The 72089-nt window shown below is 40.0% G+C and overlaps 4 protein-coding genes across 5 annotated transcripts in view; 3 read left to right on the forward strand and 1 right to left on the reverse strand.

The window, feature by feature from the left end:
* Positions 1-6517: 6517 nt before the first annotated feature.
* On the forward strand, positions 6518-26310 carry LOC101465440 (protein mono-ADP-ribosyltransferase PARP14). The gene is made up of 14 exons (XM_023154744.3): positions 6518-6949; positions 7059-7183; positions 10360-11874; positions 11959-12195; positions 12445-12669; positions 12756-12810; positions 12978-13124; positions 16418-16480; positions 16565-16741; positions 16826-17002; positions 17115-17744; positions 19570-19706; positions 20616-20796; positions 25659-26310. The coding sequence occupies exons 1-14, from the start codon at positions 6778-6780 to the stop codon at positions 25943-25945; spliced, it is 4128 nt and encodes a 1375-aa protein (XP_023010512.3). The 5' UTR covers positions 6518-6777; the 3' UTR covers positions 25946-26310.
* A 2995-nt stretch (positions 26311-29305) lies between these two features.
* LOC105941405 (protein mono-ADP-ribosyltransferase PARP14) lies at positions 29306-44240 on the forward strand. The gene is made up of 13 exons (XM_014412499.3): positions 29306-29529; positions 29623-29747; positions 33975-35489; positions 35574-35810; positions 36181-36405; positions 36492-36546; positions 36709-36855; positions 38137-38346; positions 38431-38607; positions 38721-39347; positions 40212-40348; positions 41404-41584; positions 43584-44240. Exons 1-13 carry the CDS (start codon positions 29358-29360, stop codon positions 43868-43870), a joined length of 4095 nt encoding a protein of 1364 aa, XP_014267985.3. The 5' UTR covers positions 29306-29357; the 3' UTR covers positions 43871-44240.
* On the reverse strand, positions 44087-57789 carry f13a1b (coagulation factor XIII, A1 polypeptide b). Its single transcript, XM_004570711.6, has 15 exons — positions 57553-57789; positions 53528-53752; positions 52316-52504; positions 50445-50693; positions 50215-50333; positions 50029-50136; positions 49768-49942; positions 49025-49163; positions 48620-48723; positions 48358-48446; positions 48040-48193; positions 47131-47406; positions 46767-46927; positions 45934-46070; positions 44087-45740 (listed from the first exon to the last, which is right to left on the reverse strand). Exons 2-15 carry the CDS (start codon positions 53712-53714, stop codon positions 45599-45601), a joined length of 2229 nt encoding a protein of 742 aa, XP_004570768.2. The 5' UTR covers positions 53715-53752; positions 57553-57789; the 3' UTR covers positions 44087-45598.
* A 9002-nt stretch (positions 57790-66791) lies between these two features.
* Positions 66792-72089, forward strand: part of si:dkey-185m8.2 (uncharacterized) — an 8611-nt gene continuing 3313 nt past the window's right edge. Inside the window, exons 1-3 of one of the 2 annotated variants that reach the window (XM_004570712.4) lie at positions 66792-67018; positions 67326-68147; positions 69684-72089. The exon at positions 69684-72089 is cut by the window's right edge and continues 3313 nt beyond it. In XM_004570712.4, coding sequence (XP_004570769.2) covers positions 66970-67018; positions 67326-68147; positions 69684-72089 — 3277 coding nt within the window. In that variant the 5' untranslated portion in view covers positions 66792-66969. The remainder of the gene's footprint in view (positions 67019-67325; positions 68148-69683) is intronic. The other variant, XM_004570713.4, reaches the window with a different exon arrangement.

Genomic DNA, 72089 nt, shown 5'->3' on the forward strand with positions numbered 1-72089 from the left:
TCATAGAAACCATGATAGATGATCCCCATCTCGGTCATCACACACTCCTCCCTCTCCATCTCATCATCCAGAAACACAGCATCCTCTGAGGGACGACAACATGTCAGGTGATTGAGTGGGACAAAAACCAAACTGTGATGTTACAGTTCAGACTTTAAAAGACACACACATAAAAATTAAAACAACACAACAGAGGATACCCAAACATCCTGATGAGATTTTTTTATTATTGTTATAATTGCAGGCTAAAAGTTTCACATATGGGACATTTCAATTTATAATGTGATGCACACCTTTAAGTCTCTACTTAAGAAGACACAGCATCGCAGCTTTACTTTAATTCACCATAAAGTAGCCTTGAAGGTGCTTATTGTAAAGCCCTTGGTCTAAAAATATCTAAAAATCTTCCAAACTTAACTGAGATTATTAACAGATTGCAATAATGAGGTAGAACCAGAAACACGTTGAATTTTTTATGTAATACCACTTTGTACCCCTAGATGGTGCAGCGAATCAGTGAAAGCTTCATTTAAGAACACATTCTTACATTTTTATTTCTCACAGTGGCCTGGAAGAAATTTAAAGCCTGACAAGGAGACAAACAGATCAGGCTGGTTAAAAGGAAATATTAATATTTAAAGAGAAACACAGATTTGAAAATTTTGACACACAAATGCCGAAAATTCCAGGTAACAAAATCCAAAGAAGTGGATCTGATCTGGATCTGAATCAATTTTCTGAGATTGTAACAAATCCACATAGTAAAAGTCTGTCCCCTGCAGTAAAGTTTGTATTTAAATACTTTAAAGGGTAATTACATAAAGTACCTTTATGCCCTGAGCTTTCTACTTTAAATACAAGAAGAAAGTGCTGGGAGAGAAAACTGAAAATTTATATTCATTTCCCAGCGAGCTGCTACTCTGTAGAGATCTTTGTACATCTACAGCACCTCCGTGGGTTGAGAATACAAAGTCTACACGGCTACAGGAGTTTCTTTCTTTAGTTCAAACTTGTAACATACACCTGTTAGTTGGGGTTGGATCACGTCCACAGCATAAACAAACCGCTGTGGAGTTTTGGAACTGTACCGAGACCATCTGCCAGAGCCTGGCCATGCCAATCAAAGTAAGACCAAATAGGCATTGTTTTGGTCCACACCAAGTACAATTACTGTTCACACCTGGACAATCGAACCATACCAAGGAGGAAAACTAACCCATGTTTGATTTAAATATGATGACATATCATGACAGTAAAGATGGCGCCGGTGTACGTGGCTGCTCGTCTGTCGCTGTCAGTTTTGTTTGTTTTTATATTGCTCCTGTCGTGTGTCACTCAAGAAATCGGGTCATTACTGGTGTACGATCGCCAATCGCTTCTGAACCTCCGAAGTTCTGGACAAAATACAGCTCCATTTTCTAACGGAGGTCAGAATTCATGGTGTCCGTTGCTGTCACATATCCCAACTTGCCCATGCCGTGCAGTCATGCTACCTCCCCGGCGTAGACGTCGGGGTAGGCGCAGTGGTCGGCTGGTTAAACTCAAGATCTCTTTAGCACACCATCCCACTACCGTCAAAGGAATACAGAGATTATTTCCTGGAGTTTTTGTGCACCGACGTTTCCTGGACCCCGTGGGTTCCTGCCTCATCCCCGTGGTCTGCCAGGATGATGCACCGCTCCTCCGTGACCCCTGTCCCCCTCGGCTCAACGTGCGCCGGGCGAACCTCCGCAATCTGAGGCCGCTGTGTCGGACCCCCTGTGCCGCTGGGGTTTTTACCTCATCCCCGGCTCCTGTCAGGATTGGGCTGGTAAACGCCAGATCGCTGGTGAACAAATCTTTTATTCTGAATGAGTTATTCACCTCCTGGAAACTAGACTTCATGTGTGTCACGGAGACTTGGCTTAATACTGGTGAGTCCAGTACTTTATCTGAACTCTTACCAGCGGGTTGTTCCTATTTTAACACACCAAGGACATCAGGGAGAGGAGGAGGTACGGCGGTTGTTTTTAAAAAGGATTTTAAATGTAAACAGTGTGTTTTACAGCCCTCGTTTTCCAGCTTTGAGCTCACGTGTTTTGAAGTTAATCGCTCTAACTCTGTGCTCTTTGCTGTTATTTATCGTCCCCCTAAATACAATAAGAATTTCATAAATGACTTTTCAGAATTTCTAGCTGGGATTATGCCCAACTACGATCATGTTCTTATTGTGGGAGATTTTAATATCCATGTCTGCTGTCCTGATAAACCTCTGGTGAAGGAGTTTTTAAGCCTCATTGACTCTTTTAATCTGGTCCAGTCCGTACCTGGTCCCACACATGAACACGGACACACACTAGACCTGGTCTTGTCACACAGTCTACCTGTGTCTAATGTGGAAGTGACTGACACTGCTTTCTCTGACCATATGGCTGTATTATTTGATGCTGTGTTTTCACGCACTACAGCTCAAACCGGTGCTCCTGTTCGCCGCTGTCGGATTATTAACCCTTTCACTGCTGCCCAGTTCTCAACTGCTTTTAACCAGCTGTCTATCCCCGCCGATCGTACTCCCTTGGACACAGAGAACCTCAGCTCCTGGTTTCAATCTTCTTGCCTTACCATTCTGGACTCTGTGGCACCATTAAAAACCAGGAAGCCCAAGGCTAAAACCGATCCTTGGTTTAATGACGCCACTTGGACTGTGAGGAGGGAGTGTCGTAGAGCTGAACGCAGATGGAAGAGGGACAAACTGCAGGTGTCTCTTCAAATCCTAAAGGACTGCTGGCGCCTCTATCAGGATGCAATCAAAGAGGCTAAAAGAAAATACTTCTCAAAGATCATTTCCTCCAACAGTCACAATCCACGTGTGTTATTTAAATCTATTGACTTAGTCTTAAATGCTCCACAAACTGTTTGGAGGCCTCTCATAAACTGTCTAATGATTTGATGTGTTTTTTCATTGAGAAGGTTGCAACCACGCGGGCTCTCATTTCTTCTCCTGAGTCTGACCCCTCTGTCTTGATCCCTTGCTCTGCTGTTTTTAACCAGTTTGAGCCTGTGTCTCTTTCTTATTTAGAGGATGTGGTTGGCCACCTGAGGCCCTCTGGTTCCCCAAATGATCCTGTCCCACCACAATTTTTTAAGGAGATTTTTCCTAGCATAGGCCAGGCTGTTCTTAGTGTTATAAACAGCAGTTTAATATCTGGTGTAGTCCCTGCTAATTTTAAGCATGCGGTAGTACAACCCTTGCTTAAGAAACCTGCCCTGGACCACACTGTATTGGCTAACTGCAGACCTATCTCCAAGTTGTCTTTTATGTCTAAAATCTTAGAGAAAATTTTACATTGCCAATTGATGGATTTTTTAAATGAGAATGGTATCCTGGAGGTCTTTCAATCAGGTTTTAAAAACTTGCATAGCACGGAGTCAGCACTCTTAAAGGTTTTTAATGATATCCTCCTTTCCTGTGACTCTGGCAATCATGTTGTTCTTGTCCTCCTTGACCTAACAGCTGCCTTTGACACTGTAGATCACAACATTTTACTGTCTCGCTTGCACCATCTTGCAGGCATTCGTGGTACTGCTTTGAAATGGTTTAGGTCTTATCTTTGCGACAGAACTTTTAGTGTTAACTTTTTAGGGTATGAGTCTTCCTCTGCCACTTTTCAGTCTGGGGTCCCGCAGGGCTCAATTTTAGGGCCTCTGCTTTTTTCATTATATTTACAGCCCCTGGGAACCATCCTCAGAAGGCATGGAATATCCTTCCACTGCTATGCTGACGACTGTCAGATCTATCTGCCTCTGAAGCAGAACGATGCCTTCTCTATTAAGCCACTTTTAGCATGTCTAGAAGACATTAAATCTTGGATGTCCCTAAACTTTCTAAGATGCAATTCCAGCAAAACTGAGGTCATTCTGTTTGGTCCTAGTGGACCTTGTGAACCCTCTGCTATTGATTTGGGACCCCTGGCAGAGTATTTTAAATCTGTTGTTACAAACCTGGGTTTTAAGATGGACAGTGATTTTAAATTAGATAGTCAAATTAGGGGTACTGTCAAGTCCAGTTTTTATCATCTAAGGCGCTTGGCAAAGATAAGACCTATTTTATCTCAGCCGCATCTTGAAACGGTAATCCATGCTTTTATTTCATGTCGTTTAGATTACTGTAATGCACTATATTGTGGAGTTAGTCAGCATCTTCTCTCTCGTCTGCAGCTGGTCCAAAATTCTGCTGCACGACTTTTAACCAGAACTCGTAAAAGAGAGCACATAACTCCCGTCCTGGCTTCACTCTATTGGCTGCCTGTATATCTTAGAGTTCACTTTAAAATTCTCATGTTTGTGTTTAAATGTTTAAATGGTCTTGCCCCAACTTACCTCTCTGAGCTTCTGCATCCTTACTCACCCCCCAGGACTCTCAGGTCAGCTGACAAGCTGCTCCTGGAGGTACCCAGGTCCAAGAGGAAGCTCAGAGGGGACAGGGCCTTCTCTATTGCTGCTCCTAATCTGTGGAACAATCTTTCCCAGCACATTAGAGAGGCCCCTTCACTGTCCACTTTTAAAACACGTCTTAAAACTCATTTTTACTCTTTGGCTTATGACACAGTCTGACCCTGATTTTATTGTTTTAATCTAATGTGCTGATTTTATTGTTTTAAATGTGTTTATATATATATTACTTATCTTATATTATTATTACTATTTTTCTCATTTTTTTTAACATGCTCAATGTATCATGTTTGGCATGTCAAGTGTACAGCACTTTGTGTTCAGCTCGTGGCTGATCTGAAAGCGCTATATAAATAAATTGCTTGCTTGCTTAAATAGATTAAACGGCACAGGTGTGAAAACACCCCAAGTCACAATTGGAGCAATGCAACCATGCAAGCAGATGAAGGTAGAAGTTTAACATTATGATTGAGCAGTGATTTCACAGTACTACTTCTGGTGCAAAAGGGTACTTGAGTATGTTGTATCCTGTGTAAATCTGGCTTTGGGGGTGGTTATAAAATGATTAATATTTGTATCGGTTCTGTTCAGGTTTATTGTATGGCTTCACTGTTGTATTTTAAGAGATATTGTAGTTTGTTTTTCTTCTCAAATTACTGTCACACTGTTAAAATATTTTCTATAAACTGATGTATTTTTCTTAGCTGCGGGGAGGCAGATGGCTGCCCCTCCCTGAGCCTGGTTCTGCTAAAAGGTTTCATCCTGTTAAAGGGAGTTTTTCCTTCCCACTCTCAGTCAACGCTGTCACTGTTTGCTGATCTAACCTACTATCAACTGAGCAGCCATAAAAATAATCACTCTGAAGGAAAAACTGCTGAAGCACCTTTGAATGGGAAGGACATATTTAAAGAAGCACAGATCACTGTTGATGTTGAGACAGTGCAACATATATACGTGGTCACTTCTGGTCTTTCTGACAATTTACACCAAAAATATGAGCATTTCAACAATGCTATTCAAACCATATTTTGAAAAACCATGTCATTATTTGTTAATGCATAATAAACAAAGCTTGCTTCAATTGGACTCTAAAGATTGGGTTCTTAAATATTTGCAATTTCCTCAGAAGTGAATAATATGTGATTTTGAGTTTGTTTAGTAGCATTATCAAAAACAAAGTGTTTTTAAAATGTCTTACATCAACAATGATTTTTTTCCCTCTGAATTTTTAGATATACTTTTTTAGCTCTTAAAATAAATTCTTTGAGAAAGAAAAATAAAGGATATAGGTACAAAAACTGTGACTGATTTCCAGATTTTAGGATTCATTCCTCTGACACTCACTGAGTCAGGGCCGTGTGTGTCTGAACATCCAAATTAAATTTGTTGTCTTTCTTAGCTAGATCATTCATTGCCTAACATCAGTTTAAACTGTTTCATTAATGAATGAATGAATGAATTAATTAATTAATTAATGAATTAATGAACACACAGTGTAACACCTACATAAATGTATTTTATCAGTACATCAATAATTGTGCTTTACTTCTTAAAACTGCTTCATAGTTTCTATAAACATTTTAAATAACATCTTTTCATTCATTGTATTAACGAATTAACATTTTAGAAATGACTCTATTGCTATTACATATGTTTTCTTTCACTCTGGAGGCCACATCATGAATTAAACCTAAATGTTAAATGAAGCAAAACATGAATAAAAACAACTTGAATATCAAATTTCCCTGGATTACTATTACATCTCACTGCACCGACACAGTTTTGGGTCTATAATGACACCTAGTGGGTCGGTGTGGTAATACTGCAGGAAGGTTTTACACGGAGGGATTCCTGTATGTTCAGGGTGTGCCCGGCCTCTACAGACCTATGGTAGCTGGGATACGCTCCAGCTCCACTGCGTCCAGATAGGGATAAGCGCAAGAGGACGAATGGATGGATGGGTTTATGTGAAATATATTTGTTGTTGTTTCAGTTGTTGTTTTACTAAAATATTTCTATCTGATCAGATGAAGCATAAAACCCTTATTTGCTGTCAGGATAATTACTGGTAAAATGTCTTTCTCAAAACCATATTAAGACATAAATATAATTTAGAGTTATACTCTGACAGCTGAAACACCTTTAAAGTACCTGCAGAGCAGGTGAGCCGAGAAAAGCCCCTGAGAATTAAGTGCGGACTTTTTCAATTGCTGGGTGTGGGAGTGTAAACACGAAGAGGCGATACCTTAAAACTGAAACTGAAACAAAAACGGGCACTCACAGAGTGGCACAAACAAGTGTTTGACGGGCTGAAAGTTCTCATGTTAGTGTAGAATTGCAGATAAAATGGATCAATATCCGTATCCACTGTTTTTTGAAGCCACTGACTTTACAGACAGAGAGAAGGAGAAAGTGAGGAGATACTTTCAGAAAAGGCGAGACTCCGGGGGTGGCGACTGTGGAAATCTTGAAAAACTCGGAGGAAGCGTTTATAAAATCTGTTTCAAGGAAAAAGAAGGTAGGACAGTCGGTCATTTGTAAAAAAAAAAAAAAAAAAAAAAAAAAAAAATTAGATTTGTGTTTAAATTCAGGCTATTTCAGTGACTCTGTTTATGGATGTTTTCCAGATCAAGACAGAGTTTTGCAGAGGAAGTTTCACACCATCACTCTTCCGAGTGGAGAAGTGCGGCTGACCGTGAGCCGGACAAGTTCACCACAGACCTCTGACCAGCCATCGACAAGCCAATCACTGGTACAGTTTACTGCACTTTCAAACATGACTTTTGGTTACAGTAAAAACTGAGCGCCAGAATAATGTGGCCAAATCAGTTTAAGAGGAATGAGTTAGCCTCCAGGGGAAGTTGGACAGCTGAGGACAATATTGACAAAAACAATTTCTTTGTTATAGTTTTCATTTCATTGTGACTCAGTGTTTTCAGTGACTGACAGTTCTCAGGCTTTTTTCACTTCTGAGTGTCGCTGTTAATACAGAGTGTAAAATACATGTTCAGCATTGTTTAAATAAGAACACATTACCTGAAAAATACATCATGGCACACTGTGCAGATACAGATATAATATTTAGTATTAAAGCCTTTGTAGACAAGCAAGTAACCAATGCCATGTATGATACTCCACTTCCATATCATCAAAGATACTGTTTTTTAAAAACAAAACAAAACACATAGGTCATAAAAGGCCAGATGGTAACACTCTCACTGGACACTTTATTAGGTACACCTTGAGAGTAACAGGGAAGACTTCAGTGCTGCTTTAAATCTTTGCAGTTAAATTTTTATTATAATGTTGTGATGTTATTTGAGTTACTGTTTCCTTCCTATCAAGTCAAAGCAGTCTGGCCATCCTCTGACCTCTGACATCAAGAAGACGTTTTCATGCAGAGAATTGGATATTTTCTCTTTTTCATTCCATTCTCTGTAATCCCTGGAGATGGTTGTGTAGGAAAATCCCAGTAGATATATATATCTGAAATACAACAAAATATTAAATTCTTTGTGGAATCCATTGACACTGCATCCCGTTGGCACACAAATGAAATAATATTGTGTTCTAAATTAGCACCAGTCATTGCATTCTACTTTCAGTTACATTGTGCACAATATCCTGTCCGTTTTAGAAACAGGGTTGTAGTATATTTCTGTTCTAACACAGTGTCAGAGTCAGATATAACAATCAAAAACAAAAACATATAAACAGATATTAATTTAATGTGTTTTTATCAACATAGGACTGTATGAATCTGTCCCGAATTCGACAAGTGGCACAAAAACAAACCAATGGAGGCCCCAGTAGAGTGCAATCAGATGAAGAGTTTATTAAGAACACACATAGTTTTGCAGGGATAGCTCAGTAGGTAGAGTGGTGGCCCCATGATCGGAAGGTCGGGGGTTCAACTCCACTGAACGGCTACCCTGAGGTACCGCTGAGCAAGGTACCGTCCCTACACACTGCTCCCCGGGCGCTGCACTGGCGGCTGCCCACTGCTTCACTGGGTGAATGGGTTAAATGCAGAGGAACTATTTCCCTATGGGGACTAACACGCACACTTTACACTTTACATGCGGGAAGAAGTACACAGCATCACATCAGCATATGTCTTCTGCCCAAAAATACACAGAGAATGGTTTATATATCATCAGGGTTTGACACCCCCTCTTGCATTGTATAACATATTTTTGTATTTCTAAGAACATCATTTGTATCTTGTACAGACAATGAGATGATTTTTAGAGCTACGGTCAGACACAGAAGTTCTTTTCCGAAATATGGCGATGATTTCAGGCCCTGGAGGTCCCCGTGGACTTGTCCTCCTGTTGACCCATCTTCTGTCACCTGTTACTAAGTAAACTCAAATGCCACAGGTTGTAACAAGAAGCTGAATACATTCAGGCCTTCACTCAAGCCTGTTTCTAGATTATATGTACTATATGTGTTTTGTAAGTGTGTATGCAGTTTTAACCTTCTGTTGCTCTTAAGTCACCTACACAATAGATTGCCTGGACATTTGTGCCAAACAAAGCTTGAGACTTTTAATTGACTGAGCTTTAACTCTTTACTGAGCACAAAATGCAATGTGTATAAAATGGTCTTAGCTGTACCTGTAATAAAAAGGTTAATATAAAGTCAGCAGGTTTTAATAAACATCTTAATGCAGTATCAATACTATAGATTATATCATTAATGATGCAGAATATATTGTAGCCACAAAATAATTTCTTTAATTCCACAGTGGCAAATGCTGTGGCAACTGCTCAACAACTTTTTTTTAGAACTGGTTTATTTAACCCTTTAAGACCTACCATAGAACCAAGTCAGCCAGAGCTTATATTATATTTTTACATGCTGTAGTGCCATTTCTGGGAGCATTTCAAGTTTCTATACATCAATACAACCCAAATTTTAATAATATGTATGCATTAAGTGCATAGTAATTACATAATTTGCAAAAAAGTGCAATAAACTACACATTTTTGTTTTGTTTTTTTAACATATATTTCTAGTTAGAAAAATATAAGAGGCTTATCCCTCAAAACTGTAAATACAAAAAAGTTGCACAAAATAGTTTCCCACCACAGGAAATTTATTTTAAGTGTCTTCATAGTTTTGTTTTTGAAATACACCAAATTTTATATACTGCAGGAAAAACGAAAATAAATAAACTTGCTGCAAGTGCTTTTTATGCAGTTTTTGCAAAGCTATATGTGGAAGGAAACTGTGACCTAGGACAAGCTGATGGCATAAGATGTAAGTACAACTCCTCCGGCTTCATATACAAAAAAATTATTGCGCTAGCTTACTTGGTTGCAGCGCTACGGGGATTTAAAAATAGCTATGCAAAACAGAGTGTGCCCGCTCCGACCAGCTTTAAAGGGTTAAGAAACAAATACTAAGACATGTCTTTTTTCTCTTAAGAGTTGCTGATTAAAATGGTGTTTGAGTGTTGGACGTTGTGGAGCTAGGGCTGGACGGTTGGACGTTAAATCAAAATTGTGATTAATTAAACATTTTCCTCAGGTTCGAATAATGAATGATTATGATTGTAAAGTAAGCACACAAAAACTAGGTTTGTGCTGTAAATATACTGAACCACTAAAACTGAGATAGTTTTGGTATTTTCCCATAGTTGTCTTCTTTTTGTTTGATGTTGTCTTTACTATAGCCACATATATGTCCAAGCAATGGAAATGGTAATTATATTTGGCAGTGTTTTATGTTTCCTCCATGAAGGGGGTCATTAATGCCACAGACTGGACATATACTGGACATAGCAGAGATAGTACATAATGGATGAAGAATATGATTCATTTTTGACTTACTGCCCAACCCTATGTGGTAAATTGTTTACAATAAGTAGCCCATCTTTAAGCATCAACTGACAAATTTGTTTGATTTCTTTCCTTCTTTCAGATCTCTAGAAACCCAAACATAAAAGGTCTTGAGAAGACTTTCAGGATAGATGTTTTCCTGATGTTTTTCCTGAGAGACAACTGTAAAGCATACAAATTTTTGGAAAAACAACTGTCTTCAATCGGCTGCACAGTGGAGCTAAATTTTGATGAAGAGGAGGTTTTGGTTAGAGGGGAGGTTGACAAGGGTCCAGGAGGAGGATTTGGTGGTGCTGCAGAGAAATGGGAGTATCAGGTGGATCAGGTCTTCGTCCAGCTCACCGAGACCTACCTCTGCTATCATGTGCTTGAACCAAAACAGATGAAAATGGTACTGCAGGACTCGGCCTTTAAGACAGATGATATCAAAGTTTACACAGAGAGTGGCTATGCTGTGGTTGTAGGAGAGGTTGATGGCATGAAGGAGAAGATTGCAATTCTGGAAAAAAGCCTACCCACCAAAAAGGAAGTGCCAATTGTGGAGAAGAAGTTCAAGCTCATAGAAGAAGAGTACAATCGAGAAATGCGTGCTAATTGTCCAGAGGTTGCAATCATCAGAGGTAGTGCCATGATCACTTTGGAGGGCCCTGACAAAGAGGTGCAGTCAGGAGCTGCAAAACTGGTTGAACTGATTAAGAACGTAAAGGAGAAGAGCGTTAAGTTCCCTACAGCTCTGCTAACCTTCATGAAGACCAGTGATGCCATCCCAAAATACCAAACTCGCTTCCAGCAGAGCCTCAGAAACCCTGTTTTCTTTGAGGTGGGTGCAGATCTGGTTCTGTCCAGTTTGTCCTCTGATGCTCTGAATGAGGCCGAGGCAGCAGTAATGAGAGACTTTAAAGTGACCACTGTACAGCTGCAGGGTGCAATAGATCTCAACAGGTTGAAAGAAATTCTGATGAAAGCCAAGTACGAGGCAAACAGTAGAGAGTTCAGAGTGGACATCAGCTACATGCCAGGCGCCAGGGGAACCTCAACAACCAACGTCCAACTGGTGGGCTACAGTGAAAATGTGGCCAAGCTCAATGAAGTTCTTCATGACTTCCAGTTGAATCAAGTTGCAACTCTAGAAGCCATCAATCTGCTTCATCCTGAAATGGTCGACTGTTTTAATAAAATCTTAGACTTGATTGGCATGAAGCAGACCAAGGTGACCTTACAAGCCTCACATTTTCCAAATCCTTGTGTGTTGGTGTCTGGTCCTCGATGTCATGTTCAGGAGGCCAAGGAGGCCCTAACATCAACTCTAGACAGTGTTGTAGTAGACACTTTGACTCTAGATGGACCAGGGGCTCAGCAGTACTTCCAGGAAGAGGGTAAAGTGACTAAAGAGCTGATAGAGGGTTCCTGTCACGTCATTATCCGAGATAAGCAAACTGCAGCCATCCCAAATGTGCAAAGACCACGAAACACCAGCAGACTCAGCGACACACCTAGATCTCTCAGCTACAGCAGCAGCATGTACAGCACAGTTGGAAACTCTGCAATCAACAGAACAAACCTGAAGATCAAACTCAGCAGTTTAGAAAATGAACAGGTTTGATTATTTCCATTCAATTCTAGTTCCCATAATCCCAAAATAAAATATCAACATTCATGTTATTCAATATTATTTCTGCAGGCGGATGTTCTGGTGGTCCCCATGCTCAACAAACAGCTAACTTCGACAAATATTGGCAACAGTTTTTTGGCCAAAGCTGGGAATATATTAAAGTTAAAGTTTGATTCAGTCTTAGCCAGTTGTGCCCTCGCCCCTGGTGATGTTCAGCTGGTTGATGCACCTCCATCTCTGGGCTGCTCCAAGATTTTCTTCATTGAGTGCTTGCCTTGGGACGGAGTAAGAGGAAAGAGCGTTCAGGTAAAATTGAGGACTTTCATTAACACTTCTGGTGATGGAAAACACAAAAGAAAAGATAATTAAAGATAATAAAATACTAAATTAATGCCAAAATATTAATGCACAAACCAGATAACTGCAAAGGAAGATTTATGCAACCAAACTGAACTTTTTTGTGGATCCCACAGTTTTCCGTGCTCTGTTGCAGTGTGCAATACAAGAGTTAAGTTTGAAAGCATTGTTTAAAAATATGTAAATTTTGATTTGCAGGCTCTTGGTAATGGTCTAAAAAAGTGTCTGAAGCTTTGTGTACGGCAGAATTTTGGTTCAGTGGCCATTCCAATCATTGGGGCAGGTGTTATTTTAAAATACCCGCTGAGAGAAGCCATTCAAGTGTTGACTGACGTCATTCACCAGTTTGGATTATCTGCATCCTCTGGATCTCTTACAAACATCCACATTGTCATTAAACCTGGTTACCCTGATTCTGAGGAGGTCAGTGTCAGTTGATATGTCCTGATCTGATCTGTAACATGCAGGAATCAATTATCTATCATGTTATTCTGTGTTTTTATCTACAGTGCTACCACGATGTCTACAAACAGCTCAGCTTAAATATGAACCAGGGAGGCCAAGGTAAACTAGCACTACTCATACTGTCTTCATTATGTGACATTAATGCATAGTGAGCAGATAAAAACATTCATTAAGCCAGTCCCATATTTTACCATCTTCATTAGTACCCTCAGTCATCAGATTAAATATATCAAACAATAGCTAATGTGTGGTCTTCTTCCTCTCAGCAATCTTCAGGTCCCTCACCAGCGACCTAGATGACATCATCATGACAGTGGGAAGCGCGGTTAAACTACACGTGGTGTTTGGTGACATCACTAATGAGACTACAGATGCTGTGGTGAACACAACCAACTTCAAAAGTTTTGACCTTGGTAGGTGAAACTGGGAAAGACAAGAAGATGTAGTGAGCAGGACAACCCAGTTGCATCTGTAAAATTATTTTTATCCACAATGGTAGCATAGCTCTTTACGGATGGCAAAGGCAGACAGCTGTTCATTAATATCTGCACAGAAATGGGGATAGCCATATGAATATAATCTTTGAAGATCAAAGTTTTCATCTAGCATTATCAGTAGGTCACGTATATTAGCTAAAAACCATATAATTATATATACTCAGCAAAAATACAATAGATAGTCATGGTCCAGCAGCATAAGTAATTATGCCACTACTTTCTAATGCACATGGGCCAGCAAAACTAGATAACTTTTTGTATTTGGGATCTAGTACTGATCATGGTTATAGTTTCACATATTATATAATTCCCTCGAAGCACAGACCAACGCAATTGGTTTTCTGTCACTGGTTTATTTGAAGACTGCTCTCCAAAGCCACCGTGAAAACTACACAGCATTAACAACATAAAGACTCAACGTAAGACACAGCGCCTAAAATAACACTGTACAACAAAACAAAATAGACCAATAATACCTCGTTGGCTGCAAAAAATGAATTAGTCACCATTCTTCAGAGGTTTCCTTTTAAGCGTGTAGTTAAAGTTCATTGTACTTAACGTGACTTTCAATAAAGAACATTACAGGCTCATTCTTGCTCCACACTTACAGGTGTTTCCCCAACTTCCAGAAAGGAAAAAGCGAGACTTGTAAACAAGCTTGACTTTCAAAATAAAAGCACCATAACTTTAACTACATAAAATAACATAACATAAATAATCTACATCTTAAACAATTTACAACAATGACACAGACCCTGACAAGATAAAAAAAAATGATCCAAATTATATAAAAAATGTCATCATCCCAGCAGCTACATATTATATGTGTGAAACTATATATGTGAAATCATAGTGCTTTTTTTTTCTCAAAGATTTATTTTTTATTTATTGCTTTTCCAACAACATTTTAACCAACAGGAAGAGAGAGTTTACATAAAATAGAGGAGGAAATTAATAAAAAAAATTTGAGTGTATAATAGTAATGTATGTACATCGTGTATGAACAGTGTTGGGGAAACACATAGATATAGTTATACATACTCTCCCATGTAGATCATTCAGATATTATTACAGAAAATATATATATATATAGATAAGTAAAACAAAGCAAAACAACCCCCCCCCCCAAAAAAAAAAAAAAAAAAAAAAATCAAGGGTTAACAGACAGTGCTCCAGAAAAAAACAGGTATAACACAGTGAGACATTAGGTTTAAGTGCATTATTCCAGGGCTTCGGTCTTAAGTTTAGTCCAAGGGTGTCAAGTTAGTTAGAGAGGCATCCGACCTAACGGTTGCAATGATAAGCTGTGTCCTCTTCAGTTCCAGTCCATTTAATTTCACATCTCTTCTCCTGTCCTTCTATTGAACAGGCCCAGCACTCGCAGGCCCCCCAGGTTCTCTTTAACAGCTGCAACACTACTTCTCCCATACAGGTTAAATGGATATAGTCATTTCTGTTCACTATCGATCATCTCCTCACAAAAATAACAAAAACTTTCCCCACATTTTTTTAAAGGAAGCATGTTTACCCTTTATCATAGACGTAAGTTTCTCCAAAGCAAGGGATTTTGACAGTGTCGACAACCAAGTTCTCAAGTGTGGTCTACTAATGGATCTCCATGATTTGGCTATGCTATATTTCGCCTGTAACAGGCAGAAGATTGTGGTTAAAAAAAACCACAATCCCCGAATTTCAGCGGGGAAAATTCCTAGGATGCATAGTTTAGGACATAGGTCCAGCTTGACACTTGTAATATGAGCAATTACATCTAAAACTTCTTTCCAAAACTTTTGGATTTCTGAGCATTCCCACAGGCAATGCATCAGTGTGCCTTTTTTCCCACATTTAACACATTTGTCCAGAGTTTTGGGGTCAAATTTGTTTAATAATGTTGGGGTGATATATGTTCTCATTAGCCATTTATACTGGATTAGTTTAAATTGGGTGTTTATAGATTGTGTTTGGGCTTTCAAGCAGGCTTTTTGCCATTCCTCTGTAGTTATTCTATACTCTAAGTCTTGACACCATGCGAGTCTTTCTTTTTCTGAGGATGTTTGAGAGCCATCTCTGAGGTTGCTGTAAAAACGGGATATTAAACCTTTCTTCAGCTGATGGTTTATTGCTATGTCCTCTAATGAGTTTAGAGTGGGCAATGTTAGGGATTTTTGAGTTTTTGATATGAAGCTTCTGATTTGAAGAAATGTTTGGTTGGAATGCCAAATTTCTGTGTCAAGCCATTAAAACATAGTAGGGTGTCCTTGTCATATAGGTCTCCAACTTTGGCCACAGGCCTCTGACGGCCCACATTTTAAAGCCCATAGTGCATATTAGGCATATTCAGCAGGAACAGGCTTAGTGGATGACAAAATGCAAAACTCTGAGGCACAGGTGCTGGAAAGCAATCAGGACTGAGATTATCAAACAGTAACAAAAATAAGTGACTCAGTGACAGTCCGGCAGGGAACAAAGGTGAACAGGTATGCTGCCTGTAGTGTGTACTCGGCGTGAGTATCGTTTGATTTCTAGCCAAGCATGTTTGGCAAGGATTAACCTTTTACATACCTTAGAATACCAATTCTCATAAATGTATGTGGATTGATTTGGGGAAATTGGGTTGATGAGTAACTGTAAGCAGGAAGCAAGACTAAGAAATTAAATGGGTAGAATGTCTGATACTACACTGCAAGTATTCAACTGTGCCACAAAAGGGAACATAAAATAATACTGTGGCATCAAGTGTCTTATTGTTGTTGCTGTCTACTGTTGATCCAAAGTTGTGCTTACTAATTAAATACAATTATTAAATATATAAATATATCAGTATTTAACCAATAGGCACTACATATTCATTTTAATAAGATTATCTTAGACTTTTTGGAGTCCTAACTTTTCCTTTCCTGCTACTATAAGGTTGGCTTTTGTGATTTTTATTATATGCTAACAAATCGAAATCTATTTGTTAACCAACTGTGCAACTTGCCCTAAACTTTACAGTAGCAAAAGTCGGCATGTTACTAAAAAAATGGATGGCAATAGTTATGTAAAGGTCAATAACCACCATCATCACCAGTCAGTCCTGGTGCTGATTAGCTGTGTTAGCATGCTAAAATTAGAACAAGATTAGCATATAGCACAGCTTCACAAACTTGCCTTTATTGACAGATTGTAAGACCTTTAATATATATTTTCTTATTTTTCGTCATCTACAGATGGAGTATGCAAAGACATCTTAACTGTAGCTGGACCAGAGGTGGAAGCTAAACTGAAAGCAGGTGAGAAAAAGAGAAGCTGCTACTTACCTTCTCATCTTACTTATCTGACTCTCACCCATCCATCCTCTGTCACTTTCTGTGCAGCAAAAGTGAATCGAGGACAAATTTTCGAGACCCAGTCTGGAAACTTCCCATGTAAAACTATTTTACACGTGCATGGGAAACAGGATGAGGTCCTCATTGAACAACTTGTGTGTGGTATCATGCGTTATTGTGAAATTCATAAATACAACTCAGTGGCAATTCCTGCCATGTGTGCTGGTAAGTATCTTGTTCAGCATTTCTATTTATTCTGTTTGTTGTGAAACACACACATACACCTAAATGCAAGTGGTGTTTTAACAGGAGCTGGAGGGTTAAATCCTGCGATTGTAGCAGGAGCCATTCTTCGAGGGATCAAGTCATCTGCATCAATCATGACCAGCCTCACCAACATCCGTCTCGTCCTGATTAAGATCGATGTCTTCTTGACTTTTAAAGAGGAAGCGATGCAGATGTATTCCCCAGCTGTCATCAACAGAGGTGACAGAAATATTCACAAACTGACATTTTGTGTAGTTATTTAGTGTAATGAATTTTAAAATAAAAACTGATTCAAAATATTTTACTGAAAACTTTTCCTGATTTGTTCTAGTACTTCCAGTACTTCCAGTACTTCCAGTTCAAGTACAGCAACAACAGCCTCCTCATTCTGTGAGTGCATACCTCAGCAGTCTCCAAATCAGCTCTACAAGTCAGCAGTCTGTCTTCACGTTCCTGGGTCTTTCCAAAAAAGACGTTGATGATGCCATGGAAAAGCTGAAGCATCAATATCACACACAGTGCTCCAGTAACACCTTCTCAAAGGAGGAACTGGAACTCCTCGACCAGGACGACATGATGGAGCTGAAGGAGCTGGTGGAGTCTGAAGGTCTATTCATGCAAACAGATCAGTCTGGCGCCCTAACAGTGAGCGGGCTAAAAGGCGGGGTCACCCGGGTGATGCAGAAAATGAATCAGTGTCAATTAATGGGTCTTGCTAATGAGGTGAGAGTCAGGGAGGAGGAGGAATTGTACCATCGAGTTGTTTGGTGCATCCTGGCACATAACGGAAACTGGGAAAGACTTCCCAGAACAGCCAATCACCAACTGGAAAACAACGAATTAACAGAAGGAATAACAGATGCACAGGGACTCGTATGGGAGGTTAATCTACAGATGATGGTGGCCACACAGCAACTGAACAGACAGGCGATGAAGCTAAAGCGACTTGAGAATCTGACAGGTGAGAAGATCTCAGTGTTGTGTAAAGAGCCTGACTGATACTAGAGTTTGATGCTTGAGAGCAATATAAAGTTAAAACAAACAATTGTTAAGATTTTGATTTAATGATTTATTAAAGAGATTTCCATGAAATGAAATCAAGATTTAATGAAAGGACAGTGTAGAAATAGAAATGAATAATGTATAGCAAACTACTGTACCTGTAAGAAAAACAAACATACAACAGCTGGTACACAGAAATTTGCAAATGCACAGGTACATAAATGCAGTGCTCTAGATTAACTTTTTGCCTCAGTTGCACTGGTGCGCCTAACTTTTTTTCTTAGGTCCACCAGCACAAAAGTTAAGCGCACCCAAATTTTTCAACCACATCATTTAACCCCACAGTTAGGGGCGATTGTGGCTCAAGAGTTGGGAGTTCGCCTTGTAATCAGAAGGTTGCTGGTTCGAGCCCTGGCTTGGACAGTCTCGGTCGTTGTGTCCTTCGGCAAGACACTTCACCCGTTGCCTGCTGGTGGTGGTCAGAGGGCCCGGTGGCGCCAGTGTCCGGCAGCCTCGCCTCTGTCAGTGCGCCCCAGGGTGGCTGTGGCTACAATGTAGCTTGCCATCACGAGTGTGTGAATGGGTGGATGACTGGATATGTAAAGCGCTTTGGGGTCCTTAGGGACTAGTAAAGCGCAATATAAATACAGGCCATTTACCATTTTACATGTTCACTTTTTTTTTACTTGCTGTCCATACAGACAGTATTGATTTGTAAATAATCTTGTCAACACAAAGTTCTTTATTTGGTGCACATTTCTACAAGAAAGATAAGTTACTGAAAAAGTGCTTGTGCTTAAAGTGCTTTGGCATAATCTAAGGGTTTCACAATTTGGCATAATTTTAAAAAGTTAAAATTTCTTCACTATTAAACAGCAGAAATGAGGCTTTCTTGTCGGAAGTCATTTTATCCCTTCAAGCTACTCACCTCTATTCACCTGCACTTTCAAACGCATACACGCAAAGGACTACAGGAATATCTGGACCACGGCCAATCACAGAGGTCCCGCCCGGTTATCTCTGATTGATTTAGACCACAATATGGGCATAATGTGTGTCTGTTGTTGACCACACGGAGACTTTCGGAATTGCGGACACTTTTTATTTTTTTTGTACTGAACGGCTGGTCACACCGGTGCGACCTAGGATTTTTTTTAGTCACACCATGGAAAAACTAAGGTGCATATGCAACCAAACTGGTCACACTCTAGAGCCCTGAGAGTCCCAGAGTACTATTGGCAATAGGTAACCGACCCTGCTAGAGGCCAGCCACTGTGGTGCGAGCAAAAAAGCTCAAGTTCCTGAGCTCCAGGCGCCCAAGAATTGTCCAGTACCCGGCAGATGTATGTGGGGGTATGAAACAGGGGCGTGTGAAACGCAACCCACAACCCTCCGTCAAGACACTACGTGTATGAGTGATAAAAAACAGTTTGAAGTAAAGAAGGTTGCAAAAGTCATTATGAAAGTAAGCATAAACAGTTCATTTTTAAACAAGAAATATAAAAATCCCACATCAGCAGATAACTGAGGATCATATTGCCCTGTTATTTCATGTTTAAATGTCTAACTTAGAAGCAGTGTTATGTTATTGTCAGACAGGCCCTATTACATGTTTCATTTTGGTTTTATTCACAGACCATCCCATGAAAATATAGATTTTTTGATTTGTTGTTTGTTGATTGGTATTTACTGCAAGATTTGTAGTAAATAGCAAAAAATAAATCTCAGCATAGGCTCTTTCTGTGTCTTCTCGTTTGTATGCTATATATGCTTGTCTCTTTTAGACTTTACTTTCCCTCTGTACTGGGACAGCATGGCTGCCAGTGAAAGTATGAAGGTCATTCCCCTGGAGTCTTCTTCTCCAGAGTACCAGACAGTGAAGGAGGCCTTCAAACGAACTGTCACCAAAACTGTGATGAAGGTGTGTTGCTCTCCCTGCATCAGTTTCTACTTATATTACCTGTCTTATTATACGCATGCTGCTTCATCACTACTTTATTCTTCTTAAATGTTATTAATGAAATATTATGCAACTGTGAAGTGGAACACAGATATTTCTGTTTTAACTTGCTTTAATATTTATGTATATTATTCACAGTAATTCCCCATTATTTATTTATTATTGCTTCATGTTTATGACGTATCCTATCATAAATTCTTCCTCACAGTTTGTTGAGATATACATATTTACAGATATATGTACATATAAACAGATACTGACACAAATATACATGAACATACATGCGCACACCCGTACATGTATATACACACTGTCTGTGTAAATAGTGGGTGAGAACGACCGGTCAGAGCGGTCATGCTGGGACTTTGTTTCAGTTCCTCACTCAGCCTGTTCCAGTGCTTCACTTCCACATACAGAGATGCTAAAACTTCATTTATTAATAAATAAATTATATTTAAATAATTAATGTACATATAAAATGGAAGAGTAAAACATCATAATATAATTTCAAGTTACAAGAAATCAGTCAATGTCACATTTTATAAACAAACTAATTTCCCCATTTAAAAGATATGATTTATTTAATTCAATTGTATTTATTTATTCATTCATTTGGGATTTTAGGAGGATTTTAGTTTCAGTCCACCATATCGCTGAAGTCCACTGAATTGATGACGACATAATTTGCAGTATTAAAGTAATTAATTGATTGCTGTTGATAACACAGACGCTTCTCATACCTGAGATGCACGCCTCATTTTATGTCCCAGAGAATATATAAGCATAAAACGACCCCTCAGATGTAATTAATATCCTTGATTACCTTGTTTGGCAGCTTGTTGATCCTTTGTCCTTCTTCTCTGTCGTCAGATTGAGCGTTTGCAGAACGTTCACCTGCGTCGCGCCTATGAAGCACAGAAGAAGCTCATTTCTGATAAGAATGCACACGAGGGAGGAGCAGGGGAGAAACTTCTGTACCACGGGACGACCCAGGACAATTGCGACTCCATAATGAAAACTGGATTCAACAGGCGCTTTGCTGGGCAAAATGGTGATGGTCTTTTTATAATCCACAACTACAGAACATGCCAGCATTTATCTCTTAAGCTTTTGGAAAGTACCACATGCAATCTTTCAGCGCCAAAACCATGTTCTAACCAAAGTCAACACCGGAGTCTTCTTACAATTGCACAAATATTTGCAAAACACTAAATATCACTCCCTCCAGGTAATACACAACACCATGGTTCTTCATTCACAGATGGATTTATTCTTCCGTCACACTTCTCCTCCAAACCACCATAAAATCCACAGTCAAACTGTCATTACATAACCGTAAAGAATGACCAGGCATAAATATTACAAATAAACATTTAAATCAAAGTTAACAAATATGCGATAAACAAAACACAGTTACTGTACCTCGCTGGCTGCATGTAACCATGAGGGAATTAAACAATGCTTAACAAAAAAACACTCCCCAACTTCTTTCACCTCTTCTTTCAACACTTCGCTTCACTTTGAAACAGATTATTTAATCTTTTTTGTGACTTATTTAACTTACAACTTAGCTTCTTTGCACATGCTTTCTTAACTTCCCTTTGCGTCTCTTAAAGGAGCCTATGCGCAACACAGAAAGTAACCTACCCCAAAAGAAACAACAATAAATAAAGGAAATAGAAAACATACATAAACACAATAAATTAAACACATTGAAATAATTTACATTTATGGCAGTTAAAGTAAACAAGTAGAGTTACAATTAAATGTTGAAAGAAAAAACATTGTCTTTACATTAAAAGGTTTTAGTTATCAGAGCATAATAAAAGTAACCTTGTCATTAGCAGTCTTGAAATTAAGTAAATAAAAACCTCAGATGACAGGAAGATATATAAGGTATATTAAGTTTCATTATTCATTTAACAAAAATTAAGCCAAAAGGAGGAAGCAGTGTATGAAAGCCAAAGTGACCCCTTTATAAAGTATTTTTATAAAAACAGAAGTTTTGGCAATCGTTTTTATCGTTAATTTTTTATCTTTTTTATCATTAACTTGGTTTCCCTGGGTCTTTTCCCTTGTGTTATGAATAAATCTTCTTTTTTGGGGGGGTACCAGTACTGGTTTTATTTTGTTGTATTTCACGGACCGACACACAAAATATTGTCGGTTATAAACCAGTCCATGACACAAAAAAGGTTGGGGACCGCTGTTCTAGAGTATTCAGGTGTGTGTCAACTGTTGCAACCACAAGACCTGGGCACATTGCAGTCATTGAGTAAACCATGAGCGCCTCTGTTCTAAAGAGTCTAATGTGACATTATCTGTCTGACAGCTAAAGCATATCCAATATAGATCATGCAGTAAGACAGTGATCCCAAGCACAGCAGAAAATCTACAACAGAATGGCTGCAAATGCTGCAATGGCCCAGTGTCCTTGCTTAAATGATGTGGTGGGACCTTAAGAGAGCTGTGCATGAATGAATTCCTGCAAACCTCGATGAAGTGAAGCAAGAGTAAAGAAGAGCGGGACGAAATTTCTCCATGACAATGTTAGAGCTAGATAAAGTGACACAGGGAATGACTACTTAAAGTCATTGCTGCTTATGATGGTTTAATTATTAAGGTATTGAGTCATAGCTTGTACTTAGTTTTGTTATTCACTGCTTCTGCATTTTGGTTTAGTTTTTGTTAAATAAATAATAACATCCTGTATGAGACTTAGCTTGATCAGTTTTTTTACCTTATGAAGTGGCACATGAAAAAAAACCCACTTTGTATTAATAGTTTTTTTTTACTGTATTTGCCCACCGGGCAAGCGTTGTTTGACATGAGCAACCCACTTCGTGAACACCATAACACAAAACAAGGCGACATAGGATTGTCAAATAGATACCATAGGCGTCTCTATTAAAAATCTTGTTGTCTGATGTTCCACGCTTCACAAAACTGACTCTAATGGTGAATAGATTTATTTGTTTATTACAGTATTTGTTATTAATTACAAATGATGAGAGTCAATGTGTTTAAATAGACCTTTGACAAGTAACAGCCCATCAAGTATTACACTATTTGGTCCTGTATACTGTCAGGACAATGCAGGTAAGAATACACTGTGAGTATGAGAGCATTCATATATTAAGGCTGAATAAATTATTTTCACTTCTGGTGACACTGATGTTTCAAGGATGGCATGGAAGGCAGGGATTTTTTTTTTTTTTTGGGGGGGGGGGGGGGGGGGGGTTGTGTTTGTTTAAACATTAGTAAGCATTTGTGGCTTTGGGACACATAAAAACTGGTGTTTTATGTGACTGTGAAGGTGTTTTCAGGCCTAGTACAATAACAGCATTTGATTCCTTATCAGGTTGAACAGATATTTTATGTTCCTGCATTCACTAATAAAACATGTCAGTTACAGTCAACAATGTGGTCTAAACACCTGTTACTGCCTACATCAACAAGTGTATTGAGGATGTAACAGTCACGAAAACCATAACTGTCCGGGCCAATCAAAAGCCATGGATGACAGGAGAGGTCTACAGGCTGCTGAAAGCTCGGAATGTTGCCTTCAGAGATGGAGACGAGGCAAGCCTGAGGACAGCTAGGGCCAACCTTTCCCGTGGCATCAGAGAGGCTAAGAGACAGTACTCCAGGAAAATATCTCATCACTTCAAAGACAGCAGAGACTCACGGAGCCTGTGGCGGGGCATTCAGACCATCACAGATTACAAGCCCCCACCACAGACCTGTGATAGCACTATCCCCCTGCTGAACGAGCTGAACACTTTCTTTGCTCGCTTTGAAGTCCAAAACAGCACCACTGCACAGAAGACCCCACCCCCTCCTGGTGACCAGGTGATGACTCTGTCACCGGACAGCGTGAGGAGATCCCTCAGCAGGATCAATGCACGTAAAGCTCCGGGTCCTGACAACATTCCTGGTCGTGTACTGAGAGACTGTGCAGTGGAACTCACTGATGTCTTCACAGACATCTTCAACATATCACTCATCCAGGCTGTCGTCCCCACATGTTTTAAAGCCACCACAATCATTCCGGTTCCAAAAAAGTCATCTCCCTCCTGCTTTAATGACTACCGTCCTGTTGCACTTACTCCCATCCTGATGAAGTGCTTCGAACGACTAGTCATGCAACACATCAAGACTGTCCTGCCCCCCTCCCTGGATCCCTTCCAGTTTGCGTATCGGCCCAACCGCTCAACCGATGATGCCATCTCCACTGCACTCCACTCGGCACTCACACACCTGGACAAAAAAGACTCATATGTTCGAATGCTGTTCATAGATTTCAGTTCAGCATTCAACACTATAATCCCCCAACAGCTCATTCAAAAACTGGTCCAGCTGGGGCTCAACACCTCACTGTGCAACTGGCTGTTGGATTTCCTCACCGGAAGACCTCAAGCAGTACGGGTTGGCAGTAATACATCCAGCACCATCATTTTAAACACAGGGGCCCCGCAGGGATGTGTGCTGAGCCCCCTCCTCTTCACTCTGCTGACCCATGACTGCACTCCATCATACAGCTCCAACCTCTTCATCAAGTTTGCGGACGACACAACGGTGGTGGGTCTCATTAGCAACAGGGATGAGACCGACTACAGAAGTGAGGTGAGACGCCTGGCCACGTGGTGTGCTGACAACAATCTCTCTCTGAATGTGGAGAAGACGAAGGAGATTGTTGTGGACTTCAGGAGAATGCACACCCAACATGCTCCTCTGACCATTGACGGAGCGTCTGTGGAGAGAGTGAGCAGCACCAAGTTCTTGGGTGTGCACATCACAGAGGATCTCTCCTGGACGTACAACACCACAGCACTGGCCAAGAAATCACAGCAGCGTCTCTTCTTTCTCCGCAAACTAAGAAGAGCAGGAGCACCAGCCCCCATCATGTACACTTTCTACAGAGGCACCATCGAGAGCATCCTGTCGAGCTGCATCACTGTGTGGTTTGGAGCCTGCAATGCGTCCTGTCATAGAACCCTCCAACGCATAGTGAGAGCTGCAGAGAGGATCATTGGTGTCTCTCTCCCCTCCCTCCAGGACATTTACAGCACCCGTCTCACTAAAAAAGCCCTTTGCATAGCGGCTGATCCCACGCACCCAATGCAAAGCTTCTTCAAGCTGCTGCCGTCGGGGAGGAGACTGCGGAGTCTCCAGGCCAGGACCAGCAGGCTGAAGGACAGCTTCATCCATCAGGCTGTCAGGAAGCTTAACTCCCTCCCGATTCTGCCCCCTCTCCCCTCTCTCCTCCACGGTCTCACTGAACTCTGTCACACACACACAAACACACACACTCTCTGACTCACTCACTGGCCTGCACCAGTTACCAGTCACTTTGTGGAGCATTGGACTGCCATTACCTCATAAGACTTTGTTGTTACACTTTCTCTTACCGTACATTACTAAATCTCCATTTGCACTATTTGCCTATTTGCACTACTCTGCCTGGTTTACACTCAATGTCACTTACCAATTATATTGTATATTGTATAGCTTTCTTGTTATATGTAAAATTGTATTTATTTAAATTTTTACTTTTTAATTATTTTACTTGCATTTTTAATCACTTTTATATTTAAATATATTTAAATGTTCATTTGCTATTTATCTAGGGATTGAGAGTAACGCAATTTCTATTCTCTGTATGTCCTGTACATGTGACAGAATCGACAAATAAAGTTGACTTTGACTTTGACTTTGACTTTGAAGATATGAAATTAACAGTATAGTGAACTAGTAATTCTGTGTTCTACAGCTTGTACTTCCAGGGTATTTGTGACACCTAAAGATCTACTGCCAGGAGGCTGAGCGGTATCATGTGATTGATGCTGCAAGTCACTACAGTTTAAAGAGGATCACCTATTGTTAACTTTCTTTTTTTCTTCCTACCCTCAGCAACTTCATACGGTCGTGGGACCTACTTTGCTGTAAAAGCCAGCTACTCAGCCCACCCCACCTACTCCAAGCCAGCTGCTGATGGTTCTCAGTTAATGTTCGTCGCCCGAGTCCTCACAGGCGTCTACACTCTGGGCCAAAGTGATATGAAGGTGCCTCCACCTCGAGACCCCCAGCAGCCTCACGACCGCTATGACAGTGTGGTAGACAGAATAGATAACCCCAGCATGTATGTTGTGTTTCATGACAACCAAGCGTACCCTGACTACCTCATCACGTTCAAGTGAGAGTAAAGGAAAAGTTTTTTTCCACTGTTGACAAATGATGGTGTCTGAAAAATACAAAAAGAAAATTATAAAACTTATATATGTACATTTCACATTACAAACAATTATATTTAATGAAATTACGAGTTTATTTCTTAAGTATTGAATTCTGTCTGATTTTATGCTTAATTATTGACCTGCTACTGAAGTAGAAATATATGTACATAAACACTGGAAACATATTACGCAATCATGCCGTTTAAAATGTTTTATTTGGCAAAAATTTGCACCTTATATCTTCACTTTGCCAAGTGTAAAGCACTTTGAATCACACCTAATTAATCTGAGAACATGGCACATAACCCTAATAAAGATTTACTGTATGACTGTGTGGTCCATTCTTGAAAAAGGAAAAATTAGAGGACGTGGGTGATCAACATTTAAAAAGAAACTGTGATATTTAATTAAATTGTGATCAAATTAAGCAAACACATATGCAAACTTGTTCAGTTCATAATCAGGTAACTGCTGAACATAGCAAACCATCTGGTATAGTAGTTTAAAATGTTAACTGTGGTAAAATGAGTGTTAAACACATGAGTGATGAGATAATAGCTCCAAAGGATGATAATCTTTCTTGTCTGTGTCTTGAGATGTTTCTTTTGGAGTAATTCTCCCCCCTAGTGGCCAAAAAATTATCAAAAATTTATTTAAATGTGCTAATTTTAGAGCTAAAAATTATTCACTTTGTCAAAGGGTCAAAAAGATAGCTTTCCCATATATCAAAAAGGCAAGTCAACCTTCCTTGTGTTTTCATTTACTACAAAACTGAATCTATGTTTAAAATATAAGCCATCTAGCTACTAGCTATTCATTTTACTACTATCTGCAGCATTTGAAAAAAATATCACCAATGCTAAAGCTATATAGCTGAAAAACTGGAGTTGGATAATGACGATATAGGCCTCTATGTGGTAAAAGAATAACTGAAGAATGAACGGATAAATGAATATCCGTTTATTTAGCTTCATGTTCACGGATTCTCAGGGGTTGATGGTGACAGACGCCTGGCCGTGAACCTGCCGGAGAGCAGGACAGTCCAGAGTGGTGATCACCCTGCTTGTCCCGGTCCTCTGCAGAGTGAAATACTCAGTCCAGGTCAGAGAAGAGCCTCCTATGACCAACCTGAGAAAAGACAAACACGTCAAAAATATTAAAGCAAAAAGTGGGTTTTTTTCCTTTTGCTACTATTTAGAGGCTATAAAATTCACTTGTATTTTTATTTTTTATTCCTATTTATTCTATTTATCCCCTTTGTATATTTTATTTATATTTGTCTCTGTATTTATATATGTGTGTGTGTGTGTGTATATATATATATATATAACAATTCTGTAACTGTAACTTCGGTCGTTGCTGTGCTTTTTTTGGAAGTCGAATTTCCCAGAGGAACCCACCCGAGGGATTAATAAAGTTCTATCTTATCTTATCTTATCTTATCTTATCTTATCTTATCTTATCTTATCTTATCTTATCTTATCTTATCTTAAAATCGTTAATCTGGAAAGATCCAAAGGAATAAGATGAAACTGAAACCAGTTTTTGGTTTTATGTGGAAATATTTTATACAAACAGTTGTTCATGATCACTCACCTGTAATACCTGGACTTTGGCTCCATCATCCCAGGTCCTTCCATGCGAATGTAGACGTTCTCCAAATTGAAGCTGAAGGGGTTTGTGAACTCCACAGTTGCTATCATCTCTTCACTCACTTTGCCTCTACCAGACACCTGAAGTACACACAGGACATGTAAAAATCCACCCCTAAAATCCAACTTTGATAAACAGGACATCAAACATGTAATGAAAGCAAAGCAAACCGTTTGCTCATAGGGGGCTGTCTGTTTTGTGTTGAACAACATTTTTGCTCTAATGATCTTATTATTATTATTATTATTATTATTATTATTATTATTATTATTATTATTATTATTATTATTATTATTATTGTTGTTGTTGTTATTATTATCTTCTTATATAACTTACTATTAACTGAGCAGCCAATCAAATAGTCACTCTGTCAACTACACAACATTAACGGCACATAAATCCATCTTCAAACATCTCTGTGTTTAAATTCCTGAACTTAAATTTAAAGAAAACTGGCTGCTCATGACAGCACAAGTTTTACTTTGTGTAACTGCTTCTGCCACAGTGCAGTCTGGGTCCTTACTTAGCAGAGTGAGATGGAAATAGAAGAGGCGGATTTTCCCAGCCCTTGTAGGCGGGGCTGCTGAAGCACCTTTGAATGGGAAGGACATATTTAAAGAGGCACAGATCATTGCTGATGTTGAGACATACAATTTATGTGTGGTCACTTCTGGTCTTTTTCACAATTTACACCTAAAATATGAGCATTTCAACAATGTTATTCAAACCATATGTTGAAAAATTTGTTTATTTGTTCATGCATAATAAACTAAGCTTACTTCAATTGGACTCTAAAGTTTGGGTTCTGAACTTTAGATATTTTTAGATTACTACTTGAAACTACATGTGAGAATGTGGAAGATCAAGACAAAATCTGTAACTGATGACTTATGAGAGCACAAAAGTAACTGTAGTGTTTCACACTAAAGTGAAAGATGTTTAATTTCCTGAGCAGTGAATAATAAAGGATGTTGAGTTTGTTTAGTAGCTTCATGAAAATTTTAAACTGTTTCAAAATTTATTAAATCAATAACGCTTTTTTGCCCTGTGAATTTTTAGATACACTGTGTTTGCTCTTAAAATAAACTCTTTGAGACAGAAAAATGAAAGATACAGGTACAAAACCTGGGACTGATGTCCAGATTTTAAGATTCATTCCTCTGACACTCGTTGAGTCGGGGTTGGTGTGGTAAGGGTTATAAGGAAGGTTTTACACGGAGGGATTCCTGTATGTTCAGGGTGTGCCCCGCCTCTACAGACCTATGGTAGCTGGGATACGCTCCAGCTCCACTGCGTCCAGATAGGGATAAGCGCAAGAGGACGAATGGATGGATGGATGGGTTTATGTGAAATATATTTGTTGTTGTTTCAGATTTTCTCAAATGTTTCTATCGGATCAGATAAAACATAAAGTTCAAACCCTTATTTGCTGTCAGCATAATTACTGGTAAAATGTCTTTCTCAAAACCATATTAAGACATGAATATAATTTAGAGTTATACTCTGACAGCTGAAACACCTTTAAAGTACCTGCAGAGCAGGTGAGACGAGAAAAGCCCCTTAGAATTAAATGTGCACTTTTCCTACTGCTGTGTGGGAGTGTAAACACGAGGATGCGATTCTTGAAAACTGAAACTGAAACAAAAACGGGCCGTGACAGAGCGGCACAAACGAGTGTTTGACGGGTTGAAAGTTCTCGTGTTAGTGTAGAATTGCAGATAAAATGGATGAATATCAGTATCCACTGTTTTTTGAAGCCACTGACTTTACAGACAGAGAGAAGGAGAAAGTGAGGAGATACTTTCAGAAAAGGCGAGACTCCGGGGGTGGCGACTGCGGAAATCTTGAAAAACTCGGAGGAAGCGTTTATAAAATCTGTTTCAAGTTAAAAGAGGGTAGGACAGTCGATCATTTGTAAAATATTTTTTTTTTAGCTTTGTGTTTAAATTCAGGCTATTTCAGTGACTCTGTTTATGGATGTTTTCCAGATCAAGACAGAGTTTTGCAGAGGAAGTTTCACACCATCACTCTTCCGAGTGGAGAAGTGCGGCTGACCGTGAGCCGGACAAGTTCACCACAGACCTCTGACCAGCCATCGACAAGCCAATCACTGGTACAGTTTACTGCTCTTTCAAACATGACTTTTGGTTACAGTAAAAACTGAGTGCCAGAATAATGTGGCCAAATCAGTTTAAGAGGAGTGAGTTAGCCTCCAGGGGAAGTTGGACAGCTGAGGACAATATTGACAAAAAACAGATGATTATAAAATATTTCAAAGACACTGTAAGTACTGCAAAGAATACATTTTAAATAGTAAAACAGTGCTTTTTAAAAAAAAGATACACGATCATTAAATTTGACGTCAGGGACAAATATAGAGAACTATGTGTTTGTTCCACTTTTGCTGGGCCCTCTTTTTTATAGCTTTCATTTCATTGTGACTCAGTGTTTTCAGTGGCTGACAGTTCTCAGGTTTCTTTCACTTCTGAGTCTTGCTGTTAATACAGAGTGTAAATATACAGTCTAGTTCAGCATTTTTTAAATAAGAAAGCCTTCCCTGAAAAATACATCATGTGGATGGCACAGTGTGCAGATACAGATGCAAATACTTCACATACTATTTTGCATTAATGCCTTTGTAGACAAGGAAGCAATGCCATGTACAGGGAGTGCAGAATTATTAGGCAAGTTGTATTTTTGAGGAATAATTTTATTATTGAACAACAACCATGTTCTCAATGAACCCAAAAAACTCATTAATATCAAAGCTGAATGTTTGTGGAAGTAGTTTTTAGTTTGTTTTTAGTTTTAGCTATTTTAGGGGGATATCTGTGTGTGCAGGTGACTATTACTGTGCATAATTATTAGGCAACTTAACAAAAAACAAATATATACCCATTTCAATTATTTATTTTTACCAGTGAAACCAATATAACATCTCCACATTCACAAATATACATTTCTGACATTCAAAAACAAAACAAAAACAAATCAGCGACCAATATAGCCACCTTTCTTTGCAAGGACACTCAAAAGCCTGCCATCCATGGATTCTGTCAGTGTTTTGATCTGTTCACCATCAACATTGCGTGCAGCAGCAACCACAGCCTCCCAGACACTGTTCAGAGAGGTGTACTGTTTTCCCTCCTTGTAAATCTCACATTTGATGATGGACCACAGGTTCTCAATGGGGTTCAGATCAGGTGAACAAGGAGGCCATGTCATTAGTTTTTCTTCTTTTATACCCTTTCTTGCCAGCCACGCTGTGGAGTACTTGGACGCGTGTGATGGAGCATTGTCCTGCATGAAAATCATGTTTTTCTTGAAGGATGCAGACTTCTTCCTGTACCACTGCTTGAAGAAGGTGTCTTCCAGAAACTGGCAGTAGGACTGGGAGTTGAGCTTGACTCCATCCTCAACCCGAAAAGGCCCCACAAGCTCATCTTTGATGATACCAGCCCAAACCAGTACTCCACCTCCACCTTGCTGGCGTCTGAGTCGGACTGGAGCTCTCTGCCCTTTACCAATCCAGCCACGGGCCCATCCATCTGGCCCATCAAGACTCACTCTCATTTCATCAGTCCAAAAACCAGTCTTGAGATATTTCTTGGCCCAGTCTTGACGTTTCAGCTTGTGTGTCTTGTTCAGTGGTGGTCGTCTTTCAGCCTTTCTTACCTTGGCCATGTCTCTGAGTATTGCACACCTTGTGCTTTTGGGCACTCCAGTGATGTTGCAGCTCTGAAATATGGCCAAACTGGTGGCAAATGGTATCTTGGCAGCTGCACGCTTGACTTTTCTCAGTTCATGGGGAGTTATTTTGCGCCTTGGTTTTTCCACACGCTTCTTGCGACCCTGTTCAAAGTCAAAGTCAAAGTCAACTTTATTTGTCAATTCTGCCACATGTACAGGACATACGGAGAATAGAAATTTCGTTACTCTCAAACCCTAGATGAAATAGCAAATGAACATTTAAATAAAGAGAGTGATTAAAAAATGCAAATAAAATAATTAAAAAGTAAAAATTTAAATAAATAAATACAATACAAATTAGCAAGAAAGCTATGCAATATACAATATACAATATTCAGGTAAGGGTAAATGACATTGAGTGTAAACCAGGCAGAGTAGTGCAAATAGGCAAATAGTGCAAATGGAGATTTAGTAATGTTGACTATTTTGAATGAAACGCTTGATTGTTCGATGATCACGCTTCAGAAGCTTTGCAATTTTGAGACTGCTGCATCCCTCTGCAAGATATCTCACTATTTTTGACTTTTCTGAGCCTGTCAAGTCCTTCTTTTGACCCATTTTGCCAAAGGAAAGGACGTTGCCTAATAATTATGCACACCTGATATAGGGTGTTGATGTCATTAGACCACACCCCTTCTCATTACAGAGATGCACATCACCTAATGTGCTTAATTGGTAGTAGGCTTTCGAGCCTATACAGCTTGGAGTAAGACAACATGCATGAAGAGGATGATGTGGACAAAATACTCATTTGCCTAATAATTCTGCACTCCCTGTATGTTACTCCACCTCCATACCATCAAAGATACTGTGTCATGGTCCTGGGTCCTTTTGACAAAGTGTTTTGAGTTCGCTTGTATTTTTGTCACTTGGTGTTATTATTTGTGTTTTACGTCCACTGTGTTTATTCTATAATTGGTTTTTCTGCTTTGCTTTTTGATTATTAGATTCCCCTCGTGTCTTTACCCCCTGTGTCTCCCTCTGTGTTTGTTTCTTTGTGTGAGTCCTTGTGCCTTGTGTTCCATCATGTTTCCCCAGGCCGTCTGCCTGTGCTCTCCCTTGTGTTCCCTCGTTCCCACCTGCCTCTCCTCCACTCCCACCCATATCATGTTTCCTGTTTTACTGTGAAGGTCCCGTGTTTTTTCTGTTCAGTCTAGCTTCCCCTGTCTCGTTATGGTTATTCGTATCAGCTGTACTCCTCGTGTGTTCTCACTTCCTTGTCATCCCTCTGTGGATTTAGGTAAGTGTCCTCCCTCATAGCTGTGTGACTCTCCCTGTGTCTCCCCATGAGTTTATAGGTTGTCGCAGTTTAGTTTATTTCTATTTGTATCACCTCTACACCTGCAATAAAGCAGTTCACATTTTTCATCTCTGTGAGTTTCCGTTTGGGTCCTTTTCCTTCCCTCACACAGCCGTTTTGTGACATACTGTTTTTAAAAACATAGGTCATAAAAAGCCAGATGGTAACACTCTCACTGGACACTTTATTAGGTACACCTTGAGAGTAACAGAGAAGACTTCAGTGCTGCTTTAAATCTTTGCTGTTAATTTTTTATTATAATGTTGTGATGTTATTTGAGTTACTGTTTCCTTCCTATCAACTCGAAGCAGTCTGGCCATCCTCTGACCTCTGACATCAAGAAGACGTTTTCATGCAGAGAATTGGATATTTTCTCTTTTTCAGTCCATTCTCTGTAATCCCTAGAGATGGTTGTGTGGGAAAATAAATAAATTAAAGCAGCTCAAATTTATTTTTCATTCTGATGCTCAGTTTGAACTTCAGAAGATCCTCTTGACCATGTCTAAATGGTTAGTGGCATGTGATTGGTTGATTATCCATATGTATTAATAAGCTTAAACAGGTGTACCTAATATAGTGGCCAGAGATTGTTTGTCTGTGTGGTTCGGTCACACAAAATTTTAAATTCCTTGTGGAATCCATGGACACTGCGTCTCGTTTGCACACAGATTAAAAAAAAAACCTCAACATCATGTTTTAGATTATTCACCAGTCATTGCATTCTGCTTTCATTTACATTGTACACAAATACCCAGACTGGTTTAGAAACAGGCCTGTAGCATATTTCTTTTATAACACAGTGTCATAGTCAGACATAGCAATCAAAAAGAAAAACATATAAACAAAAACATTAATTTAATGTGGTTTTACCTACATAACAGAAAGGACTGTATGAATTGGGGCAACTGCCATAAAATCAATGTTGTTGTTTTTTGTTTGTTTTTTTGTAGAACTAGTTTATGATGATTGAATGATTGATGTGTCCAAACAACAAACACTGAATTTTAATTTAGCAGTGGGCTCAGTGTTTCATGTTTACTCCATGATGGATCTCGTGTATGCTGTAGACTGGACATAGCTAACATAGTACATAATGGATGAATTATTAACAGATTTAAAGAGAAAAGAAATAAAATACATGACATGGCGAAGATTACGTTGATTAGAGGTTTTGAATAAGGGTTATGTATTACTTAATGTCCAACCCTATGTGGTACACTCCCACTGTTTACAATAAGTAGCCTATCGTATATCATAAATTGACAGATTTTTTTTCTTTCCCTCTTTCAGAGCTCTAGAAACTCAAACATAAAAGGTCTTGAGAAGACTTTCAGGATAGATGTTTTCCTGCTGTTTTTCCTGAGAGACAACTGTAAAGCATACACAATTTTTGAAAAACAACTGTCATCAATCGGCTGCACAGTGGAGCTAAATTTCGATGAAGAGGAGGTTTTGGTTAGAGGAGAGGTTGACAAGGGGCCAGGAGGTGGTTTTGGTGGCGCTGCAGAGAAATGGGAGTGCCAAGTGGATCGGGTCTTTATTCGGCTTACCGAGACCTACCTCTGCTATCATGTGCTTGAGCCAAAACTGGTGAAAATGATACTGCAGGACTCGGCCTTTAAGACAGATGATATCAAAGTTTACACAGAGAGTGGCTATGCTGTGGTTGTGGGAGAGGTTGATGCCGTGAAGGAAAAGATTGCAATTCTGGAAAAACGCCTACCCACCAAAAAGGTAATGCCAATTGTGGAGAGGAACTTCAAGCTCATAGAAGAAGAGTTCAATCGAGAAATGCGTGCTAATTGTCCAGAGGTTACAATCATCAGAGGTAGTGCCATGATCACTTTGGAGGGCCCTGACAAAGAGGTGCAGTCAGGAGCTGCAAAACTGGTTGAACTGATTAAGAACGTAAAGGAGAAGAGCGTTAAGTTCCCTACAGCTCTGCTAACCTTCATGAAGACCAGTGATGCCATCCCAAAATACCAAACTCGCTTCCAGCAAAGGCTCAGAAACCCTGTTTTCTTTGAGGTGGGTGCAGATCTGGTTCTGTCCAGTTTGTCCTCTGATGCTTTAAATATGGCCGAGGCAGCAGTAATGAGAGACTTTAAAGTGACCACTGTACAGCTGCAGGGTGCAATAGATCTCAACAGGTTGAAAGAAATTCTGATGAAAGCCAAGAACGAGGCAAACAGTAGAGAGTTCAGAGTGGACATCAGCTACATGCCAGGCGCCAGGGGAACCTCAACAACCAACGTCCAACTGGTGGGCTACAGTGAAAATGTGGCCAAGCTCAATGAAGTTCTTCATGACTTCCAGTTGAATCAAGTTTCAACTCAAGAAACCATCAATCTGCTTCATCCTGAAATGGTCGACTGTTTTAATAAAATCTTAGACTTGATTGGCATGAAGCAGACCAAGGTGACCTTACAAGCCTCACATTTTCCAAATCCTTGTGTGTTTGTGTCTGGTCCTCGATGTCATGTTCAGGAGGCCAAGGAGGCCCTAACATCAACTCTAGACAGTGTTGTAGTAGACACTTTGACTCTAGATGGACCAGGGGCTCAGCAGTACTTCCAGGAAGAGGGTAAAGTGACTAAAGAGCTGATAGAGGGTTCCTGTCACGTCATTATCCGAGATAAGCAAACTGCAGCCATCCCAAACGTGCAAAGACCACGAAACACCAGCAGACTCAGTGATACACCTAGATCTCTCAGCTACAGCAGCAGCATGTACAGCACAGTTGGAAACTCTGCAATCAACAGAACAAACCTGAAGATCAAACTCAGCAGTTTAGAAAATGAACAGGTTTGATTATTTCCATTCAATTCTATTTCCCATAGTCTCAAAATAAAATATCAACATTCATGTTATTCAAAATGATTTCTGCAGGTGGATGTTCTGGTGGTCCCCATGCTCAACAAGCAGCTGACTTCTACAAATATTGGCAAAAGTTTGTTGGCCAAAGCTGGGAATATATTAAAGTTAAAGTTTGATTCAGTCTTAGCCAGTTGTGCCCTCGCCCCTGGTGATGTTCAGCTGGTTGATGCACCTCCATCTCTGGGCTGCTCCAGGATTTTCTTCATTGAGTGCTTGCCTTGGGATGGAGTAAGAGGACAGAGTGTTCAGGTAAAATTAAGGACTTTCATTAACACTTCTGGTGATGGAAAAGTGCTAATTCATATTTAATTTACCTTCAGAAAACCATTGAAATGCACTTTATAGCTGTACATAGATGAAAGTATTAATTTGAATAATCAGATGATATCTAAGCATGTATACTCAAAACTAGAGGAACAGACAAAAGAAAAGATAATAAAATATTTAACTGAAAAGTAAAAGCATTAACACACAAACTAGTCAATTAACTGTACCTATAACTGCAAGGGAGGATTTATCCTCCAAAGCCTCACTGTTTTCCATGTGTGCTCTGTTAGTTGCAGTGTGCAATCCAAGAGTTTGAAAACATAGTTTAAAATATGTAACTTTTGATTTGCAGGCTCTTGGTAACGGTCTGAAGAAGTGTCTGGAGCTTTGTGCACAGCTGAATTTGGGTTCAGTGGCCATTCCAATCATTGGGCCAGGAATTGTTTTACAATACCCGCTGAGAGAAGCTATTCAAGTGTTGACCGACATCATTCACCAGTTTGGATTATCTGCATCCTCTGGATCTCTTACAAACATCCACATTGTGATTAAACCTGGTTACCCTGATTCTGAGGAGGTCAGTGTCAGTTGATATGTCCTGATCTGATATGTAACATGAAGGCATCCATCTTTCATCATGTTATTCTGTGTTTTTATCTACAGTGCTACCACGATGTCTACAAACAGCTCGGCTTAAATATGAACCAGGGAGGCCAAGGTAAACTAGCACTACTCAGACTGTCTTCATTATGTGACATTAATGAATAGTGAGCAGATAAAAAGCCTTCAGCCAGTGTTATATTTTACCATCTTCATTATCACCCTCAGCCATCAGACTAAATATCAGACAAAATCTAATGTGTGGTGTTCTTTGTCTCAGCAATCTTCAGGTCCCTCACCAGCGACCTAGATGACATCGTCATAACAGTGGGAAGTGGAGTTAAACTACATGTGGTGTTTGGTGACATCACTAATGAGACTACAGATGCTGTGGTGAACATAACAGACTCCCAAAGTTTTAACTTTGGTAAGTAACCTTGGTGAGCAGGAGGATCACTATGGCAAAGTCAAACAGCTGTTCATGAATATCTGCTCAAAAATGGGGATGCCCATATGAATATAATCTTTGAGGATCAAAGTTTTCATCTAGCATTATCAGCAGGTCACTTACATTAGCTAAAAACCTCAGCATATAATTACGAAGAGCTTAACAGATAGTCATGGTTGAACATCATAAGTATTAGAAAGCCACTAATTTCTAATGTATATGGAGCTGTAAAACTAGATAATTTCTTATATTTTGGATCTCATACCTATCATGGTTATAGTTTCACATAATGAAATCTAGTGCAAATTAGGCACATTCAGCAGGAACAGGCTTAGTGGATGGCAAAATGTAAAACTCTCAGGCGTAGGTGATGGAAAGCAATCAAACTGTAACACAGACAAGTGACTCAGTGACAGTCTGGCAGGGAACAGAGATGAACAGGTGAACTGGTACGCTGCCTGTGGTGTCAACTCAGCATGAGAAATGTTTGATCTTCAGCCAAGAAGGTTTGGCAGGGATTAGCCTTTGACTTACCTTTGAGTACCATTTCCCATAAATGCATGTGGATTGATTTGGGAATATAGGGTTGATGAGTAACTATTCAGGAAACGTATCCAACTGTGACACAAATTGGAACTTAAGATGAAACTGTGGCATTATTATTATTGTTACTATTTCCAAAGCTGTACTTACTAATTAAATACATTTATTAAATATATTTTACCAATAGGCATTAGACATTCATTTTACTAAGATTATCTTACTCTTTTTGAAACCCCAGTTTTTCTTTTAATGTTACCATAAGATTGGTATTTGTGATTTTTATTACATGCTAACAAATCAAAATGTATTTGTTACTCAACTGTGCAACTGACCCTAAACATTACAGTAGCAAAATTTGGCATGTTACTAACAAAATCAGTGCGCTCCAGGGTAGCTGTGGCTACAATGTAGCTTGCCATCACCAGTGTGTGAATGGGTGGATGACTGAATGTAGTGTAAAGCGCTTTGAGGTCCATAGGGACTAAGTAAAGCGCTATACAAATACAGGCCATTTACCATTTTTTACCATTTACCAAAATAGATGGCAATAGTTATGTAAAGGTTGGTAACCTCCATCATCAGAATCATCAGTCCTGGTGCTAATTAGCTTTTTTAGCATGCTAAAACTAGCACAAGATTAGCATGTAGCACAAACTTGCCTTCACTGACATCCTTTAAAATATATTTTTTCTTTCTCTATATATGGCTTATGCAAAGACATCTCAACTTTAGCTGAACCACAGGCGGCAGCAACAGTGAATCGAGGAGAAATTTTCGTGACCCAGTCTGGAAACTTCCTCAGTAAAGCTATTTTACATGTGCATGGAGAACAGGATGAAGTCCTCATTGAACAACTTGTGTGTGATATCATTTGTTACTGTGAATCACATAAATATAATTCAGTGGCAATTCCTGCCATGTGTGCTGGTAAGTATTTTGTTCAGCATTTCTATTTATTCTGTTTGTTGTGCTACACACACACACACCTAAGAGGCAGGGGTGTTTTTGCAGGAGCTGGAGGTTTGGATCCTGCGATTGTGGCAGGAGCCATTTTTCGAGGGATCAAGTCATCTGCATCAATCATGACCAGCCTCACTGACATCCGTCTCATCCTGATTAAGATCGATGTCTTCTTGACTTTTAAAGAGGAAGCGATGCAGATGTATTCCCCAGCTGTCATCAACAGAGGTGACAGAAATATTCACAAACTGACATTTTGTGTAGTTATTTAGTGTAATGAATTTTAAAATAAAAACTGATTCAAAATTATTTTACTGAAATTTTTTACTGATTTGTTCTAGTACTTCCAGTACTTCCAGTACTTCCAGTTCAAGTACAGCAACAACAGCCTCCTCATTCTGTGAGTGCATACCTCAGCAGTCTCCAAATCAGCTCTACAAGTCAGCAGTCTGTCTTCACGTTCCTGGGTCTTTCCAAAAAGGACGTTGACGATGCCATGGAAAAGCTGAAGCATCAATATCAGACGCAGTGCTCCAGTAACACCTTCTCAAAGGAGGAACTGGAACCCCTCGACCAGGATGACATGATGGAGCTGAAGGAGCTGGTGGAGTCTGAGGGTTTATTCATGCAAACAGATCAGGCTGGCACCCTAACAGTGAGCGGGCTAAAAGACGGGGTCACCCGGGTGATGCAGAAAATGAATCAGTGTCAGTTAATGGCTCTTGCTAGAGAGGTAAGAGTCAGGGAGGAGGAGGATTTGTACCTTCGAGTTGTTTGGTGCATCCTGGCACATAACGGTAACTGGGAAAGACTTCCCAGAACAGCCAATCACCAACTGGAAAGCGACGAATTAACAGAAGGAATAACAGATGCACAGGGACTCACATGGGAGGTTAATCTACAGAGAATGGTGGCCACACAATCACTGAGACAGACAACGAAGCTGAAACGACTTGAGAATCTCACAGGTGAGAAGATAGTTCTCAATGATTTACAAAATGAGCCCGACTGATACTGGAGTTTGATGCTTGAGAGTAATACAAACTCAAAAGAAACAAATGTTAAAGTGTATAAGATGTAATGAAAGGATGGAGTACAAATAGAAATGCATAATATATTGCAACCTGCCGCACCTGTAAGAAAAACAATCATACAACACCTCGAACACAAAACTTTAAAAATGCACAGCTACATAAATATCTGTGTGTGCATGTGTGTGTGACAGACAGAGAGAGAGAGAGTGAGAGAGAAGAGTATGTGTATGCGTCTTTGTCACGAAATATACATGAAAATGAGTGTGGGAAGCTGCAATAACACCTCTCAGGAGCCAGAGCATGATAGAGATGGATCCAGGAGAACCATTTGAAGCCCCCAAGAGTACCAAAGACCTGAGGCCACACATCTCAGTGATATCTGTGCCTCCATGCCAGCAGGAGAAGAAAGGAGGCCCTTAAATGGGCAGCTCAGAGCCAAGGGGTGGGAGTCCCAGAGGGCTAGAGGCAACAGGCAACCGACCCTCCTAGACTTTGGCCACCCTAGTGTGAGCCAAGCTCAAATTCCCGGGCTCAAGGTGCCAAAGAATTGCCCAGTAGCTGGCAGACGTGTGTGGGTTTGTGAAACAGGGGTCTAGGAAGATGGCTCTACCCACTGTGACCTACGCTACCCACAACCCTCCATCAAGACACTACATCTATGGTTGATGCATTGTATGAGGGAATGAGAATTTACTACAAGAATTTGTAGTAAATGGCAAATAATAAAGCTTAGCATAAGCTCTTTCTGTGTCTTCTTGTTTGTATGCTGTATAAGCTATATATGCTTGTCTCTTTCAGACTTTACTTTCCCTCTGTACTGGGACAGCATGGCTGCCAGTGAAAATATGATGGTCATTCCCCTGGAGTCTTCTTCTGCAGAGTACCGAACAGTGAAGGAGGCCTTCAAACGAACCGTCGCCAAAACTGTGATGAAGGTGGGTGGCTCTCCTTGCGTAAAGGAACGTTTCAGTTTCTAATTGTATTACCTGTTTTATTATATGCATGCTGCATCACTACTTTATTCTTTTGTAGTCAGTACAACCAATGATATTAAATGTTATTAATGAAGTGTAAAGTGTAAAAAATATTTCTGTTTTTATTTGCTTTAATATTTATGTATATTTAGGTATATTATTTACAGTAATTCCCATTATTTATTTATTTATTTATTCATTTATTTATTTATTATTGCTTCCTTTTTATGACATATCCTATCATAAATTCTACCTCGAAGTTTGTTCCGTGTATTTGGTTTTGTAACCCCAGTAACATGCCCAGAGATATATACATACATATACACACATACTGATGCAAATATACATGTGCACACACATACACATATATAAACACAGTGTTTGTGTAAAAAGCGAGTGCAAACTGTATCTTTGTAGTGGTCATGCTGGGACATTGTTTCAGTTCCTCACTCAGTCTGTTCCAGTGCTTCACTCCCAACATAGATGCAAAAACTTCATTTATCAGTAAATAAAGGATATTTAACTAATAAATTTATAGATAAAATGGAAGAGTAAAAAAGATCACAATGTAATTCCAAGTTACAAGAAATCAGTCAATGTCACATTATATAAACAAACTAAATTCACCATTTGAAAGATATGATTTATTTAATTAAATTGTATTTATTTATTTTTTAATTGTATTCATTCATTCTGGATTTTAGTTTTAGTTTCATATATCTGAAGTCCACTGAATTGATGATGACATAATTTTCTCATTCACAATACAAAGAAAGTTTCAATACAGTTGTAAAACCTGCCTGCAAATCATCATGTTTTCAGTTTTTCAGATTTGCAGATTTAAGGTAATTAATTGATCGATGTTTACAACACAGAATCTTCTCATACCTGAGATGCACACCTCAATTTATGGCCCTCAGAATATGAGCATAAAACTACCCCTCAGATGTAATTAATATCCTTGATTACCTTGTTTGGCAGCTTGTTGATCCTTTGTCCATCTTCTCTCTTGTCAGATTGACCGTTTGCAGAACGTTCACCTGCGTCGCGCCTATGAAGCACAGAAGAAGCACATTTCTGATAAGAATGCACAGGAGGGAGGAGCAGGGGAGAAACTTCTGTACCACGGGACGACCCAGGAAAATTGCAACTCCATAATGAAAACTGGATTCAACAGGCGCTTTGCTGGACAAAATGGTGATAATCTTTTTATAATCCACAAGTGCAAACTGTCAGTGCCAATAATTTGCATAACATGTTCTAACCAAAGTCAACACCAGAGTCTTCTTAGAGTTGCAGGTTTTCTGTTGCAGGGCAAAATAAAAGTAACCTTGTCATTAGCAGTCTAGTCTAAAATTAAGTAAATAAAACCTCAGATGATAGGAAAACGTGGTATATTAAGTTTCATTATTCATTTAACAAAAATTAAGCTAAAAGGAGGAAGCAGTGTATGAAAGCCAAAGTGTCCCCTTAATGCTTACATGTGTGTGAGCATCTTTATAAAAACAGAAGTTTTGGCACTACTACTGGTCGAGAGCATTCAGGTGTGTGTCAACACAATACCACAATCTTCCTAGGAGTGGACGTCCCAGCAAACTTGCCCCAAGATCAAGATCTTGCAATGCTCAGAGAAATTGCAAAACACCCAAGAGCTACATCTCAGACTCTGCAGGTGTCGTTAGCATGTTAAATGTTAAAGTTTATGACTGTACAACTAAAAACAGACTGTCTGTTGACTGTGTGTTGTTTGTAAGGGTTGCTTCTTTTTTTTTCTTTTTTTTGCAACCACAAGTCAACATGAGCACCTCTGTTCTAGAGAGTCTAATGTGAGGCTGACAGCTAAAAAAAATCCAATACTGGATTACGTAAAAGCACAATGATTTCAAGCATAGCAGCAAATCTACAACACAATAGCTGGAAATGCTGCAATGGCCCAGTGTCCTTGCTCAAATGATGTGGTGGGACCTTAAGAGAGCTGTGCATAAATGAATGCCTGCAAACCTTAATGAACTGAAGCAACACGCTAAAGAAGAGTGGGCTGAAATGTCACCAGAACAATGTGTGAGACTGATAAAGCCACACAGGAAATGATTACTTAAAGTTATTGCTGCTAAAGATGATTTAATTATTAAGGTATTGAGTTTCGGGTTTTTGGGGGGATTTTTTTACCCCATCAGTCCATCGAGCGGGCATTGGTTGGCATAAGTGACCAACTTTGCAAACAAAATAACACAAAACAAGGCAACATAGGATTTTCAAATCGATACCATAGGTGTCTCTAATAAAGATCTTGTTTGAGTTCAAATCTCATTAGTCTTGACCTCAAGGTCAGCACCCCTGCTTCAATCTTTTTTAGGGTGGCATTCCGTTTTTTCACAGTTTGCATTCAGTGAATTTTCATAATGGTAATAAGTATTTTCCTGTTATATGAGTGTAAGTATAACTGTATGGATTTTCAGGCCAGGGCACAACTTGATACGAGAATGGTTAAAAGATGATCCCCGCTTCAGAGAATTGACTCTAATGGTGCATCGATTTAAGTTTTTACTATAGTATTTGTTACTAATTACAAAGGAGGAGAGCTAATGTGTTTAAATAGACCTTTGACAAGTAACAGGCAATCCAGTATAACCACTGCTTGTTCCTGTATACTGTCAGGACAATGCAGGTAAAAATACACTGTGATTATGAGAGCATTCATATATTAAGGCTGAATAAATTATTTTCTCTTCTGGTGACTTTGGTGTTTCAAGGGTGATATGAAAGGCAAGGCTTTGTTGTTGTTGTTTTTAATCTTGTTAAGCATTTGTGGCTTTCGTGACACATAAAACCTTGGGTTTAAGTGATTGTGGAGGTGTTTTCAGGTCTAGTACAATAACAGCGCTTGATTCCTTATTGGGCTGAAAGGAAAGATTTTCATGTTCCTGCATGCACTAATAAAACATGTCAATTACAATCAACAGTGTAGTTAAAACACCTGGTGGAAGATATTAAAGTAGCAGTACATGTAACAAAGGAGGGTTTAGTGAACTAATAATTCTGTGTTCTACAGCTTGTACTTCCAGGGTATTTGTGACACCTAAAGAATCTACTGCTAGAAGACTGAGGGGTATCATGTGATTTATATTTCAAGACACTACAGTGTAAATGTGATCAGCTATTGTTAATTTTCTTTTTCTTTTCTTCCTACCCTCAGCAACTTCATATGGTCGTGGGACCTACTTTGCTGTAAATGCCAACTACTCGGCTCACCCCACCTACTCCAAGCCAGCTGCTGATGGTTCTCAGTTAATGTTCGTCGCCCGAGTCCTCACAGGCGTCTGCACTCATGGCCGACATGATATGAAGGTGCCTCCACCTAGAAACCACCAGCAGCCTCACGACCGCTATGACAGTGTGGTAGACAGAATAGATAACCCCAGCATGTATGTTGTGTTTCATGACAACCAAGCGTACCCTGACTACCTCATCACATTCAAGTGAGAGTAAAGGAAAAGTGTTTTCCACTGTTTACAAACAAAGGTGTCTGAAAAATCCAAAAAGAAAAATAATAAAACTAATATGCACATTTCACACTACAGTTATATACAGTGAGATTTTGAGTTTGAATTATAGAATTATGTCTGATTTTAAGCTTAATTATTGACCTGTCACTGAATTAGAAAAGTTACATATGTGTACATAAACACTGGAAACATGTTACACAATCATGCAGTTTTTAATCTTTGATTTGGTTGACATTTGCATCTTACATCTTCACTTTGTAAAGTGTAAAGCACTTTGAATCACATCTAATTAGTCCAAGAACATGTCACAATACTCTAATAAAGATTTACTGTATGATTGCCTGGTCCATTCGTAAACTGTGACATTTCATTTGAATTGTGGTGACATTATGCAAACAACATCTAAAAAATATTTGAATTCATAATCAAGTAACTGTTAAACATAGTAAACCATCTGGTAGAAGAGTTAAAAAAGTTAACTGTGTTAAAATGAGAGTTAAAAACATGAGTGAAGAGAGAAAAGCTCCAGTGGGATGATAATCTTTCTTGTCTGTGGCATTTTTGTCCACAGCTAAATGTGTTTTACAAGAAAAGGGCTCTATATGTTTCCTTTGGAGTTCATTTACTACAAAACTGAATCTGTTATATATATCCGTTCGTTAAGTCTGACGTCACTAGCCGTGTCTGGGCCTAAACTCTGCTGCAGGTCCATATATCAAACGATCACTATGGCATTACTGAGAGTTGAAAAACTGTCTAAACTCTTTCATCTTTAATAAAATGATCAGCGTTCTGCTCTACCAGGTGTAACAATTGAGTTTAACATCCAGGCATCCATGAAAACGGAATTTATGACATTTAACGGAGTTAGAAGTTAGCAGGAAGTTAGCTCGCTAGCTTCTATCTAAATACAATATAGCATGTCCTGACTGTGGGGTTTTGGAAACAAATTAAAACGTACAGCTCTGTTATCACTTCCAACATAAATGAAGACAGAAAACTAAACAGCAGTGACGTTTGTAGGGTTACTGAAGTTTGGCTAGCTGGTATATAATGATGTGCTACGTGACCGCTAGCGACACAGCTATGTTAGCATAATATAAACAAGCTAACTTTTTTTCCACTCGATAAAAGTTAACGTGAGTGTTCTCGGTGGTCAGGAACAAATGTAATTGCATGGCAGGATGCTGTAAAAGGACCAAACTTCAGCCAGGACAACAACTGAGATAATCCATCCACAATACGAGGTTAGTCATTCATATACTGCTGCATGGGCTGGGCTGTAGTTACATCCTAAGGTTTTAAAAACTGAGCTTAAATAAATGATTAGCGGTAATAAAAGCCGAGGGAGGTCAACAGTGATCACTGACTGTTTTAGGAGCTTTTTGAGATTAAATAGAAGAAAATACAAAACATTAAACATGTTAACAACACAAAAGCCATATTAAACGCAGACTACTTTAGGCACGGAAGTAGGATTTGTCACGTCATCACTTAACAACCGGATTATATTATATAAAATATAAGCCATTTAGCAGCTAGCTATTAATTTGACTACTATCTGTGCAGCATTTGAAAACAATATCAGCAATGCTGAAGCTATGTAGCTGAAAAACTGTAGTTGCATAACAATGATATAGGCCTATATGTGGTAAAAGAATAACTGAGGCTAAATAATGCTGGGCGTTTGTGAACGTAGCAATTCTCAGGGGTTGATGGTGACAGACGCCTGGCCTTGGACCTGCCGGAGAGCAGGACAGTCCAGAGTGGCGATCACCCTGCTTGTCCCGGCCCTCTGCGGAGTGAAATACTCAGTCCAGGTCAGAGAAGAGCCTCCTATGACCAACCTGAGAAAAGACAAACACGTCAAAAATATTAAAGCAAGACGCAGAATCCTTTGAAATAGGTGTTTTGTTTTTTTTCCTTTTGCTACTATTTGGAGGTTATAAAATCTCATCCAAAGGAATAAGATGAAACTGAAACCAGTTTTTGGTTTTATGTGGAAATATTTTATACAAACAGTTGTTCATGATCACTCACCTGTAATACCTGGACTTTGGCTCCATCATCCCAGGTCCTTCCATGCGAATGTAGACGTTCTCCAGGTTGAAGCTGAAGGGGTTTGTGAACTCCACAGTTGCTATCATCTCTTCACTCACTTTGCCTCTACCAGACACCTGAAGTACACACAGGAAATGTAAAAAATCTACCCCCAAAATCCAACTTTGTATATGATAAACAGTTGCTGGATAGGACATCAAACATGTAATAAAAGCAAAGTAAACTGCCCGAGTGGAACCAGGTTTGTCTTTAATGTGATGTAGGATGCACACTGCAACTGAAGAAACACCAGCAAAGAGAAAAATGCTGCAAAAGCACACAAAACACATCAGAAATAGAAAAAAAAACTCTAAGAACAAAAAATAAATAAATTGTGAAACAAAGTGTTTCTAGGGACAAGATAAAATGACGGACGAACTGCAGCAGTGAAGAAACGTGCAGTGTTACACTGAGGCTCACTTAAAAGAAGCAGAGGGTTCATCATTGTCGAGAGGAAAGAAAGGATACAGGTATCGTGTGTTTTAACCACACGAGTCATATGTTTGCTATTAGCCGTTTACTGTTAGCTTGTCACTTTCACAGCTGTTCCATCACATAATGGTGAAACACTTCATTTTGTTTTGTGATTTTATTTATTTATTTATTTATTTATTTTTGGATTTTGTGGTATTTCCTTGTTTTGCTTCTGTTGTTTTTTTATTCAATTTCCATTGTGTTTGTGTGCTTTTCCAGCATTTTTCTATTTGCTAGCGTTTCCTTAAGACGCAATGTGTTTGATCTCTCGGGGGCCACCACAAGGAATCATTTCAGACCTCGATGATGAGTTTGGGGTTGCGCAGGGTGACGACTTTCATTGCGGTGATGATTAGACCGGTCTCTCTGATCTTCCCCGTAACAATGAAGTGGAGGTTAGCTTGTTCCACCAGACGCTTCATATATTTCTTCGACTCCACAATTGCCACCTCCTTCTTATCTGTTAAATATAAAAATATTTCTACTTTGATGTGTGTATATTTCCTTAAATCAAAGTTAGAGATAAGATAAAAGATTAAATACTCATCGAGGCAGACATTTGTCCATAACTCAGGATTACACTGAAACAGTTGTCTACATTTGGTAATCATCTGTGGTTTCATGACTATGCCTCTTCATTTCCATGCCGTACACCTGACTCACTCATTTTGGGTTCAATCACCACCCTGGGGGTCAGGAACAGGAATTCGGTGCTGGCAACTCCAGTATAATACACCACACTCCCGCTGATGTAGGCGTCCACAGTGCGGCGCTCATCACTCTTGTTTTCGAACTCCACGTTCAGCTCAAAGTTGTCACCCACGCTGATCTCCAGGTTGGGCAGGACCACGTCCACATCAGCCGCGGGAGGGCTGGACTTCTCTCGTTTGCAGCCGTACTCCTCTGCTTTTTCCAGGACTGTCCGCTCCTCTGTGCTGCCTGTGTTGGGCATTTGAAAAACATTAGTGTGTTTGTATATTAACAGAATAAATTCTGACGTCCTTTTTTATTTGCTTTGCATTTTTAAAATGGTCTTGTCTCAGAATCGTCTAATCTTTGCCCAGTTTGTGATAAATGAAGCACCAGGAGTCTTTTAGTCCAGAGTACCAACTGTGGATAAAAACAATACAGCACGATGCCAAATGGAGCTGATTTCCAAATGAAAATAACTCAAATTCACAGTGTTTTCCTAAAAACACTGCCTAATCTGGCAACCGTATTGGAGTTCATGATGCCCGACAGCATTCAAGAGTGCCAACAATGAGCTGTTCTCCCGTTTGAACTTGCCACCTGGCATTTCAGCTCCAAGGATTTAAACACTGACTTAGAGACTGGCGGAGCAGGGTAATCCATCACTGTAAAAATGAAGCCTAACAGTGTGTTTCTGCTCAAGTGTTTCCATTTTCTTTTCTTTTTTTCATTATTTCATGATGTCAAGGTGACTGCATTCATTTTGCACATTTTAAAGCTGCTCCTTCATTTACTGTGGCATTCTGAGCTCAGGCTCCAGCACAGAAAACAGATCTGCTGCTTCCTGAAACACTGACATTTGTGTTCGATGTAGTCCCTGACCTTCAGCAAATTTGTATTGATCTGTAATGTCGCGGCGGGTCACATCTCCTGGAGATTTGGTCAGAACCAGGCGGCCTACGTGAGTTCGGTTCACTCTGACTGGCTCCAGGGTCCCATCTTTCCTCCGGGAATGAAACACCACATCACTGTTAATCTGTAGAAGGAAAGAAATAGGCACTGTAAAAACAAATACTGTGTGCCTTCTGTCATCAAACTGCCTGGTTATTGGTCATAAAACACAACAACCAGCGAGCGACGTCATTAAATACAAACACATTCTCAGTAATTCTAGAAAGAGAGTAATTCAAAGGCATTCACCTCGGCAAACACGAACGCAGCGTCAAATGGGAAGCAAATCTGTCCGTGCTTGATGGCCTGGACTGACGCAGGTCCACATCTGTACATGCCTTTATGGATTACAAAGGAAAAATCAAAAAATCAGTGTGACTCAAAGCACAGAAAACATTTGCCTCTCCTTTTACATTGCTTTGACCTAACCCTACAGCATTGGGAAAACCAAGGGAGGAGATTATAGAATTCCCTAACCTTATTACTAAATTTTTGCTAAATTTTTGCTCACCATCACTGGTCTCCTGTGGTGTTGCATCCACAACCTGCCAGCCCCCAAAGCCAGGAGGGAGGTCAGGTCTGGACATGTAGCACTCGTTCCAGCAGTGATAGTTCCTGACAAAAAAAAGAAACAGTGGTAAATATATAATCCAGTTTAGTTTGTATCTAATAATTTAATTTAGGTATATTTTCAGAATCAATTACTTAATCTTGATTATCTGGTGCTCCTACGAGAATACTGTAAATTTATTTCTCAGTAAATTTTGTTGCAATTCTCTGGAGAACAAAAAAGTCTGATTCTGAGTACTACCATTTGAAGTGTGTTAACAGACACCTACCAACAGGAGTGCAAAACATGTAGACCAAGGCAAGTAAAGAAATCTCAGGATATCTGTTAAATGGAAAGTTTCAGTACCAGATGGAGTCCCTGGTTCTGTTTCGATCAATCTTGCCGTTTTCATCCATGATTATGTCAGTCTTCAAGTTTCCATCGTTGTCGTGAGCTGAGTAGTAGTTGGTGACGACCCGAGATGGGATGCCCAGACAGCGTAAGACTGAAATGCAGAGGCAGAACTTACAGTCAAATCAAAAACAAGGGCGGGAGTCAAGAGCTTAAGAAATGTGGTTCTAAACTGAGTGAGCTGGTGCAGAGTCAAAGGAGACTGTATGTAAAAGGCACCCACTGTGACATCAACCAATGATGAGCAGACATCATGTTTAAACCCCCAAACTGAGGATTTTGGCAGTTATCTTAGTCTATATTTTTGTTTATTTATTTATTTATTTATGTATTTTAATAAAATCAGACATACCAAGACAGGGTTGGACCTGACTGAGAATCTAAAGGAACTAGAGACCATAAACTCATTATGGACATTTTTCGTGAGGTCAAAGATGAAGGGAGCCAAAGGGCTTTCCCTTTTCTTTTTCCAACCAGAGCAGTCACTGAGTAGTGGCCATTATGCTGTATATATATATATATATATATATATATATATATATATATATATATATATATATATATATATATATATATATATATATATCTCATGCTGAACCTTCCTTAACAGATTTGTTTTTCCCCACAGAGTTCTTATAAATAAATAGTTTTAAATGGAGAGTCATTTTTGAGCTACTTAGATCCAGTAAAGCTCTCACAGGTGTTGAAAACAGCAGCGTACACCCAGCACTGAGCGTAGCAGACAGGCATCTTGCTGCTGTTGTAGGTGAGCAGGATGTCCGTGCTGCCGGTCCAGGAAGTGGGTGCCACTCCATAGGTGTAGTCACCACTCCAGTTCCCCACCAAAACGCCTTCATCATCCCGAGAGTTCAGCTGCAAGGAAAAAGACAAGGCTTTAGATATTCACTGATTAAACACAGGGTACGGGAAAGCAGCACTCATATTAGCATTGCTCTCACCATGGCAGAGGCTACTCTGACGATCTTGATGGGGTCTCCTCTGTTGGTGATGGGCATTTCAGCCCGGTCCATGATGTACAAACAGGAATCCAGGATTCCATAGTTGAACTAGGCATAAAAACCCTCAGGTCAGTCACAAGACTTAACTGATAAGCCCTGAAGTGCCTCAGTCTTGTTTTCTCCTACCTGTCCATAGTTCCAGTCCCTCTCAGCAATGTCATCATAGGAGCCGTGATAGATGATCCCCATCTCGGTCATCACACACTCCTGCCTCTCCGTCTCATCATCCAGGAACACAGCATCCTCTGAGGGAAGACAACATGTGGGGTGCTTGAGTAGGACGAAAGCCAAACTGGGATGTTACAGTTCAGACTTTCAAAGACATACACATAAAAAAAGAAAACAACACAGCACACCTGCCACCCAGGGATTGAAGAGGATGTACATGTCCCTGGTGCTTTCCTTCCTGGTCCTGCGGATGCCATAAGGTGTCACCACGGCAACGTACATCTGGTACTTCCCCACAATGCAGTTTGCTGCTGGGGTGATGGCCATGGTGACCACGTTGTCAGAGGTGTTTGTGATGCGGCCTTCCCAAGTGGTCTGACGCTGCTTTGTGGGGAAGACAGGGACGTAGGTGCCCTTGCTGAACTGAGGGCTGGAGCCTGAGGGAGCAGCAAACATCAGCACATTTACATCATCACCTTTAAGTAAATATATTCTGGTGATTTATGTTTATGCAGGTCTGCTCTGATTGTTCCTAAAGCAATAATAATAATAAAAAACTGTACTCTTTTTTTTAGATATCCCCCCTGGGTCAACCCACCTGAATCAAATGATTAGTTCATTACCAGGCCTCGGGAGAACTTCAAGACATGTTGAGGAGGTAATGTAGCCATTTAAATCAGCTGTGTTGGGTCAAAGACACATAAAGCCTTTTGTCTAAAACTATTTAGAAATACTCCAAACTTAACTAACATTATTAACAGGATGCAAAACTGAGGTAGCACCAAGAATAGAAATAGAACAATCCTTTAATTGTCCCACAAGGGGAAATTTGGTTGTAACAGCAGCAAGAAAGACACATATACAAACAAACAGGACACAGAATAGAAACATACACAATTTTTTATATATTTACATCAAGGACTATAGTTACCAAAAAACAGAGTATTGTACCGTTATTAAAATTAAATAAAATTAAATACAGATAAGAGGCAAACCCAGGTTGTAGTGTGAATCGGTTGATAAAATTACAGCGCTGATGTAAACATCTGTGTTTGGTGGGAGCAGTTTTGATTGTACAGTCTGACAGCTGCAGGGAGAAAGAACGTGTGGAAACGCTCCTTCATGAGTCTAGGATGCAGCAGTCTGTCACTGAAGGAGCTCGGTTGATCTGATATCCTCGTGTTGGTGTTGTTCCCAGATCATCATACTAAATGTTGTTCCAGGATCAACATTGCAAGTGACCAATCAGAATGTTGTGACGTCATACGTTTGCGACTTCGGGAAAAACCGGCGTAAAACAAAAAACGGTACTTAAGCTGCGTGAAACCGCCTCTGTCCGCCGATCAACGGACCCTGACCCTAACCCTAACCGTAACCCTTTAATAAGCAGTAAGCAGAATTAATATTGTCCTTGCAACATTGGAATTTCATAAATGCACGAATGGCTTGGCGCGCAAAGGAATAACGTCACAACAATGTGATTGGTCACTTGCAATGTTGAACCTGGAACAACATTTTCATGATGGTCTGGGAACAACACCAACACGAGGATATCAGATCATCCGAAGGGGGGGCTCTGCAGTTCGGCGACAGAGACGTGTTGACTTTTGCATGTAATACCACTTTGTACCACTAGATGGTGCAGCGAATCAGTGAAATCTTCATTTAAGAACACCTTGAATTTTTATTTGTCACAGTGGCCTGGAAGAAATTTAAAGCCTCACTAGGAGAGAAACAGATCAGGCTGGTTGAAAAGAAAAATTAAAACTTGAAGAGAAGCACAGATGTGAAAATGTCGACACCCCGGCTTGATGCATGCCAAATAATCCAGGTAAGGAAATCCTAAAAAGTGAATCTGATCTGCATCTGAATCAAGTTTCTTGCATTGCAACACATCTATCTGGTAAAATTTTGTCCCCTGGTAGTGTTTTTAGTTAAATACTGTAAAGGGTAATTACAAAAAGTACCTTTAAGCCCTTAGTTGTTTACTTTAAAACTACGTTACCACCTGCTCCATGGGGACCACAGATAAGAGTAGTACTTAGTGGATTTAACTCACCGATGACAAACTCCAAAGCGAACTTATCTTCAGCAGGTTTGTAGGGACGACTGAAGGTGATCTTGACCTGGAACTCTTGTCCTCTGCGCACGATTAGATAGTCAGAGTGGTACAGCGCGGTGTGATGAGCTATCTTGTTGCTCTCATCGGGCCTTTTCATCATGTCCACCTCACTGATGTCCAGATATTCTGAACAGACAGGGAGAAACAAAGAGAGAAGACACAGGATGCATAAATTCTCAATGTTTCTTTTTTTTGTCTCCTACCACAAGAGGACAGTGATCGCCCCACTTTGGAGGAAATCAGATGAGTGACAGAAAATGAAGAGAAGCATCTGTAGAGAAAGTGGATATCAGATGCTGCTGATCATGCTTCCAGAAAAAAACTGTATTTTTCTAGAAAAACGTATTTTTTTTTTTTTATTATTTCTGACCTACATGATATTCAGAACCCAGTATGTTCTTCAAAAGTTCAAAACTTTATCAAGCTTATTCACTTGCAGTGGGGACGGCTGAGCTGAAAGTCCTCAAATGACCTTATCTGAAAACTTTAACTTGGTTATTTCTCTGGCTTAATATTACACTTCAGTGGTTTCCCAGTCCTGCTCTCGGCATTGAAAAGGTCACTCTTATTTTGTGCTTTGCCTCCCACAGAAAGCCTTTGGATGGTCGTAGTCAACAGTTTATGTGATGAAAAGCTATCTTTTGGGAACACAGTCTGAACTGTTCTCTCCTTATTAAAAACATAAGTGTTGCGCCAATAGGGAAATTCAATCGACTGTTCATTTGCGGTTGTTTACTGATGTAATTCCAGTCATTGCTTTCATAAATTCCTGTTACATCTGGATATCTCTGTGTGTGCAGCTCTTTGACGGTAATTCAGACTGCAGTGCAGTGACATGCAGCAGGAAGTGAGCAGAATTTATCCCCTTTGGACGTCATTCATGTGTCAGTCATGCGTAAAACGTACTGGAAACTGACAGGAAAGGGGCTTTATCTTCTCCACAGAAGACCCACTGTGTCATCAAATAACTTTTTTTTTTTAATTTTCTATAAATAACAGCTTACTGTCGAGAAGAACAGACTCGTCCAGTTCTTTACATGATCTGACAAGCGTCTTCCCCTTTGGGTTTACTGAACTTTTTTCTCACTTCAATGCATGCATATTTTCAAGAAACGTATCACATACATAAACATGAAATTCCTCCTTCACCTGTCAGAGGAGGGTATCCCCTGGGGCCTGGTTGAATAAAGTACTCATACTCGGGGATGTCGCTTGTCTCAGAGTTGGCGCTGGCAGCAGGAGCTGCGGTGCGGCCACGGTTTGTCACTTTGGGAGGAGGTCCAGTGGGAGCGGGAGGAGCAGGAGAAGGAGCCGCGATGGTAGCTTCATCAGACATGATAGTGATTGCTCAGGGTGGGTGATTTCAGACAGGAACTAGGAGGGAAGAGAGGATGTGTGAATACTAAATTATTAGCAATGCTGGGTGAAATAGTAGAGTCAGTGTCATGCAACTTTAAACAAGTCCAAATCTGGGCACATGCCACAGACTGAAGCAGAATCTGTAAGAACATAAAGAAAGTGAAGAAGAATGTGCTCACCTCCATAACAGAATTAAAGACCGACACCATTACCATCAACAACAACAACCATCTTGTTTTATTTACTGTTGGTAAAATTATTTTCTTTCCAATTCATCTGTCAAGCTCCTAAAGGCCTGTTTTCAAATTGATCTGCCTTCCACCTCTGGAAAATTGGGGAAAGATTTTCATACATATATAGATAGATTAAAGTCCAAAAAGATCACACGCTAAGATGAAGTTGGGGTGTAACCAAACCTTCCACATGCCTCGATAAATACTTTTCGGGTTATATCTTTTATGTCACACATGGCTTGCATGTGTGTTTGTGGCTTGGATAGAGACTTGGTTTATAGTCACTCCCATTCCTGCAAGCTCCTGGTCATGAAAGACAATTTTAGTGTTTTATGATTTATTTTCACTCCACAAATAATGTTTGTTTTTGTGGTTACAGAACGTGGAAAAAATGACATAAGCTTCAGCACAGAGCATTTATCATGTCTAAAAGAAAAGGACTTATTCCAGTCATGAATGGAAACCACAAAGAATCTTACTTCAGTGTGTTTACTGAAGTAAGATTACTTAGTTTGGGAATAATATCAATAGACTTTATTCACATGTCAGTTTGCAAAGTGTTTTGAAAGACAGACAACACATTGTAGGTGATAAAGGTACATGAAGCTGAGCTGTGGCAGAAAACAAAAGCAAAGCTCCTGAAATCATTACGAGGAGATTTAAAAATGGGGGTATGTGTTATTACTACTAGTAGTACCAGTGATTGTATGTTATACAGTGGCAGTAGTTTTTTCCCCAAATGTTTGAAATGTAACTGCATACTTTTATTACTGTGATATTTATATATTTTTTTACTTTTAAATCTGAATCTTTAGGTGGTTTGGGGCATTTTATATCCATATCTTACATATTCTAACTTACTGAGCCAGTCATATCTGTCACTGGTGGTCAAAAGGTTGAGTCTGTTTGAGTTTATAGAAAAGGGAACAGTCTGTATTTGTTCAAAGTTGTTTTTTGCTAACATCGGGTCAGATTACATAAAGGTTGTGACATAAAGCACAATGCCACTGGTGAAAATCGATAACTTTTTGCTTTTAATTCATGGTTAATCCACGTATAGAGGTGTCTTCGTGGTGCTAATAGTGAGCCACACTGTGACCTCAGTGTTTTCAAACTGCAGTTGTTTCTTTGGTAATAGGTCAGCACATTCGGCTGCTACCTTTGTGGTTTGAGCCCACTCATGAGAGTTTCCTGCTTTAGCAGTGTAGTCACTCTTAGTTCAGATATCAAAACCTTCATACAAAAACTCAGGAAATAAAGCTGTGGATTAACAGAGCCTGGCTGTTTAATCAATAATGAGAGAAAAGATGTAAAGATACAGCTTCTATAACTTAAGAGCAAATAGAGGCCCATTAGACAGGAAGACACAGCACACTCTGCAGCCCCGTAGTTCAGCCTGTTTCTGTTTCAACCAAAGAGCTGGTGGGTTGAGCCCCCCTGGGACGCCCATTGTTTTTGACAATGTAAGCTCTCTGATTATGGTGGTAAGCTTGCTACTCTTTGCATTCACATACATAATCTAAGGACAAAGGAGAAGCTTTTCATTACTGGAAATGTGTGGTTTCTCTCAGCAGCCACTTGTGGTCTGTGTTTTATTAGCCAATCACATCAGAGCAGGCTTTTTTGCATGCTGGTAAACAGTGAGTAAAATGAGGATTGCATTTGCTGAACTCCAATCTCAAATGCAGTGGTTGTTGTCTGATGATAATGTGCCTTTTGTTAGCTTTTTAAAATGACCTGCATTCATAAACAATAGATGGTGGCCAGGATAGGAATTATTTGATTGGATATCCACCGGCTCACCTGGAAGTTCCCAGTAAATTACTCTTTGCTTGGAGAGGTTAAGTCATCAGAGTAAGAACTGTGATGAGGATGAATTGGAATATCAGGTTGTGCTTTATGCTTTATGATGCATAAAGAGATAACTTGCATGTTTGACCTTTTGAATCCATTTAATGTCAAAGTCACACCCCTCACGCCCTCGAGGCTTCGGGTTGTTTTTGGCTTAATCATGCAACTACTGTTGCTAAGAGCCTTGCTTTTAGACTTGAGACTTGAGTAAAGGCAAAAAAACAAACAGAGGTATAACTTAGCAGAGCTGTTTGACATGTATTTCCTCTTACTGGGGATGAAAGGTTCAACCAGCATGCCCACTCCAAGAGGTCCTCCCACATTACGTTTTGTGCCATAATGCATGGGATATTTCAAATTGTGTAGGCTATATTGGGCTTAATGATACTTTGCATCACTCTGTCTTTCCAAGGCATCCCAATGAGGCAATCTGTGCCACTGGTGGTTCAGGTGAAAACAGAGCGCTCACTGTGCTGTATGATGAGTCATCCAGCACACACCCCCACATTATACAACAGTGGGTTTTACTCTGAGCCAGGTGTTTTTACCACAGACTCCACATAGTGTGCACCCTGCAAGCATCTTATGAAAGCAGCACTTGTGTATATAATGCTTAAATCAGCCTTTCCTATACTTATGTAATCTTTATGGCACTAGCTGCACGCCTTCCTGCACGGCAGTGGCAGCCCACTCTGCCTGTTGCAAGCAGGGTTTTGGTAACCCCCATCTGGGCTGAAGGGTTGATGTCATTTTTGTCCTGTTTCTTGTTTTGTGGATTTAATGAGTCACTGAGTAGACCAACTGTGTCTGTTTGCATCCTTTTGGTTTATTCACACCTAGGGCCAAGTTTGAATCCAGCAGTTTGATTAGTCACCACAGTGGTCATTACCTTTTCTCTTTTTGCAGCTGAGCTATTATACGGTCATATTTAGTAAAATATTAACTTGGGAGAGTAATAATACCCACCAAATGAATATATTAAAGCAAAAAGGACACAATTAACCTAACTCAAAAAGTTAGTGGATTGGATAAAGTATGACACTGTGAATGCTGAAGTGAATCTGCAAAACTGTCATAAACTGAATAGCTGTAATCATAATTAAACCTGTTTTGTTACTTTACAACACTACTTCTCTGTTTTCGAATAACACTGGAGTGCTTAATGTGTTTGTTTTTTTCAGTGTTTTTGGGGCAACTGCTGACACAGAAAAAAAACCCCTGCAGGTAAAACAATAAAACCCTGAAAAGAGCCAAAGACTCTCGTTAAAGCCTTTATTTAAGCAGACTAAGTCTGGGATGCATTAAAGGGTTTGTAGACGCAGCATGTGCATAGTTAGTGATTAACCTCTGGTTATAGTTTTTTCATTTGCACATATATTAATAACTCTGGTCATTTTCTCACAGTTACTGCCCACTGATAATGTTCAGGTTATAACCACTTGGTTATTACATTTAGTTAATTTGGTGGAAAATGTGAAAATGTGACCCACTAAACATAACTAAATTAAAATGCAACAAAGTGTATCAGTAAGAGTGATGATAGGGCATATAGTGATGTGCTAGAAGCTTCGTTAGACACACTCAGAGTTGTTGTGATTGCACAACAACAGTTCTTAAATGACTCTCAGATGGAAATACATTTCTTCACATCTGGAAGTTATAAACAAACATTTGCCAAATTGCAAAGGAATTTTAGTGTAGTAAAATAGTTTCACCAAAGCTGTTACTTACCAGTCAATCTTCGTATATGGAAAGAGCTCAAAATGTGGAGCGGACACAGACACACCTCAGCTGAAGTTGTAGAGGAAAGCTGTTGTTTGTTGGAGTCGGTCTGCTGCTGCCCCATGCAGGAGTCTTCTGCTTCTCCTTATATACCCCACTGAAGGAAGGAAAAGCGTGTGTGTGTGTGTGTGTGTGTGTGTGTGTGTGTGTGTGTGTGTGTGTGTGTGAGAGAGACATCTGCAGAGAAAGACGTGTAACTGTGCTGTCCAGCTTAGAAACAGGATGTGGAATGTACCATCTTCATACAACCCACAGATGGATGCGGCTCAGGCACATAAAGTCACTGACTAAGTTTCTGGTTTGAGATATTTGAGGACTCACATGAATAAACCTGCACTTAACTCTTTCTACCTTGAACACTGCGGAAACTGTTATTAAACACAACACTTCTTAAATGTTGCTGTTTACAGTCATAAAAGTAGATGCAGTACGTGGCAGAGTAGCAATTCAGAATGTTTTTATTTTATTTTGTTTTCAGAAATGCTTCAAATAAAACCACCTTTTTCTAGCTCATTTTACATCACACATCATGCAGTTTAAAACATATAACAATAGTATCAAAAAGGTATTATTACAGTTTCTGTTAGGCAGTGTGATCTTTAAAAAATGAGGAAAATTTATACATTTTTGTCTGATTGACAAGCTTCCTTTTTCATCATGGCAATGATCCCAAACATACTGTCAAAGCAGTAAGAACATACCTGGATGGAAAAACACACAGAATGAGACACTTTGTGTGCTATCCCTAAATCATTGCACCTTTTTCCCACTTTCAAAGCTAAATATAAAGAAATGAGAATGGCTCAAGACTTTTGCACAGTACTGTACACCTAGAAGGTTCACTCTAGACTTAAACATAAGTGCTTCTGAAATTAATAGTAAATTTAACTCACAAAAAGTAGCTGTCGACCTTGTGTTATGTTTGTTATGTATTAATTTAGCATTGTAAATTATTTAGAGTTTCCTCCCACTTATGTCGGTTCATTGTTGGTTCAAAAGCATTTTGATGGAGGATGTCTATTTCAGTGTGTTTATAAATTAAATGTGATTTGTTTTAGCTTTCTTTTTTAAATATAACCCTTTTACTCAGTATAAGATGTGGTCTTTGTGCTGCATGTTCATTCACTTTTAATAGCGGTGACTCTGTTTGTTGTTGCTATTTGCTCATGTGCTAGTTTTATTGAAAGTGTTGGCTTTGGTTTTTTATTATTTCAAGGTTATGATAACTCTGCTACGCCACTAAAAAGTATTTGCCATCTCAGTCTGTTTGTGCTGTGTTTAAAGTATATTTGTATGTATATAATAAATAGCTTCACAAATCAAGCTTCTTGGTTTGTCAAATGACTCCAAGAAAAAAGCATAACATTTTCTCTGCTGGCAGGAATACAAAGTTTATGTAGAAACCATATTAAAATTCCTATTTTAACACTAAGGCAACTAAGGAAGTACTTGCTTTACTTGTTGGGACATTTCTACACTGCTTCAGCCTCACACTTGTTGAATCTCAAGTTGCATACATTGTTTTTGTTACAGTCTGGCTGAGTAGCTGACTGTGTGAAGTATGAACAGTAGACCCGAGTGCAGACAGAACGTAGAACGTAATTGAGTCAACAAGAAAAAAGAGCCGTTTAATATGGCTGATGGAAAAATACAAAGTAATGCATATGTCAAACAAAGACGAGAACAAACAATGACCTAAACTGGGGAAACTAAAAATAAAACATGAAAAACTCTAAACATGAAACTTGGCGTGGATACAAAGATACCTGATATGACATAGACATGGCGCAAAAGACAACAGACGCCCTGACATTAAACAAAGGAGGACAGAGGACTTAAATACACAGAAAGATAAAGAGAGGATTGGGAACAGGTGGGCCCTCAGCTGGGACAAATCAGACCTAACGAGACAAGGGGAAGCAAAACAAGACACACTGCACACAGGAAAGTGCTCTAGCACTATATGAGTGCTTGTGTATTTATACACAAGCACTCATATATATTCAAATAATTTAAAAAAACTTTCATTTACCTGTTACTACCACACACCAAATCCGGTCGTTGGTACTTGCTGGCTTGTGTAGCCTCTGGGTAACAAAAGCTCAGCACTGCGCCCAGCATCCTGGAGTACTTCTGTTGTGTTTTGGAGTTTTTACGTGTTTTTGAGTTTGTAGGTGCTTCGGAGTTGTTATGTGCTTCTAAGTTTTTACGTGTTTTGTCTGTTGGGGCCACTGTAAATATACTTTTATTTATTCACTCCACATAAAATGTAATAAATAAATCATATAATACAAAAACCAACTGGTCACAGTTCAACTTTTAACTAAACCTGCAAACCACAATACAATTAAATATAAATTAAAATATGAAAACAAAAAGAAGATGCACATTCTCTGTCATACGGGCCTGCATGAATAAACTTTCTGAATCCTTTATCATCCGCAACTGAAAATAGTTGTGGATGATTACTATACCTTTCCAATGTGACTGTCACAATCCTGGGTCTTATGACCCAGTGTTTTGAGTTTTAGTTCATTTTGATGTTTTAGTTTATGTAAGCCCTTCAGGTTCCTAAGTTCATTTGTTATCATGCTTAAGTGTTCTAGTTATTATTTCCCCCTCGTGTTTCCAACTATGGTAAATCTCCCCTGCTCTTCATGTGTTTCATGTCTGCGTCTTTCATTGTGAAGTTTGTCTACGTCTCATTATGTTTCCTGTTTTATTGTGAAGAGGTCTGGTGTTTCTGTGTTCATCGTGTTCAGTTTTACTCTTCCCCTGTGGCGTTGTTATGTTCATGTTGATCTTCTGTGCCTTTCTGTTCCATGTTTCAGATCCCTATGTTCTGTCTCCCCCAGTCTGTTAAGTTCACATGTCTTGAGTTCCGTCAGTGTGTTTCCTGTTTTACTTTCACAGTCTGTTCTATGTTAATGTTTCTAGTTTTGCTTCCCTTGCCTCGTCCTGCTTAATTACTCTCAGCTGTGCTCTCCTCCTGTGGCTCATTCCCCCTCGTTATCCCTCAGTGTATTTAAGCCCCAAGTTTCTCTTTGTCAGTGTTGCGTCCTCCCTCATAGCTGTGTGATTTTTCCCTGTGGCACCTTGTGCTTTAGTTTTCCCAGGTTAGTTTACTTTGTATTGTTTTTCGTGTCCCACTTCACGCCAGCAATAAAGCTGTGTTTTTTGAGTTTACCTTTTGACTCTGTGAGTTTGCGTTTGGGTCCTACTCTTGCCTGCACACAGCCGTACTGTGACAGTGACGTTGTTATCCCTGGCTCTCTTTTTCTCTTTCCCTCCCGCTCTCTTCCTGTGCTACTGCGAGTGTAACTACCGCCTCTGATGGGTTTAGATTTTATTATTGTCATTTGTATTAAGAAATATTTAACCATATATGCTTAGAGGTGTATAATCGATTGTTTAGTGATTGGATGTGTAGGGTTAGGGGTTAGGGGTAGTTAGACTACTTTAGTAGTCTGCAACTTTGTGTGCATTCCAGAGTGTTCTGGCATTCACACCCACATCCTAGGAGCATGGGAGAGGTCGTACCTTCTCTTATTGTTTTGTGGTAGGATAAACGTATCTATATCTGTTTTAGTCTAAGTGCCTTTTGTTTAGATGAACTGCTGGACTTCCAGACCAGCAGGTTTAGGGAAGTCTTTATGTGGTCACACACTGACCCCACACACACACACTTACACAACGCACAGGTAAGGTACTCTTTGTGTGTATGTAGATGTCGTATGTCAATGAACCTATGCATATTCATGTAACCTCAATAAAAGAGCAGTGTTACAGGGGAGCGGATGAGAGCGACTGGGGTCAAGCGAAGGGACGGCGTTTTTCCAGTTCTCTCCTGTGCACGAGAAAGATAAAGAACTTTGCCTACTCGTGTCTTGCTTTGCTGTGTAATTAAATTGTCCTTAACGTTCCAGTGAATAGGTTTATGCTACAAACCCATCAGCCGCTCCCCCCTCTTCCCAGTGCAAAGCACAAGGCTCGCGTGTGGAGTAAAGCAGAAAAAAAGTGCAAGAGAGAGGGTGAGAGAAGGAAAAAAAACCCCACGGCTCGCGATAAGGAGCCGGCTCGCGTCGTTCATGTCAAAGATCCGGCTCTAAGAGCCGTTTCGTTCGCAACCGACACATCACTATGTTCCAGTTTGTATTCTGCTAATGTTACCACTGCTATTTTTGCTAATATGGTATTACCACCTTTGCAAACACTGCTACATCTGTGGCTGCTCGCAGTCACAGTTAGCCTGCTCTAGCATTAACATGTTGCTGTGGAGTCACTAGATGTAAACAGTTTTCCATACTGGCACTGATATTGTGTCAAAGGTTAATAAAGAGCAACAAATGAGTCCAAAAACAATAGAAGTCAAAACTTCCGAGGAGTGGATGGTTAGTACATGAACAAAATATCTCTTTCATTAATACGTGAGAAAGACTTTCCATCAGTGGTACTCAAACCATAAAATATGGTTTAATTTTCAGAGCTGGAAAGACGTGCACTCTTAAATCAGCCATAAAAAGAAACTTTATTGGCCGCAGTTCTTTTACTTTAAAAATGAAACCCCACAAGCCTCACGGTTCAACTAAAATTACAGAGGGAACACGGCACTGTACATTTCTGTGTTTCCCATTTCCACCACTAGCACTTATCTTCTCCATTGACCAGTTAATTTCAGGGGCAAACTAATCAGCAAATGCCGATGGAAATTTACATGATACATTAAAGAGAGCTCCAGCACAGATGGTGGAATTTTTCGGGCTGATTTTTTATTCATGATATGGACTCTTTTAGATGCTGGACAGCCTCACATTTGGATGGGATTGCTGCCGCTGCTGCAGGGAGTCCAATAAAAGTAATTCATTTGACATTTACAAAAAGCAGCGCGCGTGTCAAAAGGCATCCATCATGGTAATACTCGCAGAACACTTAACAGACCTCAAAACAGCTCCGCTTGGGTTAATGGTGCCAAATCAATATGGCTGATTCAGTCCTTTCCATAAACAGGGTTTGTTTTTATTAACCCTGAGCAGTGCTGGAGGAAAGGTTGAATCATAAAGAACATGATCTAATATTTGTGTGTGTTTTCATGGTGCTCACTGGACAGGACAGGAGAACATGGTGTACCATGTGTGTATACCCAGAGAGGCCACACAGCCAAGGTCCAGGGACACAATACAACAACTGTTAGGAAATAAATGCATCCCGTATTTCAGATTGACCTGGGGTAAAGCTAAATTGTTATTTTCCTCTGTGCTAATCTAGCTTCTCTCTCATACTATATTTAAGTAAAAATAAAATATATACAGCATGTATAATATGTCTGCCTATGAACAAACTGAAGAAATGGGAAAAATTCTGTTCAGTCCATTATTTCAATATTTCATCTCAGAATCTCAGTTCTTTTCTCCTGCTTTTTGTGTAACTGGGAACATAATCTCTCTGTGAGGCCCATTTAATAGCTGTTCTAGCTTTTCTATCATATCGCCTAAGTTTGTTGTCAGTTAGCCCGAAAGACCCACAAAATCGTTGTCCATCACTTGAAGGTGGTTGGATGCTACTGGATATTTCAGGACACGGTTGCTTAGGTAATCCTTCAATGTCTTTTACTACCAGGTCTTTATCCTACACTCATTGGCAATCGCTTCACTCACTCATCTGGAAGTTATAGGAATACAGTGGCTTGCAAAACCCTAAAAGACTGGCAGCTGTAATTGCAGCAAAAGGTGGTTCTACAAAGTATTGACTCAGGGGGCTGAATAATTACGCACACCCCACTTTGCAGTTATTTATTTGTAAAAAATGTTTGGAATCATGTATGATTTTCGTTCCACTTCTCACATGTACACCACTTTGTATTGGTCTTTCACGTGGAATTCAAGGGGGCCGAATACTTTTGCAAGCCACTGTATTTGACCTGGGCGGTCACCATGCCACCATTTTTCTTTGTAGTTTCTGGTGTTCATATCATTATGAATCCCTCCTAGTATGGCTGTAGCTTTGATTTGTTGGTCAAACATCACTTTGAAGCTGATGGACAGTCACTTGTAGACATTACGAGTTCAGTTGCCTAGAGGAGGCTCTTAAGCTTCACTGGAAGCAACATGGAAACCAGAAACCACAGAACGTGAATAAGATTCTGCAAGTAAGGAAGAAATAAGTGATGGTAATGGGAAGTGGGTGAGAGCCAAGATAAACTTCTCAACTTCCAGGTGAGCGACTGGAGAGTCTGGAATGTGTGACCAGATGTCAATTTGTCAGCAAATTGGTATTTACAACAAGGTCATATATCAGAGCCATTCTTCACTGTAATTGGTAGTGAAGTGAATTACTGTCAGTGCGCCCCAGGGCAGCTGTGGCTACAATGTAGCTTGCCATCGCCAGTGTGTGAATGTGTGTGTGAATGGGTGAATGACTGAATGTAGTGTGAAGCGCTTTGGGGTCCTTAGGGACTAGAAAAGTGCTATACAAATGCAGGCCATTTACCATTTACCATTTTTACTTCAGTCGCTCACATGGATTTTGATTGTAATTTATCTCAGTTCTTCAACATTAGCGGTTCATTTTCCCATAGTTGCTCGATGCTGTGAATGTCATTCAGTTTCTGTGCAACCCGGTCACCATGTCACTTCTAGTTTGGACACAACTTAAGGTCAAGATGTTCAGATCCATAAAACCACAGAAAATAAATAACCAGGGATAAATGGACAAAGCAACACTGAGAACAGGAATACCAGAGGGTAAAGATGCACAGCTGTGCCAAATCTTGCCAGAAGAGGAAGTAAAACTAAAACATGGAAACAACTAAAACAACATAATGTAGAAAGATAAGTGAATCAATAGAGGAAGAAATATGGGAGAGCAGGGGGATTACTGTTACTATAAATACAAGAACCAAGCACCAGAAAATAAAAAAACCAAACTCATCCCTAGAAAATTGTAAAAAAGAAACCAGAGACTACTTGCTAACAAAGTAAAAACAGGAAAATACCCAAGAGATGACCACTTAATACTGAGACAGACTACAGTGTACAAAAGGAGCCCCAGAGATACATAAATGAAGAAAAAACTTATGAACAGCAACTAGAAATCAAGTGTAACAAAAGATAAAAATCAAAACCCCGACCCACCAACAAAAAACAGACATAAAACTAAGAACATAGAATCACAGTGAAATCAAACAGAGGGGAGAGGATGTGGAGGAGGGAAGAATACTGAATGCTAAATACAAATGAACCACTACCAGAGAGCACAGAAAGACAAAGGGAAATGCTTTAACAACTAAATAAACTCCATAAACACAAAAAGCCAGCGGAACTAAAATACAAGGACTAAAGGGTACAAATCCATCCATCCATTCGCTTCCGCTTATCCTTTTCAGGGTCGCGGGGGGCGCCGGAGCCTATCCCACCTGTCATAGGGCGAGAGGCGGGGTACACCCTGGACAGGTCGCCAGTCTGTCGCAGGGCCTAAAGGGTACAAATACTAAATACAAATACATTTAAAGTAATAAATGAAACCAAAACCACACAGAAGCATAATGAAACCAGAAAACAGCTAATAATAAACACTATTTCAAGACATACGTTGTATGTGTAGTCCACAGTTGATTTTAAACAGTGATGGAAGTTATTCTTCATTAACTATAAATAAAGTTTATGACTCAGTGAGTTTGTGCCAGTGCTGAAAAAAGGAAAAAATAAATGGTTCCAAAAACAGTTTACTAAAGAAAACTGTAGTTGGAGCAGAGTCTTTCTCATGGCTCTGTATGTCAGTATCTAAATCAACAGCTTGTTCAGCTGTCATGACAATCATCATAGTTTTTCTCTATGCTGTTTGAAGACTTGTCATCGGAGCCCACCATGTCTAAATCAGGGATGTCACACTCATGGTACATTGAGGTCCACACACAGCGCACTTTGATCTGGAGTGGGATGAATGAAACTGCACTTTCTGTCAGTGTAAAGATGTTTAGACAGTGAAAAACAGAAACTGGTTTTCAGCTCTGTCATTTAATTACTTATTACTTAACTACTTTGGTGTAGCATAACTGGCTTTAGTCTATAAAACTTGATGTTAAAAGTCCAAAGATTTATGGCCTCCTTTTCCAAAGCTGTCCAGCAGGTTGAAGTCTTTGCTGGCCCTCATTTTTGACCCACCGGTCTAGATCTGTAAGGTTTGATCAATATTTGTTGGTTGTACCAACATCCAAAACTGTAGTTTTGAGGTTGTGGGCCCCAAATCATGGCACTTGTTTCCGTTGGACGTAAGACTCATTGAAGCTGTTCATGTTTCTAAAATAAAGAAAGAGGCTTGCCTTTATTTAGTTTTATCTGTTTATGCTATTTTAATTGTTGCATCTTATTCTGTATTGTGAAACACTTTGTGAATGTCGTTATTGAGAAGCGCTATTTAAATAAAACCTTACTCACTAACAGCGGAAACATTTGCTCTTTTTAGTTGTTGTTTTTTTTCCTCTCTCTCAGCTGCCGTTTCCGAGTTCACTCTGAATTTGCATGATGTAAATATGGGGAAGTGATTGTAGGATGGTTGGCGGCTTCAGTTAGTGTAGTGTAGCCGTCAGTAAAATGAGGAACATAGTGCATCGTGGTGCTCTGATAAACGTGATGAAACGTGCTCTTCCTTCTTCGACACAGTTAGTTTCAGTTAGCAACACGTTTCTGAAGTAGAAAACAAACATTAAAATTCTGCATCTTAAATAAATGCAAACCTGTCTTCATCCTTTGTGCTTTATAAAACGGGATCTTAAATTAAAGTTTGCATGTGCTTCCTCAGTATGAAAAACCTCTGTGGTGATGACAGTTATCTTATTTCGAGTCGTCTCTTGTCGCTCATGGGTAGAGGAAACCGAAGTTCCACGCTCTTAACCACAGAGCACCATTTGACGGTAAGGAGCTCTGCAGTTCTCAAGATAACACATGCATCTGCTCATGTGTGCATGCAGAAGCATGTTCTGTGTATGTTCACCGTGTGCATACATGTGTGAACCGTTGCATCTGTGTGCGGCATGTAGGAGCAGAGACGTGTTGCCTGCGTTTACTTTGCAAACATGGACTGTCACAAAAGCTCACCGTGCCACCCGTCTGACTTCCTGTCGTGTTCAATGAGAGCAAGTTAAAAAACCACAGACAGGTCACGTGAGGCAGCGAGTCTGCCTCCCTCAGACAGTCTTTGTTCACTTTGTGTGACTGCAATCATCAGCTTGGGTCAGTTATTTAGCAAGCGGGGGAGGGTTTTTTTGTGTTTCCCTTCGTAATGATGGGGAAGAAATCGTTGCTGTAGAAAAAAACACAGGAACTAAAAAAGAGGAAGAGGAAGAAGAGGAGGAAAGTGCACGCAGGGGCGATGGACATGACTAATGAGAACTGCAGTCCGGCCGTAAGCACAAACGGTGGTGAGTTTCTTGTAGATCTTTTACTTTTTTATAAAACAGTAATTTTTATTTTAGCTTGCACTCTGGCCCCTTTGAGTGACGCTGAAGACAGACTGATAACGACAATGATAAACAGTCTCACTTGATGATGCAGATGTGCTTTAATGTGTTACAATCAGTATATAATTTGCAAGCATAGTATAATAGTCCTCTTACAGATGTTGGGTAACACTGGGTGTTGAAACTGAGGGCTTCAGGTGCAGTTTTAAGAATAAAGTAGTGAGCAGATGTCTGACTATTATCGCATTTCTGTGTCTGTGTCATTCAGCTTATCCGGTGCGGTGCATTGAGGAAGTACTTCTCCCTTTCTTCACAGATGAGAGCCTGCAGGCCACCATGAAGCCACAACACCCCCCTGCCTCAGACAGTAGCCCCCCTGCTCTTCAGGAACTTAGGCTGGTCCTCCTTGGCCGGAAAGGAACCGGGAAGAGCGCCGCAGGCAACACGATACTGGGAGGAGTGGGGGGATTTGAAAGCGGGAAGCCCACAGAGGAGTGTGTGAAAAGGCGAGCTGATGTGGTGGGGCGAAAACTCACAGTGGTGGACACACCTGGGTGGGAGTGGTACTACCCGCTTAATAGCACTCCAAACTGGGTGAGGAGAGAAACTTTGAGAAGCGTGTCGCTTTGTCCTCCCGGGCCTCACGCTGTGCTGCTGGCCGTGCGGGCCTGTGCTTCTGTGACAGATGACTACATCATAGAGATTGAGGAACACCTGGAGCCGCTGGGGAAACACGTGTGGGAGCACACTATGGTGCTGTTCACCAGAGGAGACGAACTGGGCATGGGCACCATGGAGCAACGAATCGTGTCAAGCGGCCCGTCGCTCCACAGACTCCTGCAGAAGTGTGGAAACAGATACCATGTTGTGAATAACCGGAGCAAAGGAGATGAGACACAGGTTAAAGAGCTGATAAGGAAGCTGGAGGAGATGGTAGATAAGAAGAGGGATGGAAGCAACCATTTAGAGATGGATACCGTCGTGTTGGGGCTGGAGGCCGATGGGAAGAGGAGAGCCAGGGAGAGGAGAAAGAAACAGCGACAGATGGAGGCGCAGATGCAGAGAGGGACCATCAAAGCCACTCTCATTAGTAAGTCTGTTTATTTTTATAACACTTCCCAAGTTTTCTTAAGTTCATGAAATCATTTCATATGATTAGAAGGCCCAGAAAAAAGGTTGATCGAGACCAGAACAAAGTTAATATCAGTCGTCACTGCATCACAAAGATGGAGGAGTTATAAATGATGATATTCAACAAGCATCAGGTGCAAACACAAAGTTTAGTTTGTGCCAAAATTATCTTGAGATCCACACTGTCTGCACCAGCCACTTTATTAGGTACACCTTGCTAGCACCATGTTTGACCCCCACCTTGAATGGACCTAATGTGTTTGTAGGAAGAGCTTCAGTCAGGATTTAGAGTTTATCTTTACACAGAAACAGCACTGCTAAGTGACTTCTCATCACTTTAAAGGTTTTGCATTAGTTTCATTAGTTAGTGCTAGTATTAGGTTTGTTTTCCTTTTTGCCTTCAGCACGGCCTTAATTCTTTGTGACACAGATTGAGATCTGGTGACTGGGAGGTCATTTAAATACAGTGGACCCATCGTCATGTTCAAGAAACCAGTGACAATTGTTTGTTATCCTGCTAGAAGTAGCCATCACTGTCGTCACAGAGTGTATCCATCTTTACAGCTTGAAGTGAAAAAGTGATTGTCAAATGTTTTTTCAATGTGTTCAGTTCAGACATAGACATTGTGCATGATTTTGGCACAAATAAAACGTCACAGACCAGAAATACAACTCTAAATAACAGTGCTGATTTGTGTTTAGGTAGGTTGTATTTGCTAGGATGAAGCTCAGAAGCTGACAGAGACTGAAGTCACTAAAGTAATGTGATTATTAGATTTAAAGTGAAAAGAAACACAAGTGTGGCTCTATGTTTTCTAGTGTGTAAGTAGTGGTAACACTACTAACTATAACCAAAATTACAGGGAGTCACACAGATCTCCGCAGGCTTACAGAGCCTGTTTTTGTCTTACTATAGGATCTTACAATTACAGTTTTTATTGTAAGGCTGAGTTTTACCTGATTTTCCTCTTGAAAGCTCTGATGAACGTCTCTCTTGTTACCTGCACAGCAGAGAAAGTCAGTCCCAAGTTGTAAAGAAATAAAGCCTGTACTAACACGTAGAGTACTCAGGTAAATGTAGCTTTGTTTACTGTACAAAAAATAGAGATTTCATTCATTCAAGTGTTTCAGAAATGTCTTCATTTACACACAGACAAAGAAGACAGAGTTTTATATTGCAACATTCTGATTATTGTCTTTTGATTGGCCAGTATAGTCAGTGTTATATCCCCACCTCTTGCTTTGGGATGCTGTAGTTAGTGCTTGAGATCCATGGAGATGGAGATATTTTTCAATATGACTTTTAAATTATTTTAAGGTGGAAAAAAATACCCGTTTACGTGTGAATGTAGCCTGAGCGATTATTCTGGGCAATTTTTTTTACAAAAAAAATAAAAAATAAAATGAAAAACATGAAATATTTGGAGATTACAGCTGGGTTATGGTATTAAAATAGTTCTCTTTTACTGAAAATGTCCCCTTTTTTTCCTGTCAGGCGATGGGCCACAGGGTTCTGAGCTGGACGCCCACCAGTCTTTCTCCAAATCCCCTCGACGTCTTCCTGAGATCAGACTGGTTCTACTGGGCGAGCGTGAAACTGGAAAAAGTTCTGCTGGGAACACCATCCTTGGAAAACCAGGGTTCTTCCAGTCGGGAGCCGTAACAGAAGAGTGCATTCGTCAACAAGCGGAGGTGGCCATGCGGCTGGTGACTGTGGTGGACACGCCGGGCTGGGAGGCGGGTGTGGCAGGTGCAACTCCAGAGAGAGTGAAGAGAGAGATTGTCTGCAGCGTATCTTTGTGCCCTCCGGGTCCTCATGCACTCCTGCTGACTCTGAGGGTGGACACACTGGTGAAAGCGGGACATGTGAGAGAACATCTGGAACTTCTGGGAGAAGGTGTATGGAGACACACAATCTTGCTGTTCACCCATGGAGATCAGCTCAGAGAGGGAGTGGATATTGAGCAGCACATCCAGAGTGGAGGCAGGGACCTGCAGTTGCTTCTGGAGAAGTGCAGGCGGCGATACCACGTCATCAGCAGTGTAGATGGTGGAGGAAGAGGAGGTAGAGGTTCCAGTAAGGTGACAGAGCTGCTAGAGAAAGTGGAAAAGATGGCAACAATGAACAGATGCGAGGCTTTCTCCGGTCTGGTTCAAGAAGTCAGGGATTTGAGCCAACAAAGAAACGAAAAGTTCAACCAGCGTCTGAAGGAGATGGCAGATAAGATGCTTCGTCAGGAGGCAGAGCTGAAGAACATGAGGGACAGGGAGATGAAGAGCATCAGATGGTTCTTTGATAGAAGGAAGAAGGTGAAATCTCCAGGAAAAGCTGACATTCAAAAGGAAGAAGCGGAGGATGAAGACATGAGGGTCGGCGAGAGGAAGAACGATTTTGGTGAGCTGGAGGACAGGATGCGATGGCTGACAGAGGACAGAGAGAAAGAAATTCAGGATCTGAGCCTGGAAAAGGAGAGAATCTGCATAGCACTGAGCCAAGCTCAACAAGAAAGGGAAAAACTGCTTTACAAACTGGAGATAAAAGAGAGAGAGATTGAGGAACTGCAGGAAAGAACCGAGGAGCAGCAAATTAAGCTTCTCGACCTTGAGCGTGCCAGCGTAGAAAAGGAACATGAGACGAAACAAAGGGAGGATGCTTTTAGAGCAAAGACACAAGAATGGATGAAAGAATATGAGAAACTGAGGCAGACCATAGAGCTCCTCAACAAAGAGATATCTGACTGGACTGAAAAACACGAGTCTTTAATAGCAGAAATCAGCCGGACTAAAACCCACTATGAGAACACTCTAAAGAGAACAGTACAAGAAAAAAACAGGGAGACGGCAGAGATGGAACAAAAACTAAAGAGTGAGATGGAAGTAAAAGTGCTCGAAAAAGACAAACTGATGGAAGAACTGAGGAAGAAAGCCTCGGAGGAAAAACAGGTAACTCTCAATAACGTAAAACAACATGAGACAGATATGGAGAGGAAATTGGAAGAAATCAAATCACAGCATAAGAAAGAGATGGAGGTAAAAATACAGGAGAAGGAAGCAGAGATACAAGGCATAAGGAAGCAGCACGAGGAAGAGATGGCCACAAGGATTAATGAAATAGAAAAAATGATGGAGACAGCAAAAGTTCAACAACAGCAAGAATATGAAAAGAAGCTGAAAGAAAAAGCTGATGACTTGGAAAGGATGGCACAAGAGCACGGTGATGAAATAAAGAACATACAGCAAGAAAAACAAAGGCAGGCCGCAGAGCTGAAAGAGCTGTTTGCTAAAGAAAAGAAGGAATGTGTGGAGGCCAAAGAGAAAGCAATAGCAGATATAGAAGAAAAGTGCCGTGCACAAATGGAAGAAAAGATGCTGGAAAATGACAAAGACAAAGAGATGATTCATCAAAACCACAAAAGAGAACTGGAACAAAAGATGAGGGAGAAAGAAAAGGAGATAGAGGCCTTAAAACATCAGCATCAAGAGATGACGCTAAAAATCAGTGAGATGGTAAATCTGATGGAGACGAGAAGTGCCCAACACCAGGAGGAAGTTCATAAAAATGTGAAACAAAAGGAGGAGGATGTGGAGAGGATCCAGCAACAGTACACTGAAAAACTAAGGAGCGTAGAGCAAGAAAGGCAAAAGGAGACCGAAGAGCTGAAACAACAGTTTGCAAAAGAAATAGATAAACAACTGCAGGAAAGACAGAGACAGATAAGAGACTTGGAAGAAACCTATGCTGCCCAAGTTGAAGAGATAAAGCTAAAGCATGCAAAAGAAAAGCAAATACTGAATCAGAACCATGAAAAGTACGTTCTGGAAAAACTGCAAGAGAGAGATCGGCTAACAGAGGAGTTAAAGTGTCAGCTTAAAAACGAAATCGAAGAAAGTGAAAAGGACA

Source organism: Maylandia zebra, linkage group LG3 (assembly GCF_041146795.1).
Source record: "Maylandia zebra isolate NMK-2024a linkage group LG3, Mzebra_GT3a, whole genome shotgun sequence".
Lineage (NCBI taxonomy): Eukaryota > Metazoa > Chordata > Actinopteri > Cichliformes > Cichlidae > Maylandia > Maylandia zebra.

Excerpts from the sequence above, each read along its gene's own strand:
- LOC105941405 (XM_014412499.3), top strand. The coding sequence starts at position 29,358 with ATGGATGAATATCAGTATCCACTGTTTTTTGAAGCCACTGACTTTACA. Across the intron at positions 29,530-29,622 it reads CTGTTTCAAGTTAAAAGAGG|ATCAAGACAGAGTTTTGCAG; the intron begins GTAGGACAGTCG and ends GATGTTTTCCAG. Across the intron at positions 38,608-38,720 it reads CCCAGCTGTCATCAACAGAG|TACTTCCAGTACTTCCAGTA; the intron begins GTGACAGAAATA and ends GATTTGTTCTAG.
- LOC101465440 (XM_023154744.3), top strand. The coding sequence starts at position 6,778 with ATGGATCAATATCCGTATCCACTGTTTTTTGAAGCCACTGACTTTACA. Across the intron at positions 11,875-11,958 it reads GCAGTTTAGAAAATGAACAG|GCGGATGTTCTGGTGGTCCC; the intron begins GTTTGATTATTT and ends TTATTTCTGCAG. Across the intron at positions 17,003-17,114 it reads CCCAGCTGTCATCAACAGAG|TACTTCCAGTACTTCCAGTA; the intron begins GTGACAGAAATA and ends GATTTGTTCTAG.
- f13a1b (XM_004570711.6), bottom strand. The coding sequence starts at position 53,714 with ATGTCTGATGAAGCTACCATCGCGGCTCCTTCTCCTGCTCCTCCCGCT. Across the intron at positions 49,943-50,028 it reads TCAGAGTAGCCTCTGCCATG|CTGAACTCTCGGGATGATGA; the intron begins GTGAGAGCAATG and ends TTTTCCTTGCAG. Across the intron at positions 47,407-48,039 it reads TCAATACAAATTTGCTGAAG|GCAGCACAGAGGAGCGGACA; the intron begins GTCAGGGACTAC and ends TGCCCAACACAG.